General features: G+C 37.2%; 4 protein-coding genes across 18 annotated transcripts; 3 read left to right on the top strand and 1 right to left on the bottom strand.

Moving 5' to 3' along the window:
* Positions 1-3436: 3436 nt before the first annotated feature.
* Positions 3437-5286, top strand: LOC121986914 (homeobox-leucine zipper protein HAT5-like). The gene is made up of 3 exons (XM_042540842.1): positions 3437-3930; positions 4035-4414; positions 4807-5286. Exons 1-3 carry the CDS (start codon positions 3846-3848, stop codon positions 5176-5178), a joined length of 837 nt encoding a protein of 278 aa, XP_042396776.1. The 5' UTR covers positions 3437-3845; the 3' UTR covers positions 5179-5286.
* Positions 5287-28746: 23460 nt separating this feature from the next.
* Positions 28747-32383, bottom strand: LOC121986905 (LRR receptor-like serine/threonine-protein kinase RGI5). Its single transcript, XM_042540836.1, has 2 exons — positions 29362-32383; positions 28747-29292 (listed from the first exon to the last, which is right to left on the bottom strand). Exons 1-2 carry the CDS (start codon positions 32198-32200, stop codon positions 28928-28930), a joined length of 3204 nt encoding a protein of 1067 aa, XP_042396770.1. The 5' UTR covers positions 32201-32383; the 3' UTR covers positions 28747-28927.
* A 4145-nt stretch (positions 32384-36528) lies between these two features.
* On the top strand, positions 36529-48032 carry LOC121986828 (S-adenosylmethionine carrier 1, chloroplastic/mitochondrial-like). Of its 12 annotated transcripts, none has more exons than XM_042540788.1 (12): positions 36529-36665; positions 40168-40289; positions 41562-41644; positions 42839-42915; positions 43290-43380; positions 44223-44276; positions 44345-44440; positions 44564-44653; positions 46092-46143; positions 46911-46972; positions 47052-47132; positions 47727-48032. In XM_042540788.1, the coding sequence occupies exons 2-12, from the start codon at positions 40250-40252 to the stop codon at positions 47871-47873; spliced, it is 873 nt and encodes a 290-aa protein (XP_042396722.1). In that variant the 5' UTR covers positions 36529-36665; positions 40168-40249; the 3' UTR covers positions 47874-48032. The 12 variants fall into 12 exon arrangements, with proteins under 12 accessions (XP_042396722.1, XP_042396748.1, XP_042396726.1 ...); XM_042540771.1 differs by having other exon boundaries at positions 36582-37006; XM_042540782.1 differs by having other exon boundaries at positions 36582-37006; positions 40165-40289.
* Positions 48033-50450: 2418 nt separating this feature from the next.
* Positions 50451-66140, top strand: LOC121986800 (protein GIGANTEA-like). Of its 4 annotated transcripts, none has more exons than XM_042540740.1 (16): positions 50452-50651; positions 50749-50787; positions 50908-51300; positions 52908-52979; positions 53097-53151; positions 53256-53398; positions 53538-53809; positions 54365-54423; positions 57878-58118; positions 58191-58341; positions 60442-60654; positions 60854-62386; positions 64407-64475; positions 64594-64812; positions 65489-65581; positions 65669-66140. In XM_042540740.1, the coding sequence occupies exons 3-16, from the start codon at positions 51214-51216 to the stop codon at positions 65963-65965; spliced, it is 3504 nt and encodes a 1167-aa protein (XP_042396674.1). In that variant the 5' UTR covers positions 50452-50651; positions 50749-50787; positions 50908-51213; the 3' UTR covers positions 65966-66140. The 4 variants fall into 4 exon arrangements, with proteins under 4 accessions (XP_042396681.1, XP_042396674.1, XP_042396687.1 ...); XM_042540753.1 differs by having other exon boundaries at positions 50749-50800; XM_042540758.1 differs by having other exon boundaries at positions 50453-50651; positions 60442-60651.
* Positions 66141-71686: the final 5546 nt, after the last annotated feature.

Raw genomic sequence — 71686 nt, 5'->3', positions numbered from 1 at the left:
GCTCAACCACAGATTTCCCTTCAACCATTTTGAAGTTTAGGAATTTTGCCACAGTGTACTTTTCTAAACCAGAATCTTCGGAATTATATTTTTTATCCAAAGATTTCCATAGCTCTTTAGCCGAAGTCGTTGAGCAGTACACATCAAATAGTGTGTCTGAGAGGGCAGACATGATCCTCCCATGGCAGAGATAATCCCTTTGCTTAAACCTCTGTAAGGCAGCACTATAGGCAGGTTCCTCTTCATTAGGTGAAGGAGGATCTGTTTCTATAACGGAGAATAGCCCTAGCGTAGTAAGTCAAAATTTTATCCGTTGTTGTCAACGTCTGAAGTTTTGTCCAAAAAATTTCTCGGGTCTGGCACTAGCCTCATCAGACCCCATTACCCTATCATTCATCATGTCTACTGATGCTTACAATAAATTCTCTAAAATTGTTGTAAATAATGAGAGCACTAACAGTAGTAAAATTGCACCAAAACAGCAAGCATGCAGTAAACAGGTAAATAAAAGAGAGGTCGAGAAAAGGTATCTCCGGTTGAAGCGTCGGCGTGCCGGCTGTCTTTAGAGAATTTATTGCCGCCCACGGTGCAAAGGCTCTCCGGCAAAATTCTCCCAAGATCCGACAACCACTCGCATCGTCCGTAGGTGCACTCCAAGACGAACGTTGCACTCGGACTCAACCTCAGATCGCTATAAACCAAGCCTCAGGATAAACTCTCGGCAAGGAAGAAGAATACAGAGAGAGGGAAGGAGAGAAAGCAGACTGCTTTGGTGTGTTTTGAACTAGGAACAGAGACAGTGTATTTATACACTCTGAAGCAGTGCACGAAGCAAAGCGTGCGTTGCTTCCGCTTCCTGACGCGCGGCAGATGCGTCACTTCCTCACGCTCGGGACAGAACCATATCAAACCAGAGACTGGCAAAAACAAACCAGACCGCCTGTAAGCGCGAGGCCCACGAGCTGGGGATTTGCACCCCCCCTGCACGCGATGATCGCATGCGTCGTGCCCAGTTTATGGATTTCCGGCTCGAACCCCCCGAAACCACCTGATTTGGGCTCGGCCCGCGCATGTGTGTAGGTCCCCTTAACATTGCTAAGCAAGGATGGAAGAGCTCCATATATAAGGCCTACCAACCTTTCTTTGTTTAGCAATGTGGGACTAAATGCATACATCTATGCATTACAATAAGCAAAGAAATAGTTTGAATTAAACTCAAAACTCAACAGAATTGAGTATAAAATATAAACACTACAATACTTCCTATAAATTCCAAGCTGGTGGTGACTATGGATTGTTGAAACGACATATAGAAACGAAGCACTCGACGGAATATGGGCTAGACAGTTCTCAAACACAATTATTTAGATTTTTTTCAACTAGCGGTAGTAATGATTTCGATTTATTTTAATATTTGGATAATAAATTAAGAGAATCATTAGCTAATTTATTTATGTAGAATATCTTTCTTTTAGTTTTGGATTTAAATGCACATTTAAAGATTTTGGTAAAGAATCTCTTAATCAACATGCTAAACGTGTTCCTAGGATTACGATTACTCCTACAATTAAAAAATTAGTAAAATAAGAAAAAAGAATTTAATTAATGAATTTAGTAAATTAGATAATAAAGTTTCTTTATGTTCTGATATTTGGAGTGATTATTGACAAAAATATTTATATATGAGTGTGACTTGTCATTGGATCGATAACTCTTGGAACCTTCAAAAAAGATTGTTAGCTTATGGAGTTTTGATGAATCTCATAATACTTATAACATCACACAATTATTATGTTTAATTTTAGAAGAATATGGGTTAATTCATAAAATATTTTCAATATCGATAGATAATGCTTAGTTCTAATATTGCTTGTATAGATGATCTAAACTTTATTTGTCAACCTATTATCGGTGGTTTGTTGTTTCATATTCGTTGTATATGTCATGGTTTAAATTTATGTGTTCAAGATGGATTAACAATTTTAGTAAATTATATTAAACCAATTAGAATTGTAATTTCTTATTTATGGTCGCATCCATCTATAATGAAATAATGAGGTAGGTTTTGTAAAACTAATAGAATGCGACCTAAAAAATTTCCACATGATATACCAACAAGATTTATTTTAATATAAAGAATTATTATGTTCATTTTTTATCCAAAATACTAATACTAATATATATTTATTTTCACAATAATGAAATATTTGTATAAGTATTTGTGAAATTTTAAAAGTACTTAATGATGCAACCGAATAATTTTCCGGTATTTATTATCCTATTGCTTAATTAATTTTAAAAAAAAATTCTAATATAGTATTAATTTTAAATGAAGATATTAATAATAAATTCTTTATCTTTTGCATATTAGTTATGAAAACTAAATGAAAAAATATTTTTATTTTATTCCTAAAATTTATTTAATTATATTTACTTTATATGTTAGATTTAAATTAGAAATTTTATAAAAAAATTTAACTTTATATTATAACATTTTAATTCTAATTAAAAAATTTCTTTAGTTAATATTATATATATAATGTTAAAATTTATTTATATAATATTTATAATTAATATTATATAAAATATATAATACAAACTAATATTTCTGAAATATCATAAATTACTAGCAATAATTTAAAATTTTAAAATCCAACTTTTATTAAAACAACGGATGAAAGATTCACAAGGATCTTCAAGTTTCACATAGGAACTTAGAATTATTTTATGACTTCTTTTGATTTTAATGAAGCAGATAATAAAAATTTCGACATCTCAAAGTGGTGGTTACAGAATGCTCAAAGCTTTTCCGTCCTCTTCATGATCGCCAAAGAAATTTTAACTTGTCCAGTGTTAATTGTTGCTGTGGAACAGACGTTCAGTGCTGACGATAACATATTAGATGAACGACGATCAACTTTGCCTCTCGACTCATTGGAAGCCCAAAGTACTCAACGATTGGACCAGAGCCCAGAAAAGAATCCAAGGAATGTAATTTTTAGATAACGAAGTTGAAGATTTTGATACAAAAGGAACAAATACAACAGGAACGAAAAATGGAAGTGAGTGACATGTCACTTTCAAATATAAAAGGGTAAAAATATAAAAAAAACTATGTGAGTTTTGATTCTCCTATATAGGAGATACGTAAGCAACTTAAATAAATGTAAATTTTTTTTTAAAATAAATTTTAAAATTTAAAATTTTTAATATAATAATTTTAAATTATGACGAACTGTGAATTAAATTATGAATTGATAGTTCTGAATAAGGAATTATAATTGTCTTGATAATTAAAATTAAAGATCAAACCGTCAAACAACAATTCTAAATCGTAGTCAGGTCTTATGAAAAATTTGCTAAAAAAAAAAAAACATCCTCACTGTGACGAAAACTTGTCTTCCTTGTTCTCTATATAAATCCTCGAACTCCCCTCGTTCCCATGGAAGCATAAGCGATGTGAGCTCCGTAGATCGAGTTCCACCACAAAGTACCTTCTTTCCTCCTCTTGTTCCCCTATATATTCCTCTGGCTTTTCACCCTCTCTTTCTCTGCCTTGTTGTCTTTCGCCTCTGTCATCGCAACTAACATCTACTTTCCCCTCCCCCAAACCTGAGATACAGAGAATCACAGGGAAGGATATGGGCCTTAAAGGCCCTTTCTTCCCCACCTTCTTCCATGGCTCTGTCATGATGATCACCAGCTTCTTCCGCCACAAGATGCTCGTCGACCTTTTAAAGGAGATGTGCTTCTAAGGAAAAGGACTTTTTCCCCCTTCTTTCTGAGAGACAGGAAAAAAAAAATCTCTGTTTTTGATCGGTGTTTCTGTGGGGAAAAGGAAATAAATGGATGAAAGGAAGCTCCTTGGGAGCTCAGACTTTGCAGTCCTGCTGCGGAACCAGGGGATGTACCCTGGAACTCACTTTCCTGGTATTTTGCTCTTTTTTGTTCTTAAACTTGTGCTGTAAATCAACTTGGGAACTTGCAAGAATCGTGATCTCTTGTATCTGTAGCTCTGACTGGTTTTGTTTCAGGCCCATGGGAAGGCCGCCCGGCCACGAACACTTTCGATAGGCCTCTGTTTAAGCCTGTTGAGTTAGACGATTTCGGCGACGATGACTCGGATGATTCTCTCCATCACCAAGAAAAGAAGAGGCGGCTGACGACGGATCAAATTCAGTTCCTCGAGAACAGCTTTGAGTCGGAGAACAAACTCGAACCCGAGAGGAAGACTCGACTCGCGCAAGTCCTCGGGCTGAAGCCTAGGCAGGTTGCGATATGGTTCCAAAACCGTCGCGCGCGGTGGAAGACGAAGCAGTTGGAGAAGGACTACGAGGCCTTGAAGTCTAGCTATGATGGCCTCAAGGTTGATCATGAGTGCCTTCTCAAGGAAAAAGAAGAGCTAGAGGCTGAGGTGATCCACTAATTTCGCTTTGCTTTCTAGTTAGTTGTAGTTGTAGCATGATTTCGATAAGTAACATGAGCTCAATGGATTAGCTAGGTTACAAATGTTAGGAAGTTTGAATGTGAGGGAGCGGGAAATCTTGCAACTCTAATTTCAAGTTCACCATAGAGAGTTCAATACAAGTATTGTTCAAACGTAACTATACTTTTTCGATCATCAGAAGCTATGTACATCAAGATCACTGAGTCAAAAAAGAAATTGAAACTTCTTTTTTGGAAGTTGAGAGGCTAAAATGATGATAGCTTCTTTTTTCTCTGCAATTATTCTAAAAGAAGTTCTTTGAGCATTATGCCATATGCTAGTGGATAATATTCTTATCAGCATGGGCTTCATCTCACCAGGTTCTTTCCCTCACCAGAAAGCTTCTCCAAAAGGAGAGGAATGGCTGCCTGGAATCATCTGAGTTCAACGACAGATGTCGTGACAAGTTGCCGAACCCGGAATCCCCCTCGAGCTTCAATGATTTGCGGCAGACCGTGGCACGCAAGCAAGAAGACATCAGCTCTGCCAACAGCACCATATTAGACTGTGGAAGCCCTGCTTGCATTGATGAAGGTGGATACTCCATGCTAATGGAGCTCACCAGTTCCTCGAATGCCTTTGAGCTCGATAATTCAGACCGATCGCAGATTGGTGAGGCTGACGATGCTAGTGACTACGACTTCTTGGCTCTTGAGGATAACTCATGTGGCTATGGACTGCTTTGGTCTTAATAACCAACAACTCTTGTAAAGAATGTTAACACCATGTGTATGTGTATTTTACCTATCCTCCCCCACTTTGCTTAATGATATGGTCTCGTGTTCATGCTATTTGGCAGATATAGAAGGTCAATGTCGATATCTTGGTAAAGATTGGAGCCTTGGAGGGATATATTCTAGATCAAAAGTGTTCTTAATTAATGTTCTTCACATGCCTGCAAATCGGATTCCCGTATTTCTCGAAGGTGAATTAAGAGTTTGGTAGTCGAACTATGAAGCAGTGCTATTCAATTGGCCCTTTCTGAGCTACTTTAATTTCTTCCTCTCTTTGTTTTGCTTCTCACTTTTTCTTTTCTTTTAAGCAATCAACAGTTAAGTGATCAATTGGGTCACCAAAAGGCCAAAAGGGAGAAGAAAAAGGAGTCAATTCCTCCAAAGCAAACCAAAGTTGTTCATCTCATAGAGTTCATTACAACGCTCGCTCCTCTTACGATGCGAAAAGATTAAATCTTTCTGAACAAAGCTCGAACACAATTTGGCAACTCGAAGCCTTTTTTTTGCCACTGTTGGTTCTAAAGTTTGATAGGGGTGTTTCTGAACTGAAGAAGCTCTTTTTACGTCCAAGTGCAATCAAAGAGGAAAAGAAAAAGAATAAAAGAGAGATAGAAGGAAGGACATATTGATGAAGTTTTGCTCACCCACGGCACGGAAGCAAATGCAAAGCACATATTCCACGCCCACTTAATCAAAGAACAAAAACTTTAAACACAAAGAAAAGAAAGTGACACGCAAATGATAACAATGAAGAGTTAAAACTTGTTCATCCATCAAGTGGCTTAGTACTTGAACTAATTTTGATATCTATCTTTAAGGGCTCTTTGCAATAGTATAGTACAAGCTTATTCCTTTTTCAAAACTAAAAGCTACAGTTTAAACTCTGTAAACTGCTCTAGCATAGCAAGGTATCTGATCCTCCGGAAGATGTCAGTAAACCCAACGCAGCACGAGACCAGGACCTTCATGAGGAAAGAGCAAGGCGTTGCAAGCTAAAGCAACACACACTGGCCCGACACTAGTTTCTAAAGAAGGTTCAGATCAGCTTCAGAATCAGAGAGAAGATCAAGTTCTTTCCCTATAATCATTCGGTGCACCACTCAAAATGCTCAACTTGCTGATGAGATCAAGTAAGTGAGCACGCACACAAACCTGTGGAATGACTTGATACTCATCCATCTGATTTTATCACCACTATCATATTTTAATGGAAATAAAGGGTGACTCTATCTATTATATAATATAATAATCATACCTTACATTACAAGAAGTTGTTTCTACTACTTCAATCTATCGTCACAAGATCCTATGACAACAATTTTATCATTACGTCAAAGCTCTCTTATTATAATGATAATGAAAAAAAATAGATACTGTTAATGACAACTGAGATCCAATTGCAAGAAAGTGAGCACACAAACCAGTGAAATGACACGATACTCATCCATGTGATTTTATCAGCACCATCACATTTTAATGGAAATAAAGAATAACTGTGCATATGGGATCCTTAACAAGAGTTGAATCATATTGGTCTATTGTATTCAATTTTACCTTACATTGTAAGAAGTTTTTGTGATTTAAATTTGTGACACAGTTACAACGGTAATCACCAAAACTCTCCTTCATATTTTAATGTCAATGATAAAAAAATCTTAATGACAGCTCTAGATATCTACTAAAGACGGCTGAAAATACAAAGAATCGATATGAAACCTAAAAGGTATCCATGAAGCACTTGATTGAGAAAAAAACACTTATTGTTTGCAAGAGCTTATTTTTGTGACTTAAACTAGATCATACAACAACAATTGTACCTTTGCGCTAAAGTTTCCCTTCACATTTTAATAGAAATGAAAAAAAAAAATCAGTTAATGATAACTCTAGAGATATCTACTAAAAATCTTTTCAATTCATTAACAAAGAAAGTGAAAATATAAAGAATAATATGAAAACCAAAAGGTGTCCAAGAAGAGTCTGATTGAGAGGAAAAAGCACTCATTGTTTGGGAGAAGTTATTTCTACAACTCAAACTCGTGATCATAAAATCATAGGCGGTAACTTTTCCATTGCGCCAAAGTTTTCCTTCACATTTTAATGGAAATAAAATAAAATACTTGATAATGACAACCCTAGAGATATTTGCTAAGGCCTTTTTTAATCCATTGACGAAGAAAATGAAAATACAATGAATACTATGAAAATTAAAAGGTGTATATGGAGCGCCTGATTGAGAGGAAAAAACTGTCACACCTCCTTGATGGTGTAATTCCTACTTGTTGGAAGGTACCCCACTTGGCGAACTATAATAAACGAGACTTATGAATCATATAACAAAATAACTATGAAATTCATCAAAAATTCATCAATGAAACTATACGAGTAAGATGAAACATGGAAGCATAATTTTTTTATTACAACTTTAAGCTATCCATTTATATTTAAATATATTTATAATTACCTAGCATTTCTATATTGGAATTTAGAATTTTCATCATTTATCATCATCAATTAAGATAAATTCTTACTATTTAATCAGCGAGTATACAAATCATCAATGGTATAATATCAACATAGATAAATGTCACAAATCATATGAGTATCAACATGCATAAGTGACATCAACGATCTAAATATAAGCCCCCACAGGTTAGCACAGTTGGTATTTACATATATTGTGTGTTGCAATAGGTCTTGAGGTCAATTCCTAATGGGTGCAAAAATATCTCATTGGGTGCTTGACTTTCCCATGCAAAGGGTTGTTGTGCTAGGGCAAAATGCTCCATTGATTACCCTCTTCCAGAGTGTGTGGGGCTGCCTTGGAGGGACCGCTAAGGTGACAATTTCACCTTTTATTGCAATCAATTGTCTAAATATGATAAATCAACTAAGAAGTAAATCAATGGACCCATGGCTAACAACCCCCAATTGGTAGAATGCATAATATGTTGGAAGATTGGTGTGAATGAGTAATTCAATTTAAATTGCTGGATTAAGATGAACAAGTATGGTTCATCCAACTTGAAAGGGGATAAGTGGCTCTTTGGATCATTCAATCTCAACCATTGATTTCAAAATGGAAGGCCTCAGACATTGTGTTCCTTGGGAAGGGGCATTGTGTTCCTTGGGAAAGGATGTGATCTAATTTATCTAACTCAAGTTGGATGGATGAGATCTAATTGAACGAAGAGGTTCTTCTATCCTTCATTTGGTATAAATAAGATCTCTCACATTCTCATTTCATTCTAATTCAAAGTAAAGCAAGCATTGCATTCTATACTTGCATTTGGAAAGTTCAAGAAACTTCTTCAATTTAGAGATCTTGTGATTTGCAATGCTACTATTGCAAGATAAAGTCGTTATATCTTGGGAGACGATTGTTATATTACGTGAGCACTATGTGCAGGGTAAATTTGTTTTAAAGAGATATAATCCAACTCTAGCCTTGACTTCACAAAAACGGTGTTATACCGTCATTATGTCCGCACTAAGATTGGACCACCACCAAAACCAACAATTTTAAAATGAATTTTCGTGCAATCTTGATGGATTCATCATCGACTGCTCCTGTTCCACCTGTGTATGATGAGAAACTGGAGAAATTTATAGGTACTCATTTTAAGAGGTGGCAACAAAAGATGTTTTACCTAACTACGTTGAACCTTGCGAGGTTCTTATGTGAAGATGCCCCTCCATATCTCAAGGTAAAACTGAAAAAGAAAAGAGGGTGACATATGATGTTTAAGGATATAGTGACTTTCTATGTCGAAACTATATACTTAATGGCTTAGGCAACATATTATACAACGTGTATATTCCTATAACAACTGTAAAGGAATTATGAGAATCTCTTGAAAGGAAGTACAAAATAAAAGATGTCGGATTGGCAAATTCTTATACTTCAAAATGATTGATTCCAAAACTGTGATGACTCAAGTCCAAGAGTTGTAGTTGATCCTACATAATATGCATGCAGAGCACATGACAGTAAATGAATCCTTTCAAATTGTCGTGATAATAAAAAAACTCCCACATTCGTGGAGAGAATTCAAAAATTATCTAAAGTACAAGCGAAAGGAGATGAAACTTGAGGATCTAATTGTAAGACTACGGATTAAAGAAGATAATCATAAGAAATTAGAATTAACAAAAATGCCTAGATTTGCAAAAGCAAATCTGATGAAACTAAACACTAGCAAAGAGATAAAGTATCACGACAAAGGGTAGAGCCAAGGGAGGGCTAAGAAGTTTCAAGGAATATACCATAATTGTAGCAAACTGAATCACAAGGCCAAAGACTATCGATGTCCAAAGAAGGTCACTCAAGTGCATATGACTGAAGATAAGTCAGTGTTAATAGACATGTCATAATTAGACCTGACTGTCGTTGTATTTGAAGTCAACTTAGTGGATAATCCAAGGTAGTGGTGGGCCGATACTGGTGCTACATGACACATTTGCTCTGACAAGATCCAGTTTTCAACTTATACCCCTATTAATGGGAGAAAACTAATCATGAGCAATTATGCTACTTCCAATTGCTTGTCTTGGCAAGGTGGTATTGAAGATGACATCAGGCAAAGAAGTGACATTGATTGATGTGCTTCATGTTCCCAAAATCTGAAAGAATTGAGAGTCAGGGTTGACTTTTATCAAAGCTAGTTTTAGTTTAGTGTTTGAGTTAAATAAATATGTATTGATAAAAAATAGTCAATTTATAAGCAGAGGAGGGTTCATGGAGAACAATTTATTCAAAATGAATGTAATGGTTGTACACTATGACTACAATGGTAATAAAATTATAAATTCTGCTTATTTGATTGAGTATTTAATTTGTGGCATTTTAGACTTGGACATATAAATTATAACAATTTGCTAAGAATTGTGAATTTAAATTTATTGTCAACATTTAATGTTGATCCAACACATCAAGGTGAAATATGTATTGAAGTTAAAATGACAAAGTTATCTTTCCATTTAGTAGAAAGAAACACGCCCCCTTTTGAGTTAATTCACAGTGACATATGTGATTTAAAATTCATGCAAATTAGAGGAGGCAAAAAGTACTTTGTTACTTTCATTGATACTTGTACTAGATACTGTTATATCTATTAAAAAGCAAAGATGAAGCCTTAAAAACAATCAAACATCATAAAAATGAAGTTGAGAATCAAATTAGTCAATGAATTAAAAGAATTTGAAGTAATCGAGGAGGAGAATATAATAGTTCATTTGATAAATTTTGTGTATAATTTGACATTATTCATCAAACGATAGCTCCTTACTCTCCTCAATCAAATGAGATTGTCGAGCATAAGAACCAAACTCTTAAAGAAATGATGGATGCTATGTTGATAAATTTGTGCCTACCCTAGAATTTGTGAGGGAGGGGGAGTCGGGGAAGCTATTTTATCAACAAACTATATTCTCAATAAAATTCCTCACAAAAAGAAATATAAAATTTCTTATGAGTTATGGAAGGGTCATAAGTTTTCTTATAAATATCTGAAAGTGTGGGGGTGTCTAACTAAGGTGGAAGTGCCTAAGCCAAAGCAGAGCAAAATAGGACTAAAGACAATCAATTGCATTTTTATTAGATAGGCTAATGCAGTGCATATTGATTTTTGATGCACAAATCAATAATTCTTAATGTACATGTTGGAAGAACAATAGAATCCAGGAATGATATATTTTTTAAAGATATCTTTCCTCGCAAAGAGAGGAAATAAGAAAGTTCAATTAAAAGAACTTATGAAACCGCTAATATGGATAATATTGGAAATAATGAAGAACCAAGATACAGTAAGGAACCAAAATAGTAAAATCTTTTATTCTTGATTTCATGACTTATATGTTGGAAAATGAACTAAGGACAATAAGCAAAATTTTATCAAGTCCTAAGGCTCCTTTTTGGAAAAAAAAAAACATCAATAGTGAAATAAATTCTATCATGCAAAATCATACTTGGAAATTAGTAGATATTCCACCTGAAATCAAACCTTTAGTATGTAAATGGATCCAAAAGAAGAAACATAAAGCTGATGGAACTAATGGCAAGTACAAGATAAGACTAGTGACAAAGGGATTCAAACAAAAGGAAGGTCTTGACTTCTTGGATACCTATTCATTAGTAACAAGGATTACATCTATTCGAGTACTCATTGCTATTGCTACAATACATAACCTTGAGATACATCAAATGGATATGAAAAACCTTTCTAAATGATGAATTAGAGAGGAAGAAATATATATGGAGCTACCTGAAGGGTTTGTGGCTCTAGGACAAAAAAAATAAGGTGTTCAGACTTGTAAAATCACTATATGGGCTAAAATGAGCACCACAATAGTAACACGAGAAATTTGAAAAAATGATGATGTCAAATGGACTTAAAATTAAAGGCACAAATTATCTTTTCGAGTGCGACAAATGCATATATATTAAAGGCACACCTGACTCGTTTGTTTTCATCTATCTATATATAGATAGAGGTCCTGATATTGTATTATCTGATCTAGTAGGGTCGGATAGTTTTTTATCCTAATAACCGAACCAACTCGATCCGCGATCACCCCTACTTGTAGCAACTACTGTTGATAAGCTGCTACACGTTGTAGCAGCTACTGTCGATAAACTGCTATATGTTATAGTAGCTATTTCCGATTAGTTGCTACAATGTATAATGAGTAATGTCTATTACCATTTTAAAATATTTTATTTTTTGTTGTACTTATATTTATATTTTATATTTCATTGGATATAGGGTCGGATATCTAAATAACTGACAACCCGTCGGATATCTGATACATAAGAACCGTCGGATATAGGACCGGATGTAGGTCCTGATATTGCATTATTTGATCTAGTAGGGCCGGATAATTTTTTACCTCAATAACCGAACCAACCCGATCCGTGATCACCCCTAGCGTTGGATGGCGCCTTCATACTGTTGATTTTAGCCTTTGCCAAAGGATAAAGCTTTATCCTTTAGCACCTTGCTGGAGGCGCCTTCCAACCCTATGGAAGGCGCCTTCAAGCCACAGATAAGATTTTTTTCAGGGCTATAAAAAGATACCTGGACCTAAGAAATAAGATATAACTCTTGTATTTTTTTTTCTAACAATAGTCTGAGCAATTAACGAGTATAAGAGGCTTCTCCGCCTTCACCGAAGGAGATTTTTAGAGCTTTCATTTGTCCTTGGATTAACAACCATCTAGGTTGTAACCAAGTAAACCTTGCGCCTCTTCCTTCATTTTCTTGTTGTTTATTTTAATTATATTATTGCTGCTAATCTGAGTTAAAAGTTCGAGAAAAGCTTTTCTTAACAGTCAGTTCACCTCCCTTCCCTCTGGCCTACCTGGAACAATAAGTGGTATCAGAGCAAGGTTCGCTTCAAGATGACTAACCACCAAACGAAGCATACGAGATGGTCGGATCAAGCATCTACCCACCGAAATTCGAGGAGGATTTCGCCAACTGGAAGAAAAAGATGGAAATATTTTTCAAAATTGATTTCGATTTGCTTTTAATAATAGAATTTGATTTTATAGCACCCGAAGGCAAAAAAAAATACCACTAGACCAAAAAGGAGCAGGTCGATTTCGTGACAAATGACAAAGCAGAGTTCCATCTACTAAGCGTCTTACCTGTTGGTGCAACCTTAGGTCAAGGTTGACCTGGTTGACCCGACTCGAGGTGACTTGACTCGAGTTGTATTTTGATGTTTGACTTGGGAAGATTGTCGGTGCAACCTTAGGTCAAGGTTGACCTAGTTAAGTTGCATGTTGATGTTTGACACTAGTGAGAGAATTCTATTCTTGATATGGGACAAGAATAGATGTTTGGGAGATTATTGGTGCAACCGTAGGTCAAGGTTGACCTGGTTGACCTGATTCGGGAAAAAGTCCAAGTATGGAGACTTGGCAACGGAAAAGTCCAAGCAGGGAGCTTGGCACTGGAAAAGTCCAAGTATGGAGACTTGGCACTGGAAAAGTCCAAGCAGGGAGCTTGGCACGGGAAAAGTCCAAGTATGGAGACTTGGCACGGAAAAGTCCAAGTATGGAGACTTGGCATGGAAAAGTCCAAGTATGGAGACTTGGCACGGAGAAGTCCAAGCAGGGAGCTTGGCACGAGGAAAAGTCCTAACTGGGATGTTAGGCAGTGGGAAAGTCCCGTGAGTAAAGCCGAGTGGAAAAGTCCTAAGCTGGATGTTAGGCAATGAGAAAGTCCTAACTGGGATGTTAGGCGGTGTGGAAAGTCCTGGTGAGTGAAGCCGTGTGGGAAAGTCCTAACGGGATGTTAGGCGGTTGGAAAGTCCGGTGAGTGAAACCAGGCAAGGAAAATCCAGATGGATCGGGATGATCGGACTTCGGTGTTGGAAAATCCAGATGGATCGGGGATGATCGGACTTCGGTGTTGGAAAATCCGGATGGATCGGGATGATCGGACTTCCGGTGTTGGAAAGTCCAAGTAGGTCAAAGGATTGACCGGACACTTGGTGGGGAGTCTTAGCGGTCAAGGAGTGACCGGATGCTAAGCATGATGAACCAATAGGTCAAGGTTGACCGGATATTGGTTTGAAGTCTTGGGACTTGGTTTGGGCAAAACCAAGCTCGGATCGGTCACCGGACCGATCGGTGATCTATGTTTGCTCGATCGGTGCGGTGACCGATCGATATCAAGCTCTGTTGATTCTTGATCGATCGGTGACCGATCGCAACAGAGGCGAAAGAAGGCGGTGATCGGTCCACCGATCGAGGCCATATCTGATCGATGCAGGGACCGATCGAGACGATGTCGCGGAAGCACGGCGGAGTTGGGATCGATGCGTGGACCGATCCGGTATCTGATCGGTCCACGGCCGATCGAATCTGCATGAGGCTACGTAGCGGCGATCGATGCGGGACCGATCGGCCAGTCTGATCGGTCCGTAGACCGATCGGTGTCTGACATTGACGCGTCTCCAGGAGTTTCTTCCTTTGAAGTATGAGGCTTCTCGGACTTCTTCTTCTCTTGTACTCCTGCCTGTGATCGAGCTTTGTTGAGCTCTCCCGAAGCTTCGTGTGAGCTTCGTCGACAGCTGCCGTTGTTGTCCGAGAAGTTGTTGCTTCCCAGACGAGAAGGCGAGTTAGTGTTTGTACATTGTTCTTGTCTTTTTACTTGTATTCCTTGTATTCTAGTTTGTTGTTGCAAACGTTTGTGGCGAGGTTTCTCCACCCACAAGGAGTATATTGTATTAGCCGGTTTTCCGGGGGCTCATCCACCGACGGATTGATAGGGCTCGTCCACCTCACGGACACGCCGAGGAGTAGGAGTTCATCTCCGAACCTCGTTACATCCTTGCGTTTGAGGTTTGCTTTCTTCTCCTTAGTTTCTTCCTTGTATTTCCGCTGCGACTAACCTAATCGTAGGAAGAAACGCGATCGATTTGGGGCGGCTATTCACACCCCCCCTCTCTAGCCGAGTACGAAGGATCCCAACAAGTGGTATCAGAGCGAGGCCGCTCTTCGACGGATCAACACCCGGGGGAGCACGGGCTAGAGATGGATCTCTATGGAGAAGATGTCACGATTCAACCCTTCTACGAGTCTCACGACAACTTCATATATTGGAAGGTAAGGATGATGTATTTTCTTAGGACTAATATGTTAAATTGGTTTTGTGTACAAGAAGGGTTTTCCCCACCGATGGATGAGGAAGGAAAACCTATCAAGAAGAAGGAGTGGACGAAGGAGCAAATCCACAAATCAACCATCAATGATGAGGTAACGAAAATCATTGAATTTTCTTTACCTAATGATGTTTTGTGTAGGGTAGAAGGATACAATAGTGCCAAGGAGTTGTGGAACAACTTGGCCAAACTTCATGAGAAGAACTCCACTTCAAGTCATGAAGAGGAGACAAGTGAGTCATCAAGTAGCTCACTTCATGGAGATAGAGAATTGGGAGTTGAGGGCTACTCAACATCCAAGGAAGAAGAGGAGGAGAGCTCTTCTTCAAGATCGGAGCAAGAAGAAGCATCTACCTCCGGAAGGGATGAGGAAAAGAGCCTTCATCCATCCTCAACCCTAGGTAACTCAAGCATCGTAATTTCAAATAAGTTACATATAATATGCTTTGAGTGTAGGGAGTTTGGGCACTACAAGAGTAAGTGTCCAAGGAGGGTTAGGAAGACTCCACCGGCACCAAAAGTCAAGGGAGCCGGAGTCCCGACACGCAAAGGCAAGGAGCACGTGGTATGCTTTCAATGCAAGCGAAGGGGACATTATCGGAGTCAATGTCCAAGGGGGAGGCAACCTCACAAGGACAAGGGATGCACATCGATAGGGGGAGCTAAGGCAAACCCTAAGGTAACCTCTAAGGTTCATTATTGCAATTCTAATAAAACTCATGCTAGTAGTTTTGTTGCAATTGTTAATAATGATAAGCATGTTAACTTTAGGAATCAACACATGTGCTTAGGTGCTAAACATGTCAACCTAGATAGGGATACTACTAGGAATGCTAACCCTAGGTTTAACACTTCTAAGGTTAAGGAAAACCTAGGTAGAAACCCTAAATCAACTAGACACATGCCTAGGAGCACCTCAAGAAAGAATGACAAATCAAAACTTGAGGTATTAGAGAAAGAAAATCAAGTCTTGAGGTCAAGACTTGATAATTTAGAAAAGGCTCTTAAAAACATGGAGAAGTCATCTCTAGGGTTTAAGAGTCAAAAACCCAAGTCCAAGGACAAGAAAGGTTTGGGTCACAAACCTAAGTCCCAAATGGTCAAGCCCACATATCATAATGTTCCATTTGATTATGGAACAAAACCTAGGGCTAGGAAGACCATTACCAAGGTCACAAGGGGAGTCACCCCTATAGTTGACCTTGATGAGACCCAAATGACCAAGGCTTTAAAGCCTAAGAGGGTCATTAGGAGGGTTGCTAGGGAAGTCATCCCTAGTGAATATTTAGTGAACCCAATGAGCTCAAATAGGTATTGGGTTCCTAGGAGCATCTTCTCTACCCCATAGATGGGTTAGAGAGTGTCAACTCCAATAAGAAGGGTAGTTAACCCAACTTTGAGGAAATTGACACTCAAGGAGCATTTTCAAGGTTTTTGGGAACCTTTGAAAATGAAATGGAATAATCTTTATCATTCACTCCTTGGAAGAGTAAAGTGTGCCAAAGTGAGAATATATTAATCTTACTTTAAATTGACACAATTTGGAAAAACCTAGAGAAATATCAAATTGGGATTTTTGATATTCTTTTAGGTAATCAAGGCAATCCGGGCCTTAATTTAGAAGTGCTACTCTTGTAAAATTTTAAATGGTATAAATCAAACAAGAGATCAAGAAATGCCAATTTGGGGTTTGACATTTTCTTGGAGCACTTTGGGCAATCTAGGATTAGAATTTAAGCTAACTAAGTGATTAATGATACTTAGATAGGTAATCTAGGTATTTTATTTGTGTTAACTTACCATGATTGGTTGCCATATGCCATGCCATGACATCATGTTTAGTTTTATTATCATTTGAAATGTCATGATAATGCTTAGGCTAGTTTTTATGTCATGTTTATTTAAGTTTCAAACTTTATGCCATGTCATCATCTCTTGCATTAATAATCAATTGAATTGATTTAAGGATGAAAAACACATTTTGATATTGAGATCAAATTTGTGTTTAGAAAATGCATGAGACCTTAGTCTAAGATACCTAAACCCATATCTCACATCAAATTGACTTGAATGTGGTTTGATACACCTTAGATGTGTGTGAGATATTAGGATCATGAGTTAGGATCAAGGTGCATAGTCCTTGTACCTAGATGAGCCTAATTCAAGAAATGAGGATCATAGGGAAAGCTTGTGTACAAGTCATGTACATTTAGCCCTAAGATTATGGTCCTAAATTCAAATGGTTGTAAAAACATTTTAAAATTGATTTGAAAAACCTTGATGAAGCTTTCCTAGTGATAGCATTCATCATTGGACATTGTGATACAAAATTGACTTAACTTTGAACTATTTCAAAGTTTTCGAATTTTGTATCAAGATTTGAAAATAGAAACTATTTTCATAGAAAACTATTTTTCCATGATAGTGTATGTTATGAGGAATGTATCCTCAAAATTTCACGATTTTTGGAATTTTCTTGAATTTATTAGGAGTTTCTGAATTTCCGGAAGAGAAAATCAGAAATCTCTGATTTCAGAGGCTGGATCGGTCACCGGACCGATCCAGGTAAGGCCTGATCGGTCTGGTGACCGATCAGTGACGATCCAGTGCGATCAATGAAGCGTGGATTGGTCTGGGGACCGATCCAGGTGGTTTCTGATCGGTCTGGGGACCGATCAGTGCGTGCCAGGTTCTGATTTTCAGCAGGTGTCTGAAATTTCAGTTTTTGAAGTTGAGTTTCGAATTTCTGAAGGTTTGAAACTCTCCAAGACATTGTTGGTGCAATGGTCAAGGGGGAGTTGATCTTTAGGGGGAGTGTTTACCTAATTGTCAAGGGGGAGTTGACTTTTAGGGAGAGTTTTTACTCCTTGAGGATTAGTGATATGGAATTATCACTAAGTTGGTTGTTGAGTTTAGTATCAAGGGGGAAATTAAGAGTTTCAATGAAAGGTATGGGACTTTCATTAGGAAGAAACTCTTGACCTTGATATCCTCCTTTTCTTTTTGATGTGTGTCAAAAAGGGGAGAATGTTCATTGGAGAATTATTGAAGAACCCAAGCTAGGTTATCGGGTTAACCTAAGCTAGGGGAAGAATGTCAAGGAATGTTCGAGGAAGAACATTGGAATACTTTTTGATGTGTGTCAAAAAGGGGGAGAATTATTGGAGAACCCAAGTTAGGTTATCGGGTTAACCTAAGGGGAGAATGTCCAGTGGAGATGGTTCAAGGAAAGAACATGGACATTGGAAGATGGTTGGGAAACCTAAGTTAGGTTATCGGGTTAACCTAACTTGATTATGAGTTTTGTCAAACATCAAAAAGGGGGAGATTGTTGGTGCAACCTTAGGTCAAGGTTGACCTGGTTGACCCGACTCGAGGTGACTTGACTCGAGTTGTATTTTGATGTTTGACTTGGGAAGATTGTCGGTGCAACCTTAGGTCAAGGTTGACCTAGTTAAGTTGCATGTTGATGTTTGACACTAGTGAGAGAATTCTATTCTTGATATGGGACAAGAATAGATGTTTGGGAGATTATTGGTGCAACCGTAGGTCAAGGTTGACCTGGTTGACCTGATTCGGGAAAAAGTCCAAGTATGGAGACTTGGCAACGGAAAAGTCCAAGCAGGGAGCTTGGCAAGCGAAATGTAGACTTGGCACTGGAAAAGTCCAAGCAGGGAGCTTGGCACGCGAAAAGACCAAGTATGGAGACTTGGCACGGGAAAAGTCCAAGTATGGAGACTTGGCACTGGAAAAGTCCAAGTATGGAGACTTGGCACGGAGAAGTCCAAGCAGGGAGCTTGGCACGAGGAAAAGTCCTAACTGGGATGTTAGGCAGTGTGGAAAGTCCTGGTGAGTAAAGCCAGGCAATGAGAAAGTCCTAACTGGGATGTTAGGCAATGAGAAAGTCCTAACTGGGATGTTAGGCAGTGTGGAAAGTCCTGGTGAGTGAAGCCAGGCAGTGGGAAAGTCCTAACTGGGATGTTAGGCAGTTGGAAAGTCCTGGTGAGTGAAACCAGGCAAGGGAAAATCCAGATGGATCAGGGATGATCGGACTTCTGGTGTTGGAAAATCCAGATGGATCAGGGATGATCGGACTTCTGGTGTTGGAAAATCCAGATGGATCAGGGATGATCGGACTTCTGGTGTTGGAAAGTCCAAGTAGGTCAAAGGGATTGACCGGACACTTGGTGGGGAGTCTTAGCAGGTCAAGGGAGTGACCAGATGCTAAGCATGATGAACCAATAGGTCAAGGTTGCCAGGATATTGGTTTGGAAGTCTTGGGACTTGGTTTGGGCAAAAACCAAGCTCTGGATCGGTCACCAGACCGATCCAGTGATACCTTGTTTGCTCTGATCGGTCTGGTGACCGATCAGATACCGAACAGAAGCTCTCTGTTCGGTGACCGATCAGCAAGCGAACAGAGGCGAAAAGAAAGGCAGGCTGATCGGTCCACAGACCGATCAGGCCATGTCCTGATCGGTCTGGGGACCGATCAGGAGACGATGTCGCGGAAGCACAGCCAGAGTTAGGATCCAGCTGTGTCCTGATCGGTCCACAGACCGATCAGAGTACGCACAGTAGGCTCTGTGCACTGACTGATCGGTCTGGGGACCGATCAGCACAGGTCCTGATCGGTCCGTAGACCGATCAGAGTTCTAGCCGTTGCGACGCAACGGCTAGTTTCTTCGCTGTTTCTTCTTCGCAGGTATAAAGGGGCTGAGGGCTTCTACAGGACTTCTTTCTCTCCTGCTTCTAGCTTGCTGCTGCTTGCGATCTGAGCTTTGTTGAGCTCTCCCCAGTAAGCTTCGTGTGAGCTTCCAGTCGACGGTCAGCTGCTGCTGTTGTCCGAGAAGTTGTTGCTTCCCAGGCAGTCGACGAGAAGGCGAGTTAGTGTTTGTACATTGTTCTTGTCTTTTTACTTGTATTCCTTGTATTCTAGTTTGTTGTTGCAAACGTTTGTGGCGAGGTTTCTCCACCCACAAGGAGTATATTGTATTAGCCGGTTTTCCGGGGGCTCATCCACCGACGGATTGATAGGGCTCGTCCACCTCACGGACACGCCGAGGAGTAGGAGTTCATCTCCGAACCTCGTTACATCCTTGCGTTTGAGGTTTGCTTTCTTCTCCTTAGTTTCTTCCTTGTATTTCCGCTGCGACTAACCTAATCGTAGGAAGAAACGCGATCGATTTGGGGCGGCTATTCACACCCCCCCCTCTCTAGCCGAGTACGAAGGATCCCAACATTACCGCCACAAGAAGTTAACCGGATCGGTGTGATGCAGACTATTGTGATGCAAATCACGGGGTACCAACAGATATTAATATAAGTTCTTAAATATTTAAGATACACCTTAGCATATGTATTTTTTATAAAATATCTAATGGTACTAAAAGGCTATTGTGATGTAAATTGAATATTTGATACAAAATACTCTAAATCAATCAGTGGATATATATATATCATTCGTGGTGGAGCGGTGTCACGAAAATCCATGAAACAAGCATGCATAGCTCGATCAACTATGAAATTTAAGTTTATAGCCTTAGATAAAGTCGCAGAAGAAGCTAAATGGTTTCGTAACTTCTTAAAGGATATCTCATGTTGGGTAAAGCTAGTGTCTGTCATGATGATATATTGTGATAATCAATCGACAATTGCAAGAACATAAAATAGCATGTATATGGAAAGTCATGACATAATCATCAAAAACACAATAACATTAGATAGTTATCTCAAATGGAGTTATCTCTATTGATTATGTCAAATCAAATATAACTTGGGGGATTCGTTTACAAAAGATTTGAATACAGATCAAATATATTACATATCAAGAAGCATGTGATTAAAAATCTACAAACAAGAATATTTATGGTGGTAACCCAACCTTATTGATTGGAGATCCTAAGATCTTGGTTTAATGGGATAACAAAATTATTAAAAAATTGTATGAGCACTTGGACTAGTTCCCCTCTTATTACTAGGATGAAAAGTGATGTCTACTGAATGTAGTGAGATTAAGTTATAAATATTTAATGACTCCTATACTTGAAAAAGTAGTATTTGGTAGGATACTTTTGATAGGAGGTCACCTATAGAACTGTCAATTTGAGTTAGACTCGTTGGGTTGGCATGTCCTGCCAAACAATTTGAATGGGTTAGATTGAAATTTTATCAACCCATTTAAAGACGAGTCTAGGCGGGTCAACCCACCAAGGTTCGCGACTCACACGGGTCGATCCGTAGCAAGCTTGGGTTGGCTCGCGGGTTAAGAAAATGCTGAAGCAGTTGCTCATCACCTTGAACAGTCATTGAGGTCCCTTAGCACTTCTCTTGTGTTCATGATATTGGTGCAGTTAGCACTAACGGTCTAACTTAAGTTTTGATGAATGACAAAATATGTTAAGTTAGTTTCATTGTTATCTAACACTCTGAACGAGTGTGCAGGAGAAGCTCAGACAAGTCAATGGGTTGACCTGATGTCTGGCACGAAGCCCAGCTAGGTCGATGGGTCGACCGGATAGCTAGCACGAAATCCAAACGGGTCGATAGGTTAACCGGACGTTTGGCACAAAGTCCAGCTAGGTCGACGGGCTGACCGAATAGCTGATACGAAGCCCAGACGGGTCGAAAGGCTGACCGGACGTCTGGCAGGTAAGTGAAGGTAAGTCACTGGAGGGGAGTAACTGTGAGGACGCGTTCCCAGGAAGGGAACATTAGGCGTCGATCCGACTTAGATCCATTTCGGATATCTAAGTCGAGATCGTGACTAGATTCTGGTCTCGAGGAGACGGAATCTAATTAATATTTTATTTGATGATAAATTGTGCTAACACTCTCTTTTGTAGGATATATATTTGTCTCGGATTAACGTTTTCTTGCGGGAAGGAAACCGTTGGAAAACAAGGGTCCGGGCGCACGGAGGTGAATTTTATTTGTAACGTCACTTCGCCATGTGGAGCGCCCCTTTTGGCTCGGCTACGTCATATTCAGGGCGCCCGAAAGGATCTAGACGCCCCGAACCTCCTATATAAGGAGGGTAAAGGCTGGAGTTAAAGAACAACTCACGATCTGCTCTTCTGTGCTCCTGCGACGCTGCGAAGACTCTCTGACAAGTTCATTTTCTGTCTTATTTTTATTGTCGGTTTTTCTTTTACTAATTAATTCTTGTACTTCTTTTTGTAACAATCATTCAAATTATTAGTGATTTCCCAACGAAAGCACTCAACGAGTGCGGGCCTTGGAGTAGGAGTCGACACAGGCTCCGAACCAAGTAAAAACTACTTGTGTCATTTTTTCTGCCTTCGATTTTTCCACTACGTACCTTCGTTAAAATGTTAATCGACATTCACCCCCCTCCCCTCTATCGAATTCACGATCCAACATATGAGAGCTTAGAGCTCACTTGTTGCTCTTTTGCAGTGTATTGATGCAATTGCAATTTAGGGTTACTAGATTGGTTTATAACCATCTTCATGGTAAGCTTTCTTAATTTGCTTTAACAGGTTTCCCTAAGTAATAGGTGTTAAATTCATTTTGACTTCATGAATTGAACATTTTCTCTTCACTGGATGAGCAACTCGCAGGCCAACCCAAGTTCGATGTAGACATTTTTTTTTTTTTTAATTTTTTGGTAGGCCTGAGGGTTGGCCAGCCTATCCGCAACCTGCCTTGAGTTGGATTGGGTTGGGGATTTCCTAACCTAGTAAGATGACAGATCGGCACGTCTCATCCTGCCAAATGGTCAGCTCGCTTGACATCTCTGGTCACCTATATAAGTGTGAAGACAGGTCGCTTCAATGAAATACTTATGAATTTAAGATGTTGTCCGTGGCTAAAACTGTTGGACCCCGTGGTTGTTTTGATGTGATCAACCAAGTTTAGGTTAGGTCCTGTTTTGTCTGATCCCTGTGTCTAAGTGTGCAGGAGCTTAGGAGCGCAGGAAGTCGAGCGGAAGATGCAGCTAGCGAGAAGGACGACACGGGAAGGGAGCCGATGGGCTAGGTGAGTCCAAAGGACGAGAGAGCTGCGGAAGAGTACACCGGTGGGCGAGAAGAACGTGCGCGGTGTTCGAGGGACGTAAAATCGGGATGGAAGACTGCTCGAGGAGAAGGTCGAGAATTGGGTTCGGGTGAGCCCTATTCCGGTTGGCCGATATCACCCAAGCAAACCAAACCAGAGCAAGTCAATCGGGAGTTGACTTGACAAGTGTTCGGTTGATCGAACACCATGATCGGTTGACCGAACCCCTATCTTCAGAAGCCAGCCGTCGCAGCCACGTCAGCATCCAGCCGTTGGTTGATCGGTCGACCGGACCCTCTGATCGGTCGACCGAACCGAAGATAAACCAGAAGACCTAGTCGAGCATGCTGATCGGGCTAGCTCAGGGAGACCGTTGGCTGATCGATCGACTGAACGTAAGGATCGGTCGACCGAACCTAAGCTCGATCCACAGAGCCTGCATCCAGACGGAAAGCTGGGAGAGTTCATCAGGTTCGGTCGACCGAACCTGGGGATCGGTCAACCGATCCCTTTTGAGTCAAAACCTGATCTCGAAGATCATGTGATATGATAAGTTCTGGAACCCCTATATAAAGGGGTCTCGAACAGCTATTCAAATGAACAACTCTGTACTTTCATTCTTTGCAACTTCTGTGCTCTCAAAGTGTAAAAGGCTTCTCCGCCTTCAAAGAAGGAGACGTTTCTAGTGCGCTTTCCAACCGCCTTGGATTTACAACCGTCTCGGTTGTAACCAAGTCAAATAGCTGAGTCGTCTCTCTTTTTGTTTCTGTCATTTAATTTATAATACTCTTGTTGCTTTCATTTTGAGTTAAAGTTCTTTGAGGAGGGTATACTTTTTTAGTGACAGACAATTCACCCCCCCTCTTGCTGGTCCCGCTGCACCAACAAAAACGACATAACCGTAAGAACTACAAATAAGTGAGAAAAGTTATTATATAGATACCATTGTCTTTTTGCATAAACGATTAAGTAGTTCAAGTGTAACGCCCCGGCCCGAGCAGGCCTCACCCACACCGAACCGGGAACGTCACCAGAATTGCCCATCGGGTTGACGACTAGCTCCACAGACCACCGGAGGTCCTTTTAGCGTGCTTTGTCCTCACTCGCACGCATCCTGGAAAACTTTCTAGGAGGTCACCCATCCTCAGATTTCTCCAAGCCAAGCACGCTTAACTTTGGAGTTCTTAAGTTTGGGCTTCCGAAAAAGAAGGTGCACCTTGGTGATATGGATAGTACCATCTAACCTTTTAAGCCATACTTAACCAGAATCTCAGAATCGGGATATTACAATCACCCCCACTTAAAGACACAACGTCCTCGTTGTGTAACCACGAATCACACCACAGACAAATCCCAGAATCTCCCTCGCTAGGTGGTGCCCTGGGTGCTCCTGCCACAGGCACACTCACGGCCGCAAGGTCGCTCTGATACCATCTGTAATGCCCCGGCCCGAGCAGGCCACACCCGCACCGAACCGAGAACGTCACCAGAATTGTCCATCGAGTTGACGACTAGCTCCACAGACCACCCGAGGTCCTTTCAGCGTGCTTTGTTCTCATTCGCACGCACCCTGGAAAATTTCCTAGGAGGTCACCCATCCTCAGATTTCTCCAAAATAAACACATTTAACTTTGGAGTTCTTAAGTTTGGGCTTCCGAAAAGGAAGGTGCACCTTGGTGATATGGATAGTACCATCTAACTTTTTAAGCCATACTTAACCAGAATCTTAGAACCGGACTATTACATCAAGACATCGTGTTTACTAAGCTACCTAGTAAAATTTGATAGTATTCTTTTATAGAAGGTTTAAAGCCACCAACTAACTCTCCTTATGAAATCATCTTTCGATTAAACTCTTCTTTGATGTCAAGATATATGCATCATTAATTTTCATTCAAGAGGGAGATTATTGGAAAATTAGTGTGAATGAGTAATTAAATTTAGATGGTTGGATTAAGATGAACAAATCTGGTTCATCCAACTTGAAAGGGCATAAGTGTCTTTTCAGATGTCAATCTTAACCATTTATTTTAAAATGGAAGACATCCAAATAAAGAGATATTGTGTTCCTCGGGAAGAGATATTGTGTTCTAATTCATCCCATGCAAGTTGGATGAATGAGATATAATTAAATCAAAAAGTTCTTCTACCCTTCAGTTGGTATAAATTAGATCCCTCGCATTCTCATTTCATTTATTCTAATTCAAAGTAAAGTAAGCATTGCATTCCATACTTGTATTTGGAAAGTTTAAGAAATTTCTTCGGTTCAGAGGTCTTGTGATTTGCAGTATTGTTATTACAAGATAAAGTCATTGTATCTTGGGAGATGATTGTCGTGTTATGTGAGCATCGTGCACGGAGCAAATTCATCTTAAAAAGATAGAGTCCAACTCTATCCTCGTCTTCGTTAAAATGGTGTTATACTATCATTTTGCTTATGCTCAGATTGCACCACCACCAAAACCAACATAATAAAAATTAATTGTGACTGAACAGACTACCACAATAACATGTGAATAGTCAGGGACTCTTGACCACAGATGAACACACTACCACAACAATATATGAGCAATTAGGCACTTTAGGTCGTGGGCAAACATACTGCTATAACAACATATGGGCAGTCAAGTACATTGGATCATGACCGAATATGCTACCACAACAACATGTGGGCAGTTCAGTACGATAGTATTAAGTTTCCATTTTTAAATTTTTTTCTCCATTTATCATAAGTATTCAATTTAAGTTCATATTTTACTTAACGACTAATCCAAATCAACTTTTTCATATGAAATATGTTAATTCGTTTAAATATCATCATTTATAAATAAAAAATAAATATCAACGTCTAGAATATCAATTAGAATGGAGGTCAAACAATATAAAGATAAATATCAATAGAAATGTAATTCAGAACGTTGTATTTAATTTTTAAAATTATCTTTTCCATCTTAATTCCTATATAAATTCACATGTGAACATAAAATAACATGAATTGTTTACCCTCTAGGTTTAATTATTTTAAATCTTATTTTATTCTCATTTTTAAAAATAATTATACAAGAAAACATAATCTATTTATCTAATTATTCATGCATAATGGAATGTATAACCAATCAAAAGATAAAATTCACCACTCTTAGTCTTATATACAATAAAAACATCAAATGTCAGTATATCATCGTGCTCGACTAAAACTAATATGTACACCATAATATAAAAATACTTTAAATACCCAAAATGATTTCCAATAAAAGTAGTAATATAAAATCATTATTTACAGCTCAAAGTCGATGGATTAAGTCTTGCTATCTCATAAATATACTATTCAAAAATCTCATATTTTCATTTTATCTAATTTTATCATAAATTCTTAAAATGGAAGTAAAAAAAGAAGAATGGATCATTGGTGCTGAGTGGGAACTTAAATAAAGAACAATTACTTATTTGTAGGATTTTTTCAAATAAATTATTAAAATAAGAAATAATCCTTTTTTTTATGGTAACTATTTGAGTCAGATGAAAGGAAACTTTCATCTCCGATTTTAAAGGAGATATCCAACCCTATAAGATTTTTCTTTTACTAGGCTCATAGTTAAAAAACTATATATATAATTCAGATATCCAACTTTTATAATCCAATTAATCTTAAATGTGACCAGCTCAACACCACAAAAGTTTCCAAAGGCTACCAAGATAAATCGAGAAACACAAATAAATCTAACAGACGACCTAATGTCACAAAATTTCCAAACTCTGAGATGTAATATGCTCTGGGTAAAATTTAAACTATCGTTATGTCGTAATATTTCTCATTTCTAAAAGGGACCTCCCTTGCTATCTAATCATTATCCATCTTAAATAAAAATAAATTAAAATAAAATATATCTTGCAACTTCCTTTGGAGCTACTCCTATTGTTGGAAAAATACGAAGAAGCAAGAAAAGAGATTGTTGACTGTATTTTATATGCTGGTGATACGGTGCATAATGGTGGGGTCCGATAAGGTCAAATAGTCAGAAGTCAAGGAGAAGTGACAGTCAGAAGTCAAGGAGACGTGACAGTTAGAAGTTAAGGAGTGTGGTAGTCAACAGTTAGGAGGGCGTGACAGTCAATAGTCAGGAGGACGTGACAGTCAACCGTCAGGAAGACGTGACAGTCAGCAGTTGGGAAAAGAAGAGGTAGGACTGCCTGGTGTCATCAACCGCATGATGCCCAGGTGGACGATTACAGATGAGGATCCTCGACTTGAATCAGGATGTGCAATCGGGATGATACCTGACCTGCTCCGACTGGTCAGGTTTTCGCAGCTAAGTTATATCCAGACATGATTCTCTCAGTAGGCCAACTCCCAATCACCCCGAGCTACTCCTAGTCATACCCGAGCGGGATAGAAGGCATTACGTGACAACAAGGTCAGGGAATCATAATCGTAACCGTCTATCAGAGAATAAGTGTTGTATGTCAGGGAATATTTCAATGGTCTGTAGTCATCTGTGAATGGAACCTTCTTCTGGTCCACGAGAGGGTGTCACGCGTCCTCCATCACCAGACAGGTCCTGACACTCGACATTCTCTGACATCGGTCAGGCTCCAGAGGTATGCATTGTCATATAAAAAGGGAGGTCCTCTCCTTTGAGCGGTACACTCTCTTGCATATTCGCACTTGTCTTCTACTTTTCTTTCTCATTCATACACTGTTCTTCCGGAGAAAAAGTACCTGACTTGAGCATCGGAGGGACTGCGCCGGATACTTTTTCCCTGGTATCTGATTTCTAATGTTCCGTGTGCTTGTCTGAGTGTGCACAGAGCTCTAAGTACCGAAGTATCGCCGCTTCAGTAACCGCTATTCGTCAGCACCACGTGAGGGTCCATTCTCTTGGGCACGTGCGATAAGGGCGTCCTAGTCATCTCTCCGTCAACCCCAACAATAGCTCATCCTGTCTTGTCTGACTCATATTCTGGATTCTGGATAGGATCAGCTAGAAATGAGGAAGAAAAGCTATTGTTGATGGAAACCCAAGGGAAGATGAAAAGAGTGAAGGTTTATTGCCGTTGGCTGAAAGAACAGACAAACAAATGATGAAATTGCTGAAACATTGGAAGAAAAAGGAAGGAGAACCTTTTTTTCCTTTTCATCGGTGGCCTCGGCTAGCTCCGGCTGGGGCTCCAGTGGCAGTGGCTGTGGCTCATGCTGTGGCTAGTTGGAAAGACAACGAAAGAAGGGGGAGGAGTACTGCTGCTCTTTTTGTTGGGAGAGGACAGAATCTGATGCCGTGTTTCTCTATTGCTTGCTGGAGAAGAAGGAGAAGAACAGAGTTGCTGCGCTTGACAAGAGGACAAGTCGAACAAGTTTTTGCATGCATATCAAGCAAACTGTTGATAGAATTTATTGTTGTGGATCAGAACATCCACACCAATTTCTCTATCTAAAATGTATAATTTAAGGTAAAAAAGTTACTTTATTAAATTTAAATATCTATTTTTCAAAACATCATATATCAGCTTCCCTATTTCTTCTCTCTCCTCTATAATGTTTAGGGAATGAAATTCATTCCCTAAATTTAGAGAAGTACTGTTCATAAATGCATAATTTAGGGAATGGATAGGATAGTTGATGCAAAGATTTTTTAGTCACTCTATCTAAAATTTAAGATAAAATCTTTGAATAAGGTATCTGATATAGATGCGCTTAACTAGCTTTGGTTGGACTCGCAACTAAAACCATTGAAAACCATTGCAACAGATAATTGAGAAACTATTGAGCTCTAAGTTTCAAACAACAACAAACTATACAATCACAAGGAAACGACCAATGTAACATCAAAAGCCATCTCATCAATTCCCAACTTCGTCAAACCTTCCATTCCTTTGGGAGAAGGAATTTTCATGGAGCTCTCTCAGGAGATAAGAAAACTGAAAACAAAGTGAAGAATTTGAAAGAAAGAAAGATAAAAAAAAAAAATTCAACGACTAGGAGATCAAAAGAAGGGGGAGTTCAGTATCCATGGCTCACAGGCTACATGAGTGGCTGTTGTGATGTCTTCCCCCATTCTTCAGGGGGGCACTTCACCTCCATCAGCAATGCCACCACCTCCTTCATGGTGGGACGCTCCGACGGGGATGAGTTCACGCAGAACATCGCGATCCCTAGTGTCTGAAGCATCTCCTGCACCATTTGATCAGCCATTCCCTGCAACTTCGGGTCCAAAACGTTTGCGGCCGGCTCCAAGCTACCCATTTTCTTCTTCACCCACTCTACTATGTGAAGACTATCCCCGACCACCGGCTCGATGGCACTGCGTCCACTCAGGATCTCTAGAAGCACCACGCCGAAGCTATACACATCGCTCTTCTCCGTTATATTCGTCGTGTACCCGTACTCTGCAACAATGAATCAAACGAAGTGAAAATTTTCCAAAGAACTTTGTGTGTTCTTGGGGTTAAATTTACCTGGTGCTATGTATCCATATGAACCGGCAATCCTGGACATGGCGTGATGGAAATTGGGAGAAATCATCAGCTTCGCCAAACCGAAATCGGCCAGATATGCTTCAAATTTTGAATCCAGCAGTATGTTGTTGCACTTGACATCCCTGTGGAGAATGGCGGGAATGCAGTCATGGTGGAGGTAGGCTAAACCCTGCGCGGATCCAAGCGCGATCTTGTACCGTGTTTCCCAGTCCAAATTCCTGTTGTCCTGCAGAAGCTGTTGCAGATTTCCGTTGGAAATGTAGTTGTAGAGGAGGAGCTTGACGGACTTGTTGGAGCAGTAACCTAGTAGCTTCAAAATGTTTCTGTGCCTGATATGGCCTAGAATCTGGATCTCAGACTCAAATGCATCGACCAGTTCCTCTTCCTTCTTCGTCTTCCAAAGCTTTTTCACGGCGATCAGCTCCCCGTTGGGCATCTCCGCCTTGTAGACGATCCCAGAGCAACCTTTTCCGATCACATTTTCATCCTTGAGACACTCGAGGATGTTATCGATCGTAAAGTTCAGCTTTTGGAACGGGATGAAGGTCCACGGGTACGAGAAATCGTCGCATGAAGAAGATATGACGGGCAGGGCTTTATCCGCCGTGAGCTTTCGATTTCTGTCGAGAACAATCCATGTCGCTACGAACAAGAGAGTGACGGAAGCAAAAATGGCGCAGATGAGCACGACGGTCTTGATCGATTTGATGGCAGTTTGGCGCACGAGATCAGAAGAACAAGTAAAGCCGTCGAAAGATTGACAAAGATGGGGGTTCCCGAGGTAGGAGTTCGAAGACAGAGTTCGGAAAAAAGGAGTCACCGGAATTGGCCCTGAGAAGTTGTTGAACGAGATGTTGAGGGAGGTGAGACTGGTGAGCAGGACCAAGACTTCGATCCCGCCGCTGAGCATGTTGTTCGAAAGATCCAGTGACTGAAGCTGCGTCAGACCCGAAATCTCCTGTGGGATTTCTCCGGCGAACTGGTTGGAGCTCAAGTTCAAGCAAATCATCAAGCTTGTCAATGAGCCAATCTCAGGAAGAACGGGACCTGATAATCTGTTACCACTCGCATCGAACAAGGTCAGCTTCTGCAGGTTCTTTATTGATTTTGGCAACGGCCCTGTGAGTAGATTGTTCCTCAGGATGAGCTTATTCAGATAACTGAAATTGCCAAAGCTAGCCGGGATCCCGCCGGCGAAGCTGTTCTGGCTGAGGTCGAGCTGTTCTAAATTCATCAGCCCGCTGAGCGGAGCAGGGATTTCTCCGGTGATGAAGTTATCGTGGACATCCAACAGCTCCAAAACAGTGATGTTTGCGATCTCAGAAGGCAATGCCCCTGAGAAATGGTTGCTGTAGAGATCCAGAAACACAAGATTTTGCAGCATACCGATCTCCCTTGGGATTTCACCGGAGAGCTGGTTCTCTCCGAGCCTCAACCTTACCAATGACTGGCAATTCGCGACGCTCGACGAAAGCACCCCTGTCAATGAGTTGCCCAAGAGAAGAAGCTTGCTGAGCTTGTCGAGCCCAAAAATTTCCTCCGGCATTGTCCCTGTGAGGCTGTTCTTTGACAAGTCCAGGGCATACAGCTCGGTACAGTTACCGAGGGATCGCGGAATGGATCCGGAGAGTGAGTTGCCCCAGAGGAAGAGGCTTTGCAATGACTGCAAGTTTCCGAGTTGGCTAGGAATGGAGCCTGATAGAGCATTCTTGTCGAGCTGCAGAGCAGTCAAGCTACTGCAGTTGCTCAACTCGGCTGGAATGCTCCCCGTGATCATGTTATCGGACAGGTGGAGCTGTTCAAGCTGTGCCAATCTTCCGAGCTCGCCGGGGATGTCTCCGGAGAGCTTGTTATCCGACAAGTCGAGCACCACCAATGCGGAGATATTGGCAAGTTCGCTCGGGATCGATCCATTGAGGGAGTTCCCCCACAGGAGGAGGCTGGTGAGCTTCTGGAGCTTGCCGAGCTCCGGGGGGATCACCCCGGTGATCTTGTTCATGTGCAGATAAAGATTGGTCAGCTCCGAGCACTGCCACAACTCCGTCGGCACCGAGCCGGAGATGTCAGTGTCGTAGAGGGCTAATGTTTGGAGACTGACCAAGTTGCCGAACTCCGGCGGGATGGCGCCGGAGAGGCCGGTCACCGCGGCTCCGAATGTGGTGAGGTTGGTGAGGAAGCCGAGCTGTGGCGGGAGCTCGCCGGAGAGGAAGGGGTTGCCGCCGACGCGGAACTGTTGGAGGGAGAGGAGCGAGCCGAGATGGGCGGGGATGGAGCCGTTTAGTAGGTTGTCCTGGAGGCAGAGCACCTGGAGGGAGGTGAGATTGGCGAGGGCGGCGGGGATGGCGCCGGACAGGCGGTTGGAGTTGAGGAGGAGGAACTGGAGGGACGACAGGGCCCCGAGCTGCGGCGGGATGGGGCCGGAGAGGGAGTTGGAGGAGAGGTCGAGGATGCGGAGGGCGGAGAGGGCACCAAGCGCCGGCGGGATGCCGCCGGAGATGTTGGCGGAGGAGAGGTTGAGAAGCTGGAGTGAGGAGAGCAAGGAAAGCTCCGGCGGTATGGCGGTGAGGTTAAGGAAGGTGTCGGCGAGGGAGAGCGAAGTGACGCGGCCTTGAGGGGAGCAAGTGACGCCGCTCCAGGAGCAGGGGGTAGGATCGGAGGGGTTCCATGATGGCGCCGGAGACCCGGCGGAGGTAGAGCTGGCTGCCAACAGCGAGACCAGAGCCTTTTCATCAGGAGAAAGAGAAGAGGCCATGGAACAGAGCCCGCTGTAGAAGAAGAAGAATAAGGAAGCCATGCGAATGGCTCTGCCCTTCCACATCGTTGTGCTAGCTCTTTCTTGATGCAAAAACTCAGGAGGTTCTCCAATGGCGGAAGTTGCTGAACTCCAGTGATCGATCAAGGAAGAGGAAGAGAGGAGGAGAAGCAGTTCATGTGAGAGAAGAGTAGACGAGAGGAGGTTCCCTCAAGGATCGCCGGGAGCCAAGAAGGTGCATGGCCTCTCTGCTTCATTAATTTAGGTGCTGAGAAATTTTACTTTACCCCCTACATTACCTATAATTTTTTATCTATATTTTATTATGAAGTAGAATTTAGAAATAAAATAATGGGCCGAGTAGCCGCACATAACGGGCTGACTCTAGGCCCAAGGAAACAAAGCCCATTGACAGATCCCCTACTCTACTGCACATGACTAAACTAACCTCAACATACCCAATCTAACCCCCAAATACAAGGGTATTCGAGTCATTTACGACACATTTTGTTGGGAAGGGCAGATTTGATGATAATGGGAGCAAGGCAAGGCTTGGGGGAGTGTGATAAAGTAAAAGAAAGAGAGGGGGGAGCAAGCTCCCACCCCAAGGCTTTGGGATGCTGAAACCGGCCTAATTTAATCCGAACCGGTCCAATTTCAAGGTCCGGTAAAAAAGCGTGGTAATTAAAGAGGGTGGGAATTATGGCGACTCAAGGGTTTTGCGTTTCCGAGACAGCGGCGAGTAGGGGTGTCAATTCGGGTGGGTCAACTCGAACCCGAGTTCAACCAAAACACCTCAACCCGAACCCGAACCCGACCAACCCGAACCCGACCCATATAACCCGAAAATCCGATTCAAAACGACTTTTTTGGGCTATTTTCCCTATAATTCTTCACTTTTATCTCAATATTCCATCATTATCATACAAACATGATATTAATATACATAAAAACATCTAAATTTTTAAAATAAAATTTGATTTAACTCTAAAAAAAAGCCGACGGCCCAATTTGATATGTTTTTTCTTTTAATTTTTTGTTTTTGTATGAATTGTTTAATCTGCACCCACACGGGACATCGTCTCGGGAACATCAGCTCGGTTCAGCAGCGACGAACCGAACCTAATCGAACCGAACCGGAATTCAATGCATTGGACTATTGGAGTTTCCTTAAAGGATGCGTTTACCATTAAATACAAATAAATTAGAAGCACAATACATTTGAGAGAATCCTAAATACTTTCTAATCTTCTATTAGTCAATTTAACTAGTAATTTGTTTTAGGACTATAGCAAAAAAAGTTACAAGTCAAACACGTAGGTTTAGAATCTAATGCCATTTATATTGAACCTAAACACAAAGTAACCCTCAATAATTGCTCCACTTAGCCTCCCCAAATTTCATTCCTCCCTAGAAGTCATAAAACTATAAATATTAATAGATAAAGTACTAATCCACTTAAGGGATATATACAAATCTTATTGTTAAATAGATATCGCCCTTGCCACCAAATTAAGGAACAAAACAAGAAGTCCAAAACCTATTGTTATTACTTGGCCATGTGAAGGCAAAATAATTAGTTTAGCGCAAGCCATCATGCCCTTCTTGTATATTTTCCACCCGTATTAACATTGTTTTGGTTGTTAAAGTCATCACCACATTTTTCACTTGTTTTGGTTGTTTCCTCTACGTTATTCAAATTTACCTATTGCTTTGTGTTTTGTTATTTTATTATGTAAAGTGTTGTTTCCTTATACAACGGTAAAATTATTATTTTATGATCAAAATATCACAGGTTCGAATTCTGAAAACAATCTCTTATAAAAAGTAAGATAAAATTACGTACTATATATCTTTTCTCGAGACCTCGTATAGCAGGTGCATACCCTTAAGTATTATTTCCTCTTGGTCTTCTTGACCTTTTCCTGATGATCCTTTGGTGTTTGCCCATGGATGAGGTTGAAGCTCAAATGTCTTCAATTCCTAGCTATCTGATTTCCTAATCCTCGAAGTTCTCACTGTTTGGCTCGACACTCTTTTGATCATTTAGCAAGAAGAATGTTTCCGCATTCACCTTTGTTCAAGCCTTTGCGGACCAATCTAGCGATTTAGTGGTGCAAAGTATCTATTTGGAGGTCTGTTGGAGTTTGAAGAAGGATAATATGAGACATCTAAATGATAGTATACAATAATAATAATAATAATAATAATAGTAATAATAATAACAACAATTAATTAGATTGACTGATTGAGTAACGTTAAGTCTGTGGTGATTAGTCTGGTCGTATGAAATTTTTCATCGACTATTAGGACAAATCAGGAAGTACTAGTGGCGGACGGTCCATAAGCCCATCATCCTTTACTCTGTTTTGGAGGAGGTAAGCGAAGGGAAGGAAAAGGAAAGGTACAAGTTGGAAGGAGAATTTTTACCCTTATTTGAGAGGAAGTGAGTTATGGAGGAGAATGGGAGAGAAAGGTAAAACCTATCCTTGCATGTTTGGGAAGCAACGAAATTTCTTACACCTCAATTTAGAGTGTAAGGAAGCAGACTGGATTCTTTGGTTCACTTTTTATGGACCAGGGGATGTCCATTACCCAATTGTGACTGGACTGTGACTGTAATTGGTTGCGATCCCTCCTGGGTTCACCTTTCCATTTAAACTATAGTTTAAGTCGAGATAGGCGATCGAAGGAAGCCCGGAAGTCACCCCCACTCAGCGCCTAGCAGCCTGGTCACCCGCACACCTTGGGGGCCCTCGGACTGCCTCCATCGTCTGTCCAGATCCAAACAACAATCTGAGTGGGAATGTGGACGTAGGGGAGTCACAACCAATTGCAGCCAGATTGGATTGGGGCCACGATCCGATCACAATTGAGTTATGGATAATCCTCTGATTCATAAAGCCTTTCCCGTAAGGAAAAGGAGAGAGAAGTAAAAATTATTCTAATTTTATTCTATTTTTTTGTCACATGTAGAAAGAAAGATTTTTTTTATAATTTTAATCTTTATTCTCTTTTCTTTCCTCCCTCCAAACAAGTAAGATAAATTCTTTATTCTAATTGAGAATTGAACTTTCAAACTATAAATATCTGATAGACAATTAAAAACACCATAGACATGGGAGCACAAATGACCGTATAATGAGAATTTAAAGTTGGTTTGATAAATTTATCGACATTGTTTAATTGATTTGATATGTATGATAGATACCCCAATTTACTAATACTACAAACTTATATTAATGTTCAATGGTCATATGAGTCAACTCAATTTTCACTTTAGTTAACTTAAATTAAAATTTTGCTCAAATATATTATTTTATTTGACTAGATAATTGAGTAAGCATTATAGTTGCATGAGATAAACATCAGTCGGACTCGATCTCTAATTTTGTTAGACTTGCTAAGTCCTCATAATCTTCGAGATTAAGCTTATGCTAAAATTACAATAAAAAAAAATCGATCTCCCATCAAAATTTCTCAATTAAATTTATCTAATTCAAAAGGTTAATTTTTAGTCAAGCAATATTCACCCCCAGGACTTATAATGATTCTAAGCTAATAGGGGGGCTTGACCTCACTTCCAAGCTGGACCCCTTGGCTATTGTTCTTTGTTTATGACCTACAATGGTCTTTTCATGAATTAATATTCATAAACAAAATTTATTTATATTTATCAATAAATTTTTTTATTAAACTTATAAAAACCCACTAACCAATTAAATAAATATTTTTTTTAAAAAAAATAAATGAATTTGAATTAAGACATTAATAATATTTAAATAAATAAAGTTCAATCCAAACCGAAGCAAACTCAAAGCAAACTCAGATTTATAAAATAAATAAAGTAAAATTTAAATAACCATTTTAATTTGAAGACTGAGTTTCATTTTCGACTGATTAAATTATGAATTTATCTAAATAGATGGTTGATCTAAAAATCCTAGATTGATAATTCATTCATTGTGAGTAATTTCTAATTTAGTCCGATCGCTTGATAAAAAAATTTCAGATCAAACCCATCACTCCAGATTAATAGGCCTGGATACCATATACCCATTTAAAAAAAAATAAAAAATATATTAATTATTAAAATAATTTTATATTTCCCTAAAATGGAAAAAATACAATTAACCCATGTGTTTTGTATTAAGTAGTATTTTGTCCTCCTATATTTAAAAAGGAATATTTAACCCTCTTTGCTTAAAATTTTCTCACGAATATAATAATCATTTAAAGAGAATAAAAATATATTAAATTGATCATTATATTTTCTCTGCAAATCTTTATAAAATTCAAAATTCATAGTAATCCCTCTCAAGGGGTAAGGATAGCAGAATGAGTTTTTGATTATTTTTTGTATTATTTATATTTATGTGGGAAGACACAATTGTCTTTATCAGATTTCTCGACTTTTGATAAAGGTAGTTAAATGTCATTTTTTAAATACGTACCACCAAAGCAGCGGAGAAAGGCAGGGTAGGAAGAGAACACCAAAGCCACGATCGGAAAAATTAACAAACAAACAAAGGTACCACTTTAAATTTCTGTTCGGTAAGGCCCATCTATTTTCATCGGCCACCACCCGCGGCCAGCATTCCTGCCGGCAACGGAGGCGCCTGCGTTGAGAGGGTACGGGGAAGCCTGGCGGTGGTGACATCATTAGTCGCACCAGTCGCTTCGGTCGGCCTCGATCGGCAGTGTCGATAGCACCTTCGCGTCGGGCCGGCTAGCGGTGTGGAAGCCTGGTGGCGGAGGCGCCATAATAGCCGTCCCGTTGTGTTGGCCCAGCAGCAGTAGCCACGTACGGCCAAGCGCCCGACCATAGATCTAGCAGCTTGGGCGAAACCACGGCGGCGTCGTCGGATCGTGGTAGAGAAGTAAAGGCGTAATTAGGGTTTCCTACAGTTTTTTTGGTGGGCTGGTAGTAAATTTAGGATTTAGTTATTATTGCTTTGAATGATATGGAGAAAAAAAGAAGCTAGGATTCAATTAAAAACAGCCGATGGAATTAAATTGTTAGGTTTTAATTAAATGAATCCATTTAATTTAAAACTTAAGAATTTTAATCTGATTGATTAAGGTCCGGACCTAATTTTTTTAGTTAAACACAGTTTTAATAAATCTAATCAGTTGTTTTGGATTGTAAGTTTTTTAATCAAACTGATCAGTTTTTTCTCAGGACTGAGTTTTGATTAAATTACTCAATCAACTATTGATTTATGATTTGATCAATTGCAAATGCACGTTTTAATCAAGACGATTTGTTTTATATTCTGCATTATGGCACTTGTTTGAAGTCAATTTGACAATTAATGTCAGCAATTTTGCACTCAGTACCTCATGTTTATTTGTTTGCAATTATTGCTAATTTTGTGTAATATTTTCTTACTGATGTCAAATTGACATATTTTACTTTGTCAACCACTATTTGAATAGTTGTGTATGTGCAACTAATCATTAATTATTGACATAAGATTTTTATTGATATGTAAATTTTAGAATCAATTTTAAAGTTATATGTGGATCTGTAATTAAAATTGATAGAGAGTTTATAATCCTAATCATGCATGAAATATATTATAAATTCTAATATACATAAAATTCTCACATCAATCATGGGCATTGCTTAAAAAAACATTCTACAATTGTAATTTATTATGAGTGCTTGCTGCCAAGTGACTCATGTATGATAAAACTTATTAATAGTGGTATTTTTTTGAGAATGTGTTATATTATTATGTTCTATATCATAGGATATAATTGATCTATTGGAGGGGATTTATTATGTATTACAATCTAGGACAACGCATCAGACATTGCTTTGAATATTTTAATGTGGATAATTTCATTTGACCTAAGGGGATATATTATCTAAATTAATTAGATTCATGGTCTTTCTCATGAGAAAGGTACTTATTGCATGTTATAATCGGAGGATTATAATGATGTGTTTAGGCTCTTGTTTCTCCAATTTAAGTCTATAGTTATTAACATTGTATTTTTAATTAATGCCTATAACATGGATAGTTGTTAGTTAATTATATTTATTATTGTTCAAGTTTTCTTTTGTGGGAAAAATAATTCAACTTAAAGGATATAAATCATCACGGTAAGGAATGAATTTCTCCTTAGCTAACTTTGCCAGCTGTAATATTTTTGTCCTTGCCTACTAGAATACTTTCGGTGGGCATGCCAAACTCACTCTTGAGCTCTCTATTGGATTAGTCTCCGACTCACCTTGTTGCTCAGTTAGTTGCTTTGAATCCTGAGCTACTTGAAGATGAGAAGTGGCATGAAGGGATGACAATTTTCTCTAAACCAATGGAGGATCCGATATTCGACCCGAATGGAGGAGGGTATGGAGAGACTATCAATGTCCGATCCAAATTAAATAATATATCTATATATGTATTAAAGAAAATTTTCTTTTCCCAAAACTCACTAACTATTTTTGTTGATGTTAGGAGTAGGCTACATAGATGTTTAATCTATTTTTTTAATTATATTTTCTTCGTTTAATATGATGTGAAGTTTAATATGCTTTTGTTGAATGATGATAGTGGGATGGAAAGAAGAAAAATTATTAGTATAGAAAATATCTGATTCTTTAATGAGTATGGTAATGGGGATGGATATCCGATACCCGATGGATATGGGGATGGAGGATATAGAATCCGATCCAAACCTGATCCATTGCCATCCTAGTGACATCTAATATTGGAGGGTGTGGCAGCCCTTGCTCGAGCTCTCTATTGGTGGGAGTACGCCTATGAGCACGACGCGCAAACTCAAGAAGATTGTCGTTGCACCATGCTTTGCAACGGACCAAAAAATAAGACATCATCTTAACATAAAATACTATATGACAATCTATGACTCTATAACTTTTTTTCTCAAAAACACTCCAGCACTTTTGAAAATGACTCTACAGTCCATTCAACGTCACAATCTGAAAAAAAAGACCAAAATACAATAAACCACAAACTCCTAAACTCAAATCATCAACCATGCTCTTATACCAAGAAGAGCACTGTTGATGATTTAAGTTCGGGAGTTTGTGGTTTACTGTATTTTGGTCAGTAAAGATGCATCATATATATATACATATAGGATGAATTCAGTCAATACGAAGTGCATCATAAATATCGGGTCATGACAAACTATATTTCACATCTTTTAGTTTAATATGTTCTATTACTATTTTTAAAAAATAAATATGTTAGTGATTAAATTATTATTTATTATAAAATCAATATAATATGAGCCTGTATCATAAAATATTTAAACTATTTTTTTTGGATTCAAATTAATATATACATATATTATAATGTTTATATTACAATTATTTGTTAAAAATGTTTAAGTAATATGAGTTTATATCCTAAAAATATTATTTTTGGTTTCAAGCTAGTATAGAATTATCTATTACTATGTTTATAGTTCGATTACTTGTTAATAATAAGTACTAATATAATATTTTTAAAGTTTTCATAACATCTAAAAATATTGTTTATTTAATAGAAACCTTTATTATTTTAATCTATTGTAATAATTAAATTAATCAGAACAATATTATTTAATTATTTAGATATTATTTCAATAGTTTATCCTTATATTATTAAGTAATTTCTTTGTCAAAAAAAGTTGTTTATTTAATATAATTCATTCTATTTTAATATACTAGCTTATGGAAGGGGAGCTTTGGCACAATGGTAAAGGTGTTGTCGTGTGATATGTTGGTCACGGGTTCGAATTACGAAAAAACCTCTTGCGTTTTAGATAAAGCTACGTACAATAGACCCTTCCCTAGGACCCTGCATTGGCTGGAGCTTTGTACACTTTTTGTACTAACTTATGGTTTGTGTTCCATGCTATTTACATGTTCAATAGAGAACAACACGTGCTTTTTTAAGTTCAGGATGAAAATTATTAGGAGAGCCAAATTTTGTGACAAGTCAATTTGGTTTTGTTCACCTTATTATTGTTTTTACTATGAATACCTTTTCCTCATGTTTTTTCTATCTTAGCAGGAAATTTGGTTTTTTTTTTAATGTACATGGGAGTAAATTGTCGTACTCTTCAATAGACCAAGGAAGCCATTTGTTTTGATCGATGAGGGAGGAACCATTTAACCCTTTGCATGTTTTATTGGGTAATTTTCATGTCTTAACTTGAGCTTTCCGTTTGATCCAGCCAACACATCAGCAACATTTTACATGGATCATCGGCAAGTTTTAAAGTCATAGCTGATGGTTCACTGAGATGTCTACTGAAAATAGCTTAAGAATTTGACTTTCCCAAATGATTTCTTCAATATTTATTTACGAGTTACAAATATAGTATGATTTGAGCTTCTAGTTTGGTTGGTTTGGTGCTAGCATTTCTGTATAGTTCGTTTGTTCTTCCTTGTGCTTATCTTCCTAATGAAAATTTTGGATCCCTATTTTTCATGTGCCCATGTGTTCCTCTCATACCTACTTTGATGCACATATGAATCAATTTACGCATATGTAATGCATTTATTTGTAGAAAAATATATCCGAATTTCATGTATTTTATGTACACACAGATATAATATATTATAATTAGCAGAAGAGAGGCATATATGAAAACATTCATATGCACACATCCTTATGGAGCTGACCTAGTATTTGATCATTAGGTTTTATACCTCGAACTATAAAAATTAATAAGGTGTAATTGTTCATAAATAATCTTCTGATTAATCCAACATTTTCATCTCAACCTCCTCATCTTAGTTGACATAATGGGGATGAGGGCAGCAAAGTGCAGTCGCATTATTCTAAACTACAAAGGTTGAGGGTTGATTGGAAATTACGAAAAAGTTCATATGCATGCCTTCATATGGAGCTGAGTTAGTATTTCATCACAAGGTTTTAGACCTCAAGCTCAAATCACTAAAATAATTTTTAAGGTGTAATTGTTCGCAGATACAAATAATTTATCATTTATCTTTTGATTAATCTACATTTTCATCTCAACCTCCTCATCTTAGTTGACATAATGGGAATGAGGTTAGCAAAGTGCAGTTTCATTATCCTAGACAAGGGTTGAGGGTTGATTAGTAAAAAATCAACTTGACTTGCAGTGAGGAGACTTGCCTTTGTTCTTGAGTTGCAAGTTTAACCATTGGAAAACTACTCTAATTGTGTCAAGCGTCATGGGCACACCAGCCAACATATCTTCATACTTTTAGATCTTGATAAAGTTCAATACGCATAGATCCTGGTTTTGCAAGATTCAATTTTAGTTGGGTTGACAACAATGTTTGCTGTCCACTTGATTGTGATACAAGTTTTCACTAAGTTCTTTCCCTTGATTTTACTCTGAAATCAAAACTGGTACATTTCTTTTGCATGCATATAGATTGATATGTTTTGGTGTTTCTATTTCCTATCCTCAGATGGCGCAATAGCAGGAGCAGCTGCTGGTGGTGTTGTGGAAGCAGTTTTATATCCTATAGATACAATAAAGACCAGGCTTCAGGCAGGTTAATCATGCAGAAAACAGAACTCTATTGTTTATGATATAATGTTCATATTTCCAGAGCGTGATGTATCATTATCAAGTTGTGTTTGTATAGAAGGCTGTTGCTATATGAGTAGTAATATTGAGATTTATTAAGTGAGATTAATTAAATCAATTTTTATTACATGGACCAATGATTTTTATAGCTTTCTTCTATCCCTTACACATTTTAGTCTAATAGGTAATAGGTTCACCTGTCCTATGTAATTTATTGGTCGTTGAACATGTTCATACCATCTCTATTTTCTCTCATTTTATCACCAATTGAATGTATACCTAATTGGTCTTGAATGTTAATGTTTTTCATTTTATCCTTTCTACTAATTTCACACATGATCTTAGCATTCATCCATCTTAGCATTCTAATTTTTATTCGGCTAACTTTTTTGTTCTTGTTGCTTACTAACAATGCAACACTCCTGTCCATGGATCCATAAAGTTGATTTGTGCCTGTCTACATAATTAATCTTATGCTTTTAAGCACAATATCATAGTTTCTATTATATCTCAAAATTTAGTAGGTGAGTAATCCCTGCTTGGATAATTTAGAAAAGTTGTTTTAGTCACTTAGGCAGCTTAAACTTTCAAAGACTGTTCCAAGTTTCCAACTTCTCTGGAAATTTAACTAGCAGATATACACTTCTAGCAATGCTCAAGCTTTTCAAGCAAAAGATTGTTTGGTTTTGTCTTACATGTGACCTAGTGATTTTTTTTTTTAAAAAGGAATAACCTACTGACTCATCTAGTTAGGGGTGACAATTTGTGTCATACTGTGTTAATCGTGTCATTAATGTGTTGCATCATTTGTCAATAAAAAAATATTTGTAATAATGAAAATTATAATTTTATTTTTTTTGTAGTTGTAAGATTAATTAAGCCTCTAAAGAATTAAGTTATGTGTCATAAAATGTTTTAATGATTTTAAAATGGCTTATCATCATAAACATATCAGTTTGTCTCAATTCATTCATGTCATGCCACTTTCAATTTTTGTGTCGGGTTGGATTGTGTTAGTAGGTCGTGTGTAATATCTTCATCTCTACCTCTAGTTGTAAGATGCCCTTTTCAGTTTAATCTTGTTTGGATTTGTATAATTTTTTGTAATATTTACTTTAGAGTCCTGAAGAGTCTTTCCTCTCTGTCATCTTTTAGGCTGCTCATGGGGGGAGCAGAATCCATTGGAAAGACCTGTATTCTGGAGTTGCTTGCAACCTTGCAGGGGTCTTGCCGTGAGTTACTATTCTGTCTATGTAGTTCATTGAGGGCTTAATATTCAACTTATAATTATCTTGTTTTTTATTTGATAATCTAATGATATCATATATGCTTGAAAGTGCTTTTACTAATCATTATGTTTACTTATGTCAAACTTTCATCATTTATGCATGTTGTGTTATGCATTACATAGCTAATTTACATCTATACTTTTAAGGATAACACAGTTGCATAGTGGACAATCCTGACCTGAATAAATCTCTTTGTAGCCTATTACTTCTATCTGTCATTTTCTTTGGCACCAGTGAAAGATCTTTCTTGCATTTACCATGATTCCTTTTTGTCAAAAAAGGCAATTTCTGAATTATTTACATGTTTGATTAAACAGGGCCTCTGCCATTTTCGTAGGCATATATGAACCTACCAAACAAAAGTTACTGAAATTATTTCCAGAGAATCTTAGTACTTTTGCTCATCTGGTAAGTTAGTTGCAGTTTTTAGATAATTTTGCAGTTTATGATGGTAAACAACTCAATATATCTGAAAGGTGAACAAAGGAGCAGTGAATGTTGTATGGATTGTATTGTATGTCAGAAACCTGTTCCAGAGGTACATGCTAGTGGATATGCCACCTAATATAACTATTAATTCGTATGAAGCTCTATTTATATTTGAAGAAAAAACATGTTTGCAAACTGCTTTGATCATGAATTATGAAGCACATTTGAAAGTGTATTTCATGAAGTAAATTGTGGTCAATATTGATATGAAATTTTGGCATGTATAGTCTGTGTTTGTTTTTTGAATTGTTTTTCCAATTTTCCATTTCCAAGGAAAAAAAAACAGAATCAGCAATGGAAATAGAAGTAGAAAAATGTTTATCGCTGCCTTTTTGACTAATATATGAAAAAAAATCATACAAAGAACAATTGCTCTTCCCTAGAAATAGCAAAAACAATAAATTTTATTTTATCATTTTGATGGCTTTTATTTTCTTGGAAAATATTGAACACATTTCCAAAAACAGTTTTCCCTTTGTTGATACAGAGAATTGAAAACCCCAAAAATAAAATAAATACACCCTTGGGCATTTTCTTTTTTTAGGAAGGCCCTTTGATATTCTTCCTTATCCTTTTTTTCTCAATTTAATTAGCATTATTAGTTTATTAATCTTTTGGTTGATTTTACATTGTGTTTCTAGCTTATTTGAACTACCTTGTAGAAAATTCACTATCTAATTTTTGTTTTTGTTTCCTTATCTGCAAACCTTATGTTATTTGAAACAAAGTTCTTATGAAATTAAAAAAAAAAATTCATTTAGACTGCAGGTGCTATTGGAGGAGCTGTTTCTTCGTTTATTCGCGTTCCAACAGAGGTGAGGATATGCCTTTTTGAAATTCATTTTTTTTTTTCTAAAGTTCAAGTGACTGTTGCTCTTTCTAGGTAGTTAAACAAAGGATTCAGACTGGACATTTCACCTCTGCTCCCGATGCTATCCGTCTTATTGTTGCTAAAGAAGGGTTTAGAGGTCTTTATGCTGTATGTTGCTTTAAGTTTATTCTGAAGTTTTCCAATGCTTGTGCTTGAATACAATTGCAGTATCCACGATGCTCAATTTTATGTACAACTTCTAGTTAACCTTGCTGCTTATTTTCTTCACAGGGATATAAGTCATTTCTATTACGAGATTTACCCTTTGATGCACTCCAATTTTGTATATATGAGCAGCTTCGAATTGGATATAAGATTGCAGTAAGTTCTGAAAGAATCTTAATGGTGAATGCCATGATTAAAATTGGTTAGCAGTGGAATGTTTAGTGGATTACTTGCTACCACACTATCTTTTGTTGGATTATGTCAACTGTCTGTGGCTGTTCTACCAAAATTGAAGTGAAATTATACCCAAGTTGCCATGCATGCCTCCTTAGGCCTGATGCACACTGTTTTAGTATTTTTTGAATCCCTGTCTTTTCTTCTTTCATAAATAGAAGAACCTGTTCTCTGCTGATAGGCTTCTGGATTCTTTGTTTGGGTTTTACAGTTAGCATTGAATCATGAGTCAAAATTAAGGATTTGATCTAAAGTATCAAACGTTGCTAGTAGTGTCCAATAGACATTGCAATGACCATCAGATGGTGGCCTTCACCTAAAATGGCAGGTTTTTTTGAATATTTTTAATTGTTTTATAGCCTTTATCTGTCATGTCAGCAAAATTCTGGGCGTCCCATGCCCCCATGTCTAATGCTGATCAGCTCTTGTCGAGCTATTTGTTAGTTTGTGCTGCATATGATGGGCTACTTTGTGCTTTTGTATGCATGCCCTCTGTTTATGTTATGCCCCATCACAACCTAACAAGATTCACACCATGCACAAACCCTATTGTTTATAGACACTGTTTGCCACGACTTCAACTTAGTCATTGCAAGGACAACAAGTCCCATCATTTGCAATTGGTATATTGAAAGGTATGACCATAAAACACAATCTATTAGTATCAGTCTCATGTCGTAGGGAAGTGAGATTGTAAGCAATATATTTATCCTTCTATACACATCATAAATGAATAATTAGTGAGAGACATTTATCAAGATTGGATTGGTTAGAAGCATTTTCAAATTTGTGGTCTTTGTGATATGTGTTTTTGCTAGCATGGATTGAGATACCTAGATTTTAATATTATTTGTTTTTCTTGACTATTGTGAAGAATTTAGTCCGAAATGATACTTTATCCTGAAGGTTTCTTGTTAGATATGAAAAAGAACTCCTTATGACCCACCAAAAACGGAATTACAGAAATTGAGGCTTAAGCCCCACATAATGAAATACAAGCATGGGGGAAAGAGTGATTCTGTTCATATCCAAGTGCTTTAAGCATTCTGCATAACTGGTGACCTCATATAGTGAAATACAAGCATGGGGGAAAGGAGGATACTATTTTTCTACATAAATGGTTGGGTTGGCTTGGTATAATATAATTCAGGATCGGCATCAAGTTTGATTTGGTAGACTAGCTATCTTGCACAAGGTTTGGGTCTGGCAGATTTAGGCATGCTTGGGATTGAATGTATCTATTTTGTGACTCCTAAAATCAAGTGCTCTTGGAGAAACTTTAGGTATAAGAACAATAATACTAATTTCCACAAAGACAGAAGTACTAAGTTATTCTCTATTGCTTTCTTCAATCATACAGGCAAGGAGGGACTTAAATGATCCAGAGAATGCTTTAATTGGTGCTTTTGCTGGTAATCTCAAGCTCTGTTGGTGCTTTCTGTGCCTATTAGTTCTTGTTTTTTTTTTTTGCAACATTATCTTGCTACCCTTCTTGGAATACTTCATGAGATTAACTATAATGTGTGAGATTTAATTTATAATTTTCAGAATATATAGTTTTGAATTGATGTTCTTTCATATCAGCATCCTGTTGCATTCTTGAGCACTTCACAATTGAACATATAATTATGTATTTCTGTAAGTGAAAGTTCTCTCTTCCCTTCATCTACCAAGGAGCCAAACATTTGATTGTCCCTTGAACATATATTGTAACAGCTTGTTTCATTAAGGCCATTTACTCAGCATACTATCATTTTAAAGTTAACATACATTTTGACTTTTGAATGTTATAGAATCAAATGTAAACTGTCAATATACAATTATATTATAAAACTTGAAGTTTCTAATAAACTTCTTTTATAATTGTAATCTTTTAGGATTTATAAGGGAATTTTAGCCGGAGCAAAAAGTGATTACGTTCACCCCAAACGTCCCTCATAGCCCTTCTTATGTTATGTGAAGGGAGATAAATTACGAGGTCATCTTATAGTTGACCGTAAAGTGGCTAGGGGTGAATTTTAGTCCACGATCATTGCCCCTGACTGATTTCATATGCCATCTTAGATGCTTGCAGAAAGCATGCAGTTTTTGTAGAATCCACCTTCTGTTTTACTTTACAACACTTCATCCCTACTAGATTGCTTCTGGTATTTTTTTATTGAATGTTTTCTTACTTCAGGTGCAATAACTGGAGCTATAACTACACCTCTTGATGTCATGAAGACTAGATTGATGGTTCAGGTAACATCTTTTTGTTTCATAACTTGTTCATATAATACAAGAATGGGACAGTATACATTCATCTTGACTTGTATTGCAGGGTTCAGTAAACCAATATAATGGGCTACTTAATTGTGCTCAAACAATTTTTCGGGAAGAAGGCCCAGCAGCTTTCTTAAAGGTCTTTTTTGCTTCTGCTTTACTCCATTTGTGATTTCGCATATTCCACAATTTGTCAATGATGGCTTGTGTATCAAGAAACCCTGATTCTTGGTCTGTCATTTAGGTCTCGCATGCTAATTATTGCCTTAGATTTCCCCTCCTGAGAGATTTTGCACTTCTGGAGAATATACCTTCAGTCAAGTAGCCTTTTGTTATAAATCATACTGAATTGAACATAAGCCTCCTAACAATTTCTTTGTTTCGTCTGTTCATCAGATGTTTATTCGCTTGGTTTATAATCTATATAACTGTTTCTGAGGTATCATTGTTAGTGAAGAACAGGGACAAACAGAAATTAGTTAGCTGACATGAAGGTATCTAGCTATGCCTTTTAGATAATAAAATAGCTTTAAAAATTTTGATTAAGATGTATTTCAATGTTTAAGGAGGATCAATGGATCAGTTGAGGTGAAACATGAGAGAAGCAAGGGAGAGAGAACTTTACAACGATACTGAATGATATCGGCCAACTCCCAAATACTTAAAACAAAATTTTCATTTTAATATGACTGATCATGCTAAACCTTTAACGAGCTTTGTTTGTTCTTCACAGGGTATTGGTCCAAGAGTACTATGGATCGGGATCGGTGGCTCGATATTCTTCGGTGTTCTAGAGAGAACCAAACTGTTGCTTTCCCAGAAGCGTTTGGATCAGGACCTGAAATCTTCGCAGTCTGCTGTCATCAATAACAAGAGGTGAAAGTTCTGGTTTCTCGGAAGTGATCAATCAACCATCTTCATTTGCCAATGTTAATTTACTTAGTTTGCTAATTTACTTAGTTTGCTAGGGATCATTGTGACTTGTATCTATACCTTTTTAGGGATTTAATGTTATGATTTGGCCTTGTTCTCTATTTCATTTTATTATGCAAGAGAATTTAGACACAATCTATGAACAATATTCATCTTAGACGCAGTGAAGTAATTCGTAGAATTTAGATATATTTTTGACAAATTGATTATACAGAAAGTTTTGATGAGCAAGAATCTATACTTTTGAATAATACCAGACTTCAAATCTGATTAATTATTAGCTATTAAATTTATTTTAAATAATATACAAGTATATTTTTTGTCGTCGAATTTTATAAAAATCATGACATCAAACTAAAAATTATTTATGATTGAATTCATACGGACGCACGTGAACCTACTTGGCAGTGTCGGTCACGGACGTCGTCTTCCAAATCGATGCCGATAGAAACTTCTGGAAACAATATTCGAACCATTAAATAAAATACTCTTGTCGTTTGCTTAATAATCTAACATTAATCTTGATTAAAAAACTCTTGCAATGGAAAGAAGAATAAAGTCATGAATTGCCACCAAACACTTGGGTGGGTTAGTGCTTTAACTAAACGCAAATTACCTAATTAGGACGAGATTAGTTGTTGGTGCCGTCCTTCTCGACATAATTAAATATGTAGTGCGCTGATTGGCATCATTTTTTTTTTTTAAATTTTACTGAGAGAATTCGATGAATTTATGGGAAAAGTGTTTACTTCGACGGTGACTCACTCTCTGACTTGTGCTTTGACTTTTGTTAGTGGCTTTGCTTTTGATCGACAATTTGACATTTTACAAATGGTTGTCAACGTTGGACGGTCGATTAAATTAATCTGTCGTCGGATTAAGGCAGTATTGCACTTTGACTTCATAGAGATATTTTAACAACTTATTCAAAAAATTATAATTTAATATAAAATGTCTTTTTTCCCCTTCAACTTGATAGTAACTTTAACTAAAGTTGCTTTGTATAATTTTAATTAAATTGTTATCTATCTTTATCAGCTAGGGATATTAAAAATGAATCTGATCTATCAATTTAATTTGAATTGATATGAAAAAAAAATCAAATTTAAATTAAAAATTTTTAAATTTGGATTGAGTTCGGGTCGAATTCAGATTAATTTTTTTTAATTGTTTAAGTTCGGATTAGATTAGTTTGAATTGGCCTGAATGGATACAAATTTAAAGTTTGAGTTTTTTAAGATTAAATTAAATTTTATTTTAAAAATTTAAATAGTTTAGTATGTAAATAATAAATATTAGTATAATGATGAAATATTAAGATAAAGATATAATAATGAAGATTTATAGAAAATAATTTAAAAAAAATTTAGGTCCAACTGATTATTCAGATGGATCGGATTCCGATTAAGTTCGGGTTGAGAGTCCATCCATCCAACTTGACGCCTCATTGCCAGCCGTCTGCCGATGCATGCATGTGCACACCTTTGTTTTGTGGGTCCCACGAAAACGAAAAACATTCGTATCACTTGAGCGTTAGGGTAAATATATTACTTGAACGAGATGGCGCCACGTCACCTGGATCGACAAAGCAATCTTCCTGCTCCACTACTCTAGCGAAGCGGCCCCCGCCCACAGCCACGTGCCCGTGTCACACCCGAAAATATCTGATTCTCGACGGCTCAACCGGTAACCATGGGAATGCTGGCTTTACTCCCATGTCATCGATTCAATCCGTTCCCAATCAAATCATATTAAGTTGAAAAATAATAAATAAATAAAATTGTAATTAAATTATAATTATCTGTTTAATTAAGCGTTTGCATTTAACCATCATATATATTTTTTATAATAGGTACACCGCCTTCCCTACTTCACCGATAAATACAGAGCATCTCGTGAATATTCCAAAAAAATTTCACATAAATATTAATTTAAACAATTAAAGAGGCTCTAATTAAAAGATTTATAATATTTTAAACAAATTAAACTTAAACTAAACTAATATTCAAACTAAAAACTACGCAAAAATTAAACTCTATTTCAGCAGCTCGATTTAATTTGACTCAGTTATCAAACGAGTAGAGCTCGACACGCCGTCACGTTTGGAAAATTACCGCCGTCCAACTGCGTAATGCCCCGCCGCCCCTTGTCTCCCCATCGTCCACTTGTCCACTTGCGTCACCATAATCTCCACTCGACCCATTTTTTTACGCCACTGGGACCGCCCGCTTCGCCTTCCTCAGCCGTCCATCGCCGCCCACCTCGTCTCGTCTGACGGCCACAATGCGACCGCGTCGCAGTCTGGGGGGCAGTCTGGGGGGGCCTCTTCGATGGGCGCTGCTGCGAGGGCGTGTTGAACAGCGGCCCGTGCGTGGGGCCTGCGCGTGGTCATGCACCAAAAATATCAACGCCACGTCGGACGGGGGGAGGGCGAAGCCCAGCCTCCAGGTCGCACACCGCGTATCGCCCAAGAATCTTTTACTCCGCTCTCTCTTGCCCTCCCCCGATTACAAAATATTATTGCTTGATAAAACCCAAAACGGTTTTTATATTTATAAGAAGACCCATCCATCTCTCTGGCAAAAACCAAAAAACACAAAAAAAAATCTTCTCCGCTCTACTCCCTTCCGCTTAATCTCACCCCCCTTACAGAAAATAAAAAAACCAAACTCTACTCTGCGAAAGCGCTTGGAAACCCTAGCATAGCCTCAAACGATCTGTCCAGGTACGTATGCGCACTCTCCATTTTTTTCGTGATCTTGGTGTTCTTTTTTTGTGTGGATTTATTGAATTTAGCCGTCCTTTCTGTTTATTTGTTTCAGTTTCTTAGGGATTCTTAACGTTCGTCCCATCTGTCTGCAGTAAGCTATATGAGTATCTTGCTTTAGCTATTTCCTTTGCGTGGATTTATTATTATTATTATTATTATTATTGTTTTTAGTTTTTTTTTTTTTTGGTTGTGATTGCTGTTTCTTCTGCAGAAATTTGAAGATTGATGTGCTTTGAGGTCGGTTGAGATGGTCAGTTAGGTTTTAGAGGGGTTGAAGCCCCTTTCCGGGGATTGAAGCTGGACCTTGATGACTCAAGAGTTTTATTATCCCGCTTTCTGTCAAATCTTAGATCAAGTTTTAGGTATTAGGCCGATGAAGCGGTTAGGTTTGATTGATGTAGATGGAGAAGCGAGTTAGTGATTTGGAACCTTTTTCATTGACCGCTAAACAATATATTGGTTCTGGAGTTTGCTTGGTCTCGGCAAGAGAAAAGATTACAGAGGCATTTAGCTAAGAATGTCTGTCACGAATGAGAAGTGGATTGACGGCCTCCAATTCACGTCACTCTTCTGGCCACCACCCCAAGATGAACAACAAAAACAGGTACACAATGAAAGTGATTGTTTATTCGTTTTGCAGTAGCTCGCAGCTTCATTTCTTAAGATATTGTTTCGTTATGTCTCTCTTTCCTTCCAGTGATTACTTGACGAGCTCAGTTTATTTTTTCTGCAATGTTTAGGTACCTCATCAGGGCTCATATATTCAATATATTTTGATATATGTAGACACTAAAAGTTGCAGTATATAAATGCTTTATACTTACATTACTTACAAGAAGTTGTGGTTCCTGCTTCCCGTATTTCCCTAAAATGAAGAAATTTTGAGGCAATAAGATGTAGATATTTAGGCAATATTAGGCATATGAAAGGAGAAAGGGAAAATATATTTATTAACTATTTAATGAACTTCAACAGATAGCTTAGTTTTAGAGGTAGTAAACTGTGACCAATTCAAAATCATGGATCTGTATTTAGAATTAGATAAAACGAAGTGAAAGATATAAGAAAAAAAATCAAATATAGGCAAAAATGAGGTTAGAAAATTCAAAATTTTGGTACGAGCCACATGACCTAAACCTAAAAAGTAGTAGTTCTAAATAGTGTTATGTTCAGGTCATAATTATGTCACTACACAAAAAATGTTATGTTTAGATTTCACAAAATATGTTCAGGTCTAATACCCTGCCATGTTGAATTCCATCAATGGCACCAGTTGTTGACCCTTAAGTAGTCCAGCTGGACAAACTGGACAATTAGCTGAAACCAAGAAAAATATCCAAACTATTCAGATCTTTAGAAGGTCAAGATGCTGCATATTGAGTGAGAGAGCCCACCAGTTAACATGATCCCTGGCCTTTGTGAAATCCAACTTTAGAGCTATAGCTTATTTTACCTGACAAATTGATAGGTTTGGTGGCAACAATGGGCATTCTTTCCCTGTCGACAATGCTAACTAAGAATGATCAACGATAATGTGATTAAATAAAAACAGTTCTTAATCTATCTGCAAGAACATGGAGATGTTTTTCAGAATAATGTGGAAAAGTAAAAAGAGTTTGAAATCCTTCACCTTCTAAACATCAGTCCTCTAATAGTGATGAATGCAGTAGTCAGTCATCTAAATACATTGCTTGGATAAAAAGTTTTGAATAGGAGAATCAAATCCTGAGAGACTACTTCCTAATAATCTTAGATGAATTCACAGGTAATAATACAATTAGGTTCTGGTGACATATGCTTACCAATCTTTAAAATGCCAAGCTTTATATCTTCCTCTATAAAGTAAATAATCAGGCTAGATAAATTGAAGGACTTTACTTGGTTAGTTAAAAAAAGTTTGCCAGATGCAATTTTGAAGACATATCAGTAGGTGATCCCAAGAGTTATTTGCAAAAACTGGTAAACTCATTGTGAATAGATGTTAAATTACAGCACAGTTTCATTAATTATTAAACAAGAGAGTATCTTTTTCTGTTCCTTCCATTGGCTAATTGTTCAAATCCAAAAATGAATCAAGTATCAACAAATAACTAAGAAGCCAAGAATAAATAAAGACATTGCAATTTTTTGTATCTCTATGTGGTAAGTCAGGTTTAATTTTTTTTTGTCATTCATTTTAATGATGACTAATAGATTTGGCTTTTCCTTAAGGCCCAAGTCATTGCCTATGTTGAATATTTCAGTCAGTTCACTTCTGAGGACTTCCCAGAAGATATAGCTCAGGTATAATTATCATGCCAATCTGTTTTTTGTTCTAAAGACTACTAGCATATAACTATTTTGCTGTATTAACAAAGTAGTGCTTCAAAATACTCATTCTTGCTCCTTCTATTTGTGCAGTTAATCCAAAATCACTATCCTTCTAAAGAGAAGCATCTTTTGGATGAAGTTCTTGGTATTGGCTTATTCACACCTTACTACTGTCAGTTTCAAGTTATTGCTATCTCATTTCCAGTGTCAAGTTGCTGACTCCAGATTCTCGCTTTTCTTAATTTACAGCTGTATTTATTTTGCATCATCCAGAGCATGGTCATGCAATTGTTCATCCTATCCTTTCACTTATAATTGATGGGAGATTGGTGTATGATAGAAATGCCCCTCCATTTATTTCTTTCATATCCTTGGTGAGCCAAAATTCAGAGGTACAATATTTTGAGAAAGTATATTATCTTACCATCATAATCCATTCTTTTCAAGTATGGTAATATTTTATCTTAATTTTGAAATTCATGTATAAATTCACAATTTTCAGTGATTTATTTAGCCAATTAATTACTGCAGAAAGAGTATTCTGAGCAATGGGCTTTGGCATGTGGGGAAATTTTGCGCATTTTGACTCACTATAATCGGCCAATCCACAAGGTCGAGCATCATAATTCTGAAGCTGAAAGAAGCAGTAGTAGTAACTTTGCCACAACAAGTAAGTCTGAGAAAGAAACATCTACTCTAGTTCAACAGGAGCATGATAGGAGGCCACTGCGACTATTATCTCCATGGATTACAGACATATTACTTGCTGCACCATTGGGCATTAGAAGTGATTATTTTAGATGGTATGTATCTGAATTTTGCCTCTTGTTCATAGGTTTTCTTCAATCCAAATTAAGTGTCAGAACTCCGGACTTGCTCAAGGCCAAGGCTACCAAAATCTTAATTCACATTTGTTCGCGTATTGTGCCTATGATGTTTCAGGATTCCTTGACTAGTTGAAAGTTTCCTTTCAATCCTCTTGCTCTTCTGTGCTAAGCCTGGGCTTATTTTCTACCAAATCAGGACCTTGAAGATGAGGCCTTTTTAAATAAATAAAAATCTCAATCCAAAATGCAGACCTTAGGCTGCTTACGGGGAATCTCAGTTTACCTGAAACAAAAAAATCTCTTCTTTGTCTGACCTTGCTTTTTTTAGGAAGTATAGTGAGACCAAACGTTATCTATAAATATGTTAGTTTGTTTCTGCTTTTATGAAATTTGGAATTTTTCTGACAATTCAAATCGGATATTCCCAGTAAGAGTTATCTTAACGTTTTGACTTGAATATTTTTCTACATTGTTTTACATCCAGTATATATATTCTACGTTCAGATTATTGAACACTATTTTGCAAATTAGGTGTGGAGGGGTCATGGGAAAATATGCAGCTGGTGGAGAACTAAAGCCTCCTACAACAGGTTAGCTGAAGGTGTTTCTATATACATCATAATTGGATACCAATTCTAGTGCTTTTCCCAATGTATTATTTATGTTATTCTTTATGGCATGTTAGACAAAGTATGCAATAGGGATACTAGTAACAGACTAATCAGTTGTCCATTTGATTTGGTGAAAATAGTTTGCTTCTTCTAGAAGAATGCAATAGATCTACATCTACATCAGTATAATTTGAAGATGAACTTGGTCTTAAAATAAGAGGTTTTCCTAGAGTATTCTCGTGGTCATGTAGAATTTTTTAAATTGTTTTCCACATATGATCTCTAGAAATTGACAAATCATATTGACTCTTCTGGGATCAACCAATAGGTCTCCCCTTTCTAGTACTAATGACATGGGAGTTTTAACTGATTGGTCCTAGTATACTACCTTTGTCAAACATATCAAGTATATACTTTCGTTGAAGAGATGTAAATGTGTGAGTAGGCATCTCTATACCAAGTACTGAAGATCACCTATGTCTTTAGCTTGAAATGTTGATAGAGTTTTCCTTCAATTGTGTGATCCCAATAGAATATTACTAGTGATGATAATATTGTCTATATAAACAAAAGGAAATATACTTTTTTCTTATGTAGAAACGAAGTGAAATAGCTTCTGGTCATGCCATACTGAAGAAGAGTATAGTTGGACTTTTCATACCAAAGCTACTGAGATTAATTTGACCCATGAGATGATTTCTATTAGGAGCGTTAGGTGCTCTAGGGGGTGAATAGCGATTGTAACCTGTAAGTGATGATTCTATACTTTTGCTATCGAACTATGTCAACACGATTAGCATAGCGAAAATAAAGCAATCAACACTTACCACAATCACTAACACGTTTATTTAACATGGTTCGATAGTCCCCTAAACTCCTCTGTGGTCTATGATCTGTCAGTGGATCACTCTTGAAAAATTACTATCTTTCTCCTTTTAGAAACTTCCAGAGGTGGAGAAATTACTTGCAAGCACAAGAGATTACAATGAATACAAAGAGGAATGTTATGGGAAATTTCAAGGCTTGTAATAGGTTAACCAACACTATTTCGCCAACCATAAAGCCTCCATCCACTCTTTTTATAGCCTTTGAGATCCTTGTTGCAAGTTTTTCTGCCACCCATCAGCAGTCGACTAGTTTGAATGTGTTAGGGTATTGGATTTCTCAGCCACCAATGAACTGAACTCCAACACCATATTGTAACCTTGACTACGAACAACTTTAAAATGAAACACGTGTAGAAGTAAACGCTAAGCTCAAATCATGGTGAGAAACACTAGGAGTAAAAGGTTTTAGGGTTAGTAAAGTAAAAAATAGAATATATGAAATTTAAGTTTACTTGTAGTAGAAGGCGAGCCTTGGCGCAACGGTAAAGTTGTTGCTTTGTGATCAAAATGTCACATGTTCGAATCCCGAAAACGGCCTCTTGTAAAATTACAAACCAGGGTAAGGCTGCGTACAATGGATCCTTTCCCACCCCGCATAGCGGGAGCTTCGTGCACCGGGCTGCCCTATATAAGTTTACTTGTAGTAGATAAAACAGGGAAATTGTTAGGATAGGAGATGACGAGTTACTTTTATCAAAGAGTTTTATGTATCTAAGATCATTTTTGCAAAAGGATAGAGGGGTTGATAGAGATGTTTTACAGGTGCAACTGTTTTTTATGATTGTAAAGTACCTCTAAAGTATAAACAAAAGTTTTATAAAATGGTGGTTAGACCTGTTATGTTATATGAAGCTCAATGATGGACTATAAAGCGACTACATGCGCACAGAGAGTAGATGAGAATATTAAGGTGGATATGCGGAAATATGAGGGTGGACAACATTAGAAATGAGAACATTAAAAAGCAAGTTGTGGTAATGCTTCTTGAGGGGAAATTTCGAGAAACACATTTAAGATGGTATGGACATGTACTTAGGCGATCAATAAATGCCTTAGTTAGGTGATGTGAGATCATGATAAATATGCACATTAATCGAGAAGAATGGAAACCAAAGAAGACTTAGTTAGCTACAATAAAAGAGGATAAAATTCATTTAAAAGAGGATATAGTCCAATGACATAGGAGGATTTATATAGCTGCCTTCATTTAGTAGGATAAAGACTTGATGGTTGTTGTTGTATCTTGGTATAGAACTCTCTAACTCTAGAGGTTTTATCCTTGGATTGTAAAAGCTTGCAACATTGCCTTGTGAAGGAGTTTGCTAGTGGATTGTATTAAGGAAGAGGATAACACACTAATGCTTTTGAGAGTCGTGGAGTAGGAGTGAAGAGCTGAAAACCACATTACTTAAGTGTGCTAGCATTGTGCTTATTTTGTATTTTTTTTTTTTATATATTAACACTTTATTTGATCATGCGCATGCGCTTGGCTACTATGGATAATTTGAATTGTAATTTTGAGATGTGATTTGTGCGGAAATTTTCATTGTTTATTCATCCCTCCTAGCTGGGCTACTAGTCCTTAACATAGTCCACGTGTGCTAGGCGCCTAGGTGGTGCTGCCTCACGTGGGTGGAGATGCATGTGGCTTGTGGGAGGGGTCTTGCTGTATTGGACATGAGAGGAGAGAATTCTGAGATTTGTTTCAGATTAGGTGTTGTGGCAACAGAGAATAAAAGAACTAAAGCAAGTAATGGAAGTACCAATCCAAACTAGGGATTCAACTCTCATATTACTTGATGTAACACTTAAATACTCTGATACCACTTGATGCCATATTGTTATATTGGAAACAAACTCACGGTGGAAAATTTAATAAAAGGAAGAATAAATTGCTTGAGGGGATCCATTCCCTTTTACAAACCAGAATTAAATATCAATTCTCCTATGACATGGTCTAATTTACCATAAAACAAAGCAAACTTTTAAAGACGTAGACAACTTTTAAAAATTAAACAAACTTATAGTCTAAAGCCCTAAGAATCTTAAAACACTCTAAATTTAGCTCCAAATTTTGATCTAGATTACCTGTGGATTAAGATAAAGGTAGTCCTCATCTTAATATCTACTGGCGCAACTAGTTAGTACAGAACAGGGATTGTAGCATAACAAGATCTCTATGATAAAATCATGTAGGAGAAAATTCTCCCAAATCACAATTTTTTCTGCCTTAATTTGTTCAGATAATTTGTGGATTGCTTATTACTGAAATAACATTCAATTCTTCTCCATATGCTCCTTGTAGATGCATTTGATCTTTTATGTCCCATTTGGATAACTAAAGTTTGATAATTGCTTTCAGATAATAACTGTCTGATGATATTCAGAAAACTAGAAATTTTCCCCATAGATTCTACTACATATATCAGCCATTACCATCTCCTTTTCAGTACAGGCTCTTTGGCTTCATTTCCTCTTCTTAACTTCACTACTATTCCATGGGCTTCAAGTCAATAATCACTAATAAGCCTTTCTCACATTTGTAGCTTCTAGTTGTGGATCTGGAAAACATCCTCAACTTATGCCATCAACTCCAAGATGGGCTGTGGCTAATGGAGCTGGTGTCATACTGGGTGTTTGTGATGAGGAAGTATCTCGTTATGAGACTGTGAATTTGACAGCAGCAGCCGTCCCAGCACTCTTGCTTCCTCCTCCAACAACTCCTTTGGATGAGCATCTTGTCGCAGGGCTGCCTCCGCTTGAGCCCTATGCTCGACTATTTCATAGGTGGATGTTTATGTCTTCACTAACTGACATTTTAGTAGTTAACATTTCTTATTGTGAATTTCTTATTGTCAGGTATTATTCAATTGCTACTCCAAGTGCTACACAGCGACTCCTGCTTGGGCTTCTAGAAGCACCTCCTTCATGGGCACCAGATGCACTTGATGCTGCTGTGCAACTAGTTGAACTTCTTCGAGCAGCTGAGGATTACGCATCTGGCATGAGGGTATGCATAGTCAGAACAATCAAACATCTTTCGAAGAGAGATATTGTTGTTCTCTGTTTTTTTTCTATTGTTCTCCTTGCACCCTTTTTGTTTAAGTCCTAGTATCCTGAAACTTCAAAGATTTGTCTCATTCACTGGTTCATAGATAGCCCTACTCGAATTCAGCATGGGTCATTGGGTTGGTCTAGAACCAGCTAAATTCAGTATAACAAGCCATTTTGACACAATTTTCCTATGTTATAAATTTGGCATTAAATATATTTTGACCAATACTGGTTGAACTGGTAGAATGGGTGAGTGAATACTCAGTTGGTTCAGCTACCAATATAGATCTAAAACATTGCCCTTTTTTAGTAATGATGTCATCTCTGTGGAAGATAAGGAGTGGAACTTGGTAGCATTCTAAGATTGCCAAACTCAATGGTTTAGATAGAAGAGGAGCAGTTTTCTTGATGAAGAATTAGGAGCATGTGTTTTCAGTAGTGAGGTAGCGGTTGATCCTTTGAGACTTAGGATGAGGGGAGGCAAAGTAATGAAGGCAACAAAGGTGAAGAAGAGGAGGTAAATGGAACCAATTCAGAATAATCTTGAATAAAGTTGTATGGAGGGATATGCTACATGTCAGCCAATCTGAAATAGTTGGGATTTACATAGCTTAGTGATATTAATGATGGCGAAGGACACATGAAATGGAGTTGATTCAATGAATGGGAATATCAAGACTAACAAGCTTGGATGAGTCAATGTAATCTGGAAAAAAAATGAAGTTGATTCAGGGAAAGGTAATATTAACACTAACAAGTCTTGATGAGAAAATTTAATAAGTCATCTAAAATGGCTAATACTTTCTCATAAAGAAAAAAATTAATACATGATCAACTCGGATTTGTGTCAATGGGTTGAGTTTATACAGATTAAGTGGTTAATGGTGTGAAATGCTAACTGTGGCACAAGGAAAACTTATTTGGAAGAATGGTGATCATATTGATGCCGTTTATTAGGGTTAGTCATTTGACTTGGCAGATCTGGAATTAGTTACTTATTCCTCCTTGAGCCAATTTCTTGTTGAACCTTTCTATTTGTGCACACGTACCCAGATCTGGAACACACCTACCACATGTGAAATCAATATTTGGAAATATTGACCATTAAATATGTTGACAAAAGTACATAATATTTTTTGCAATATTTAATTGTAAGCTAGTCAAACTGACCTTTATTCTTATTATCTATGGTAAGACTGTGATTAGCATGGCCTGAGATATTCAAGATGCTCTCTCTAATTTCCTAACCTTTAAAGAATGCTACAGCCTCTCTCTGCTATCTGTTTTGGAACCAGAGATATCCAAGTTTACATCTACCACATGATTTGTTGAGTTAACCTAAGCATTCTTATAAAATGTTTCACAATTATCACTTAACATATCAAATTGTTCACACCCTAAGCAACCAATCTTTTCATATAAAAAAGTACATATGAACTAAGAAATCAATATAACATAAACCATTTCAATAGATACTAATTCTTGATAGTCAACGTGAAAATCATATAACAATATTTGCATATCAACCTAAGCAATCCATATAAATAATCTTAATTTAACTAAATCAATTTAATCTAATCAATTGTTACTTGAACATAACTACCGAAGGATCGGTATAGACTGTATAGCCCTTGTGCATTCTGTATAGATGGTACGTGGCTTTATTTTGGAATAACCTGATTGCTACTAGCCTACTAGGACTGTATATACAATGAAGCCTCTCAGTGCATTGGCTTTGCAGCCATTTTTAGATGATGATACTGATCAATAAAATATAATAGTTATGTAAGTAAAGGTATGTTATATTGACAAAAGATATCCTGGGTTAAAGGCAATCAAACACAGACGGTAATGAGTGGACAGTTTACAAGATTTAGTGGCTTCCTTGTACCTATTGAGTCCAGTACTAGGGTTTATTAATCTATGAATAATTTTATTATGACTATTTGTGCAATCCAAATAGCTTATATCCATGTCGGTCTGATATAAATTGTTAATAATGCATGTACTTTATATCAGCATTTTATTGTTGATATCTTTAATCATCCTTCTGCAGCTTCCAAGGAATTGGTTGCATTTGCATTTCCTCCGTGCAATAGGCATTGCTATGTCCATGAGAGCTGGTGTCTCTGCAGATGCTGCAGCTGCTTTGCTTTTTCGCATACTTTCACAACCTACACTGCTTTTCCCCCCTTTAAGCCATGCTGAAGGAGTTGAAGTCCAGCATGAACCCCTGGTTGGCTATATATCATCAAACAAGAAACAGGTAGTTAGTATTGTTTGTGTTGTTTTCATTTATTGGTAGACATGATTTGGCTAAATAATCATATTCAAATTCTTGGTATTTATGTCATCTACTTGTCCTAACATTAATAGGCAATTTCATTTGTTTATGTTCTATTATTTTACAAGTTCAAATGATTCTTTTGTCATTAACTTATGTTGTTGCTGATGACTTCCCCAACTAGCTTGAAGTCCCCACATCAGAAGCTTCTACTGAAGCAACGGCTCAAGGAATTGCAACAATGTTGTGTGCCCATGGCCCTGATGTTGAATGGAGAATCTGTACTATTTGGGAAGCTGCTTATGGTTTGCTTCCTCTGAGTTCCTCAGCTGTTGACTTGCCTGAAATAGTAGTTGCAACTCCATTGCAGCCACCTCCTTTATCTTGGAATTTGTATTTACCTCTATTGAAGGTTTTGGAATATATTCCTCAAGGAAGCCCCTCTGAAGCATGCCTCATAAGAATATTTGTTGCTACTGTTGAAGCTATACTCAAAAGAACATTTCCTCCTGAAAATTCTGCTGAGCAATTAAGTAAATCAAGAGCCCATGGAAGCATGTGGTCTCCCACTAAGAATCTTGCAATAGCGGAGCTTCATACCATGATTCATTCATTATTTCTGGAATCTTGTGCTTCAATGGACCTTGCATCACGATTGTTATTCGTCATGCTAACAGTTTCTGTCAGCCATGAAGCTTTGCCGAATGGTGGGAGTAAAAGACCAACAGAATGTGGTAGTTATTCTTCTGAAGATGTTAGTGGGGATCTACTTGTAAATAGAAAACCAGGTACTGGAAACAAAAGTCGGAAAAAGCAAGGACCAGTAGCAACATTTGATTCTTATGTCCTTGCAGCTGTCTGTGCACTGGCTTGTGAACTTCAGTTGTTCCCGGTGATTACTAAAACTGGTCTTCATACAGATTCTAAGGGTTCTGCAAAAAGTACCAAACCTGCAAAAACTAGTAGAGTTTCTCATGAGTTGCATAATAGCATTAGGTTTGCTGTCTGTCACACTCGTCGAATTCTTGGAATTCTAGAAGCCTTGTTCTCATTGAAGCCATCTTCTGTTGGAACCTCATGGGGTTATAGTTCGAATGAGATTGTGGCTGCTGCTATGGTTGCTGCTCATGTTTCTGAGTTATTTGGAAGATCAAAAGCTTGCATGAATGCCCTTTCTGTTATGATGCGCTGCAAGTGGGATGTAGAAATCTCTACTAGGGCTTCTTCACTTTATAACTTAATTGACATACACAGCAAAGTTGTTGCCTCCATTGTTCACAAGGCTGAGCCTCTGGAAGCACATTTGGTACATGCACAGGTGCAAAAGGATGATCCAACATGCCCAAGTGGCAGCTTATCAGTTTTTGCAAGAAGTAGCACCTTTGAATCTGATGATATCCCATGCTCTGAATCTACCTATAGTTCATCAAAAATTTCTTCAAAGAATGATAAAAGAAATTTATCTACTGACACTGTTACAGAGACATCAGCTAAAAGTATTTCAAGTTTATCAGTGGAGGCTTCAGATTTGGCAAACTTTTTAATGAAAGATCGCTACATTGGTTTTAGTTATGGTGCACAAGCTCTTCTAAGATCTGTTGCAGAGAAACAGGAATTGTGTTTCTCTGTTGTTTCATTGTTGTGGCATAAACTGATTGCTGCCCCAGAAACAAAAATGAGTGCAGAAAGTACATCCGCTCACCAGGGTTGGAGACAGGTACATGTTGCAGCTTTTATCTAATGGCATTGATATTTTAAAAACTTAATTTAGGTATCCCTCATTTGCATGATAATTTGCGTCAATTGTCTGAGAGATACCTGTTCACCTCATCCATCTTTTCAGCATCATTGATTATGCTGAGCTAATAGATTGCCAAACACATTGATATGTACATTATCCTAAAAAGATTGCTAGTAAAGTTATAAAGGTAGACAGATTTTGAAGATCACTAATCTATTTCAGAGTTTATACAGTTTAGACAAATTGAGTATACTATATACTATATCCCATGGTTTGAAATGTCCTACCATGCCTCCAGAAACGGATACTATTTATTCCTGGTGCACGAAGCTCCCGCCATGAAGCTGTTTTTAGGATTTGAACCCTTGACCTTTTGGTCACAAAGCAACAACTTTACCGTTGCACCAAGGCTCCTCTTCTTATATTATTAATAATAGTTATAAAATATTAAGAATTATTTCGAATTTTTAAATAATTTTAAAAATTAATAAAATATTTTTATAAAATAATTATTTTTTTAAATATATATTGAAAATTGAATTTGAATTTTAAATGATCAAAATTTTTTCCAAAATATAATTCTTAAACATTTCAAATAAATTTTTTAAAATTAAAAATTTACAAATACATTCAAAAAATAATTTTAGACCTTTAAATAATTTTATATTTATCTTTGAGTCTTTCAAATAATTTTATAATTGTAGATTTAGTTTTGAATTTTGAGAATTGCTTTTTTTAAAAATAATTTTTATAAAAATTTAGAAAATATTGAAATATGAATTCAACACGTCAAAATATAACATCAATAGCGAGCATATTTGACATGGGTGCTCCAATATTTAACATGGTTGCTCCAATAGTGAGCATATTTAATAATCAAATATTAATAAAACTAATATACACTTATATTTAAATTTTTTAAAAAGTATCAAAACTGCATTGTATGATACGGTATCAAAGCCGTATTGTTCCGGTCCGAGATTGAACCTCCGGCATGAGTTGAAATTTTATATCATGCTACATCCTACCTTTCCCTGAATAATTTCCCTATGTGACAAGATCCTCCTACAAAACTTGTCATTGTCAAAATCATTTATCTAGACTGACAAATTGTGCTTTAATGGATCACATTAAACTGAAAAAAATGATTTTATGGGAAAAAAACATGCTAGCTAAGGAAAAAACATGGTACAGAATTATGATATAGTTATATGGAATCAATATTTGCCATTTCTATCTTTCCCGGTGCTTGTTAATCGCAAGAGACATGCCAATTGTCTATCGGTGCCTTGATAGGCTTCTTAAAGTATTGAATGGTAGAGAAAGCATGATATAAATGACACTATAATACTATATGAAAAAAAATACTGAGGAAAATTACCTAAAAGTCTCATCTCGTAATTAAATTTCTTGTATTTATTGTTTCTTGTAACTCTGATGTTTTTCAAATTTGGATGTCTCATTTGGAAATAAAAGATTAGAATCAAAATCCTACTCAATTATTACTTTGCAACAGTACATTCATCCTTCCAGCAAAGTAAGCATTTTGTTTGCTTCGAAGATCCTAATACCAACCCAATAAAGTACAAGATCAAAAGAAAGCAATTTAGTTGATTGGGTGCTGTGTTTTTTTATTTTTTATTTTTTATTTTTTATTTTGCAAGTTATTTCATAAATAAAATCTTTAGTATTCAAATGAAGAGTTAAAAATTATGTTACTTTCCTCTTCACATTGCTGTATATGTACTGGATTTGTGGCCTTGTGCAAGAATGTTTATATTTTTACCATTTTTCTTGGGGGCTATTTATGCTGTCTGCTGATAACAAGGCCACAAAGTCCAATGAATGATATAACATAAACATGGATTAATTTATCTTATGCAATGTGATGTTTGGCTCTTCAGATACTTAATGATGTCAAGTGTTCGAATTGCTTATCATTTTTTATTAGGTCAGAATCAGATGCTCAGACTAACTATTCTTCTCCATATGTTAGGTTGTAGATGCAATTTGCAATGTAGTTTCAGCATCGCCAACAAAAGCATCAACTGCTATTGTTCTACAGGTCCAGAGTTTGTTATTTTTTCATTTATATATATATTTTGTTAAATTTTATAGTTCATTGCACTCTCAGTGCTCCCAAGTTTTTTCAGTCACTTTTTGAGAACAATGTGTTTCGACAGGCAGAGAAGGATTTGCAGTCCTGGATTGCAAGGGATGATGAGCAAGGACAGAAGATGTGGAGAATAAACCATAGAATTGTGAAGCTGATAGTGGAACTCATGAGAAACCATGACACCCCAGAGGCACTAATAATTCTGGCAAGTGCTTCAGATCTCTTACTCCGTGCTACAGATGGAATGCTTGTCGATGGCGAGGCTTGCACCCTACCTCAATTGGAGGTAATTTCTGAAAGAACCTCAGGAGTTTGATGGTTATCTTAGTCCTACTTATTAATGCATTACTTGAATGCTTGGCTTTCTTTTATGATATGGAACAACAACAATAACCACCAAGCATTATCCCACTAGACGGTGTCGGCTATCTTTTATGAAATGGAGCCATTCTAGTAAAACCACCGTCACCTAAATTACTATGAAAGCATCCTTGTGGATAACTGATTAGCCCTAGCTATGGTCTTGAAGTAGAAGAAAGGATTTTGACTGAGGAAAAAGAAGATGAACACGCTTACATGCATGGGCATAACACTGTCTGCTTCTTCCCGTTGTTCTTATGATTTTTGTTGATCAATGCCATCTCTTACCAACACATAGTATGCGGGCTGGCACTGGACTTCGTCGTCTTCCTTTCCTCCTTTGTTCTTGTTCCTTATTTCTGCTGATTGGCACCATCTCATACCAATATATGGTATGCTAGCTGCCTAAATTATTTTTGAATGTTCAGATTAGTTAGCCTTTAAACTTTACAGGTTCCTCTTCTCCACAACTGATTGTATATCTTTGGCCTTTCTTCTTTATTAAGTTTTCTGTTTGATGTGGTTGTTTCGGATCTATTTCAAATTCTTCTTCCTTTCTAACCTGGTTATTATTCTTGCGAGAATATGTTAAACACAAGCAGCTTCTTGAAGTGACAGCCAAAGCCATTCAACTTGTTACAAACTGGGGACAACCGGGTGTTGCAGTTGCAGATGGCCTCTCAAACCTGCTTAAGGTACATCATCTCCGCACTTCATCTTCTTTTATCACCATAATCAAAATATATTCAAACTAGAGTTTCCCATGGGACAAACATTTGCAGTGTCGCTTATCAGCAACAATCCGCTGCCTTTCACATCCAAGCGCGCATGTTCGCGCTCTCAGTACATCAGTGCTTCGTGATATATTGCATGGTAGTCCAACCACGTCCTCCGCATGTCTGAATGTAAATAGGGTCATTCCGGATTCAGCCTACCAATGCTTAAATTTGGGCATCATCAGCTGGCGAGCTGACATTGAGAAATGCATTCAGTGGGAAGCACAAAGCAGGCTTGCGAGTGGTCTAACACTTGTTTACCTTAGTGCTGCAGCTAAAGAACTAGGCTGCCCCGTCAGCTGATGAGAGTATGCTTTCTCTCTTCAGTCGTTAGTGGGTTACTTCTGATCACTTAGACACGCACTTGATAACCTAATTCAGATAATTCAATAATGTGGTTTGCAGAACTTTAAAAATAAACGTGTAGATAAAAAGCCGTAGCCAATCTCAATTTTACGGATTTGCGTGGTCTTAGCTATCTATTTTTATTATTTTCATCTAAATGGTTCCCGTTGCTGGTGATCGTAAATTTCTTTTTCTTTTTTTTATTCTATATATATTTTTATCGGATTTATATAGATGGAAGTGTGCCTAGTTACTAGCATTTACGAGTAGTCATCTGCATCTATATATATATTACTTTCAAGGCGTAGGGCTTGAGGTGTTTATTGATAATTTAGTTGCTCAATACTTGGGGCAGGATTAGGCATGGTTGTCAGGATAATGGACGTCGTATATGGCTGTACCTTTTTTGTGTTTTTGCTGAAACCCTCGTTCTCCTTTCTGCGTTATCTTGCAGGGTGTTGTCGGGAGAGGCACGAACACACTGTTTTGGTCTTATCTTGCTCGTTAAATGGATCAATCTACCTTTCGTATTTTTTTTAATTAAGTAAAAAAAATATAGAAATTCAAAGAGCGTTCCTCTTTTATAGAAAGGATCATTTTTAAAATTTATCATTAAAAAAATATAAGCATAAAAAAAAATCAAGAGTAACCGAACCAGTCTAATGTGTACCAGATGATCGTGCTAATATTTTTTTAAAAAAATTATGTATAAGAAAGTCCAATGGAAGGATAAATTTAACCAAAAAAATATAAAATAAAGTGTCATTAATGAAAATCAAAAGGTGTTATTCCATTTGCATAGAAAACAAGAATCAATCTGTTACTCAAAATTATTAATAAGGTAAGGTCGAACTGGAACGACTGATTTCATGAAAATTTTTCACGGGCCGATCAATCGGAAAGTGTTAATCAGTCTGTCACTCAAAATGCATGCCCACTAGGTTGATCTCTTTCTCATTAGTTGAAGGTTTTAATTTAATTCACTACGGTCTTAATATAGGCATTTCTTATGAGGAAAAACAAAGCACAACTTCTCTACAGTCTTATAATTTTATTTATTTATTTATATGCACATTCCAGAACAATTTTTACGTCAGCTGACACGTCGAAAAGAACAGCCATGATCCCGATTTTAAATCACTTAAAATATTGTATTATTATTATTCAACACAAACACGTCGGCTGATCCTTTATTTCTTTTCCTAACTAGCGATCGTTCTAACACTATATTTTAACAAATATAGTCCAGATTCTTAATATAAGATAAATTCATTTCCAACTTGATCCACTAAGACATTAATTCCACACGAATATATAATTGATCGACCAAACGCATGTTTTACGTTAACGTTACTTCCAGCGGTCAGCACTGGTGGCTATAACACCGACTCACTCTCTGTCTCTATATATGTTCATCATGCACTTAGCTAATTACCAATAATCACTTCACAAGTAATTAACAGAGATAGAGATAATTAACATGGCTTCCATTAAGGTTTCTGCTCTCATCTCAACCTACGCACTCATAGTACTGTTTCTGCATCCATTGTTGTGTCAAGTAATGACGATGAAGATGTTGCCGATTGCAGAAGGAGCTGCCTCGAATGATGGTGTATTTGAGACCTTTAACTGTTGAGTATCATATTTTCTGTGTGTGTTCGCGAGCGCGCAGGTAAGACGATAGACCAGGGGTTAGCATATATATATATATATGCACTTCTTGTAACCTATTTTCTCAATCGATCATGGCGTGGATGCATGCAAGTGTCATTTTACTTCATTCTATCTTTGATAACCAGCTAGAAAGTGTAGAGCAACATGTACTAGTGTATTTATTTTTCATGCAGTTAGGAGTTCTAAATTGTAGTGTCCTGTAAGACAATTAATTAATTAATAAATGAAAGAGTGAGATTAACCAACTAATTAATCTCTATGTTCTTTGTGATATTCGTAAACTCCTTTCTATTAATAGGACCACTTACTCTTTAAATAAAAATGAAGAGCTTATTGTTATTTTGTGTTGATTATCCAATAATTTAAAATAATTATTAAAGATTATTTGTTGGATTATCCATTCTAAAGTGAATAAGGAAGTCGTCCTTAGGGATCGAATCTCGACAAAGTCGAGGTAAATGTCTTCTTTATGTGTTAATCATTATTTCAAAGGTTAGTAATCGTCCGTGATTTACCTCCTCTGTATTGGCCTTGAGACGAGTTGGCGGGGGTACTGGGGACGAGCGTATTCACCTTTTGCCATCAAGAAAGCCACCCTCTGTGCCTCGTGTAATGGTGCGATGATTAAACCCTCCAATAAAAAATCAATAGATTTAAGATTTGAATATTAACTGCAACACACTCTAGAGGATTTTTCCTCCGATTTAATAAAGATATATTATCCTCTTAAAAACGTTGAATCCCAAATGCAGAAAAATAATGTCGAGTGCAATCTTAGGCAATCTACATAATTTACTTTGCTGGTGAGATAATATTATGATTTCTATATTTATTTTGATTATAATAGATAGAAATGATAATATAACAGTTTGGACCCATGAAATGTTGGGTTAATAGCGATTTGGTTGGATCATTCGTTGACATAAAAGGCAGCTCGGTACACGAAGTTTTCACTATATAAGGTCCCGGGAAAGAATTCATTGTACACAGCTTTATCCTGTATAAAAGGCAGCTGGTGAGATAATATTATGATTTCTATATTTATTTTGATTATAATAGATAGAAATGATAATATAACAGTTTGGACCCATGAAATGTTGGGTTAATAGCGATTTGGTTGGATCATTCGTTGACATAAAAGGCAGCTCGGTGCACGAAGTTTTCACTATATAAGGTCCCGGGAAAGGATTCATTGTACACAGCTTTATCCTGTTTTTTGTAAGAGGCTATTTCCAAGATTCGAATTTATGACCTTTTGGTTATAAAGTAACAGCTTTATCATTGCGCCAAGTCTTCCTTTCCTACAAAGAATTAAACATGCAGTGAAAAAATATAAATATGAGAAAAAAAATACAAGCACAACACTTAAATTTTACATGGTTTGAAACCTTTAGTTCCTACTACCCATCATAGTTCTAGCCGGGGGCGGAGATCAGAATATTGATTCCATATAGACAACCAATAATATAATTTATAAAAAATATATAAAATTTTATAATCATAAAACACCATGAAATAATTACCTTTCAATTATTCTTTTCAAGTCTTTGTATTTTGAAATAGCTTCAATATCAACCGTTAGTAATATATCTTTATTTACATAAACAATAAGACTATTATTCATCCAATTATCACTCATTCGATTGCACAATTTATCTTTCATAATTCTCATGATAGAAAATACTTTCTCTATAGTCACAATCACAACCGATAGAATTAATACCAATGTCAAAAACTTATAAACTAACAGGTACACTAAACTTTTCTTTAACATAACTAACTTCTTTGAAAGATCACTAAGGTCTTTAATTCTAGAAATGTTTTGTTAGATTGCATATCATATGTATAAGTTTCAAGTTGATGATCAAGTACGAGGAGATCAAACCTTGAGAAATATAATGGATAAAACTCAACTAGTTGTATCAATTTTTTCTTATCAAAAGTTGAAAATGAATTTTGTGAACACAAACAAACTACATAAAGAAGTAATTTGGTACCTGCCTTTGAAAAATGATCATTTAACTCTTGAAGTTGCATATCAATAACATCATAGAATAAATCAACACGATAGTGATGCACATTTATAAGTTCTGGTGGATTATGATGGGGACTATTGATAACTAGCAATTTTATCTATTATTTTGGCTCCTATACTTTATATTTTTACCTTCTCGTATGATATATTTGGTGTTTATATCATGTTTTACGAGTAAGAATTTATTTTAGATTTAATTATAATTTTCCTACAATTATGATGTTATTTCTTATATTTTGAATTTGGTTTTGTAGGAAATCTAAAGAGACATGGATCCAAGTCGAGTTAGGCCAAGTTTGGCTTGATTTGAAGGGGAAAAGGAGGAGATCAAATTTGGAGCATCTAGGTAGGGGTGAGTATTCGGTTAAAACCGAATCAAACCGAATAAACCGAACCTGAATAAACCGAACCCGAATAAATTGATTTTTTAAAAAATAACTGAACCGACCGAATTACTCGTTAAAACCCGAACAAATTGAACCGATTAAAAATCGGTTAATTCAATTTTCAATCGAATAGGCCGAATTCTTCACAGTAATGCTGATTGCAGATGAGAGCTTTGTTTCAATTAAATCAACGTAGTATTTCTTATTGTTGTATGCTACCATTAAACTGTCACCAGTTGTCAAGAGAAGTTTCTTAAAGTTGTTTCCAAGTTGCAACAACTCAAAAAGAAAATATACTTAGATGTATGAGGCTAAAGTTGTAATTGATGTACACAACCCATTAAATGAACCAAGGACAAAAAATAAGAAACAGAAATATTCTTGGATGATGCTAAATTAACTAGCAAACGAGATTTACGAACATAGCCTTGGGGTTTGAAATATCCAAAAAGTCTTTTGTATGAGGCTGCAACTTCACATATGTACCCTTTGGGAGGGTTGCATTCTTGACACGGACAATATCTCCCTCCTGCAGAAGTGAATTTTGCATCATGTGAAGGATAAGAAGAAATGAACCATAATACCTTACACAGAGGACCATAAATCATATTTTTTTTAACAATTAAACAGGGAGATAAATATGCAAAAGAAATTCAAGGTCTAGCCTACCCAATATGGCATGTATATGAGTATATCATTCCTTCTTCTGCTATAAATTCTAGAACATCAGAAACTCTTTCTGTTGCTATAAAATTCCTAAGAAAAACAAGTGGAAATTTAACCTGATGATTTATGATAGTAGCAGCCGATCTCTGAATTTCACGTTCCTCTTGATCTGCAAATAATTTTGCTTTCATTGCAGCTGCAGATAAGCCATCCATTGAGCATGTTCTACAAGTTCAGAGGAAAGCAAAGTAGAATCATTTTTAGCATGTGGCAATTGGCCTTTTACAGTACCATCTGCCAGTAAATTAAATGTGAGCATAACAATTGACAATTAATCAATTACACAAGTTAAACTAGAAAATTATCAGCAATATACCTTTCTGATGACTTAAGCTTACATGTGGTGCATGAGTATCAACGTCAACATGTGAATTCTCAGATCCATTCCTTTAAAGATGAAAAAAAAAAATGCAAATATGGTTCACAGATCCATAAAACTAAAATAACAGACTATGCTATGGATACAGAAGAAATAGTTTTTCAAAATATATATGCCTACGTCTATATGCTATACAATTAAAGATAAAAGAAAAAAGACAAATTGAATGCAATAGTAGATGTTGCATGACAAAAATTCACTACCAATGTCCTTAACAAGTGAAACTGGAGGCACTGACCTTGAGTCATCTCTGGTCAAGATAGATAATGCTGCACTTGCAAATGCTACAGCAACTCTTGGTCCAACTGAGGAGGTTAAGAAGGCTACCTACAAATTTTCAGACAATATGATTTTTTTATAATATTGAAGTATTAGAAACTTTCATCAAACAACCAAAAACTGCCAACGGTGAAAAAATAACTACGAACCTACAGTGCAAACATTTCAACTTACCAAGATGGTCAAGAGCAGAGGGTGGC

This window comes from Zingiber officinale, chromosome 1B (genome assembly GCF_018446385.1).
Source record: "Zingiber officinale cultivar Zhangliang chromosome 1B, Zo_v1.1, whole genome shotgun sequence".
In the NCBI taxonomy this organism is placed as follows: Eukaryota; Viridiplantae; Streptophyta; class Magnoliopsida; order Zingiberales; family Zingiberaceae; genus Zingiber; species Zingiber officinale.
Note: the sequence above shows the minus strand (reverse complement) of the source record. Positions and strands in the feature narration are given on the sequence as shown.

Excerpts from the sequence above, each read along its gene's own strand:
- LOC121986800 (XM_042540747.1), top strand. The coding sequence starts at position 51,214 with ATGTCTGTCACGAATGAGAAGTGGATTGACGGCCTCCAATTCACGTCA. Across the intron at positions 58,119-58,190 it reads TATGCTCGACTATTTCATAG|GTATTATTCAATTGCTACTC; the intron begins GTGGATGTTTAT and ends TCTTATTGTCAG. Across the intron at positions 60,655-60,853 it reads CATCAAACAAGAAACAGGTA|CTTGAAGTCCCCACATCAGA; the intron begins GTTAGTATTGTT and ends TTCCCCAACTAG.
- LOC121986905 (XM_042540836.1), bottom strand. The coding sequence starts at position 32,200 with ATGTGGAAGGGCAGAGCCATTCGCATGGCTTCCTTATTCTTCTTCTTC. Across the intron at positions 29,293-29,361 it reads ATATGGATACATAGCACCAG|AGTACGGGTACACGACGAAT; the intron begins GTAAATTTAACC and ends TCATTGTTGCAG.
- LOC121986914 (XM_042540842.1), top strand. The coding sequence starts at position 3,846 with ATGGATGAAAGGAAGCTCCTTGGGAGCTCAGACTTTGCAGTCCTGCTG. Across the intron at positions 3,931-4,034 it reads CCCTGGAACTCACTTTCCTG|GCCCATGGGAAGGCCGCCCG; the intron begins GTATTTTGCTCT and ends GTTTTGTTTCAG. Across the intron at positions 4,415-4,806 it reads AAGAAGAGCTAGAGGCTGAG|GTTCTTTCCCTCACCAGAAA; the intron begins GTGATCCACTAA and ends TCATCTCACCAG.
- LOC121986828 (XM_042540788.1), top strand. The coding sequence starts at position 40,250 with ATGAGGGAGGAACCATTTAACCCTTTGCATGTTTTATTGG. Across the intron at positions 46,144-46,910 it reads TTTAATTGGTGCTTTTGCTG|GTGCAATAACTGGAGCTATA; the intron begins GTAATCTCAAGC and ends TTCTTACTTCAG. Across the intron at positions 46,973-47,051 it reads AGACTAGATTGATGGTTCAG|GGTTCAGTAAACCAATATAA; the intron begins GTAACATCTTTT and ends CTTGTATTGCAG.